Source organism: Acomys minous (assembly GCF_964271855.1).
Source record: "Acomys minous genome assembly, chromosome: 18".
Taxonomy (NCBI): domain Eukaryota; kingdom Metazoa; phylum Chordata; class Mammalia; order Rodentia; family Muridae; genus Acomys; species Acomys minous.
Window position 1 is genome coordinate 56,729,028 of NC_140501.1, and position 70,987 is coordinate 56,800,014.

The following is a 70,987-nucleotide window of genomic DNA, read 5'->3' on the forward strand; positions in this document are numbered from 1 at the left end:
CTGTTTCTCATGACCACACGTCCTCTCCACACAGAGTCAGCACAGTCTTCTAGCTTTGCAAATACTTAAAATCACTATTTTGGAGTGAAGTGGGCGTGGAGCGGCCTCTTCGCTCAACCCCAGAGTCCCTGAGGGTCTGGCCTCTCCATAAATGGAGTGAGTGAAGACAAGGGAATAAGGCGCTGGAAAAGGTTAATAATGGTGGCGCCAGGAAAGCTTTCTCAGGGGAGCTGCCGTGGGTGGAGAATGTGAGGGTACCTTTTGCCAAGCTGGAGCCCTCTGAGACAGATGGCCAGGGACCTTCAGGAGAACCATCCTAGCCTCCTGCATGGTCAAGTTTACGAAATGCTGTCTTAACTGTGAGTCACATTTTAGTAGCTGCCTTGGCCCTCTACGCTGTGTATCCAGGAGGGTCTAGCACACCCTCTTCCTTCAGTTTATTGCAGTTATTTATTTGTCACCTTCCTTTCACACCACAGTTGCCAGGTCTGCCGAAATAGCCTCAGGCGACACTCGTGGGTTCTGGTTAGTGGCCCGGGTTCTCACATGGGACAGCAAGACATACCCAGTGCGTAGACTTCAGGCAAAAGCTTACCTGGGCCCCCAACAGAGTGGTTATTCAGTGGCAGAATGAAGTTTTCAGGCCCCAGTGGACTCCACATGATAGCATTACGGGGTCAAGTGCTGGTCGAGGCAGGCATTTCTTGGATATGATCCAAAGTACTTTAATTAGAGGCCTCCCAATAGACCTCCTGTTAGAGACAGCCTTCCTGAGGCCTGTAGGGATACTCCTAAAGCCAAGTTCAGGCTTCTGGGAATGTGCTCACACCCCAGCTTCCAGAGATAGCCCTGTTGCACTCAATCCCTAGTCTCCTCAGGCCTGAGACATGCTGTGTGAAAAGGGCTTTGTCAAACAGCAGGCAGGACTTTCTGCGTCCGTTCCTCAGGAAGAACCAGGCAAGTTTCTGATCCCAGCTCTCTGAAGGCAGAGACAGGTGGATCTCCGTGAGTTCAAGGCCAGCCTGGTCTACATAGTGAGTTCCAGGACAGCCAAGGCTGCACAAAGACCTTGTCTCAAAGGGAAGAAAGAAAGGAGAGAGAGAGAGAGAGAGAGAGAGAGAGAGAGAGAGAGAGAGAGAGAGAGAGAGTGCTCAGGACCCTTCGCAAAGGAAAGGGCAGGTAGGAGTCACCATTGTTGTGAGGGTCTGGCAGGACTGGGACACTGTTTTACTTGAAGACTCCCAACTTCACACACACACACACACACACACACACACACACACACACACACACATCAAGGTGGTATGGCCAGCCTCCTGAGCTCTCCTGGTCTCAGCTGCCTAAGGTACAGCTTCTGTGGAGACAGCATGGCACGGCTGTTGTGTTGACACCTCAGGGGCATGCTGTAGGCTTCACACTCAACACCCGAGAGAGCTTCACATTGGAAGTGTGCACCCCTGGGGTGCCAGGCGGCAGGTCCCACTTGCTCCGAACAGGGACAGCACCAGCCTTTTACTCCCTGGACTGGGTTCAGCGGAAGGCTAGTTCCCAGCTTCACCGAGGAGCACCTCAACTAATACAAGCCAGCTTCCAGAGACTTCGGTAAGACACTGGGTGTGCAGCTCCAGCCTGGGGACACATCGCTGGACGCCATGGTAAGTGGCTGCCAGTGGCCTCGGCTCTACTGAGACAGCCTCCCTGACCCCAGGTCTAGGTCACTTTATTCAAGATTTTGACAAAACTGATCCCCAAAGCAATAAGACTCTAGGTAGATTTTTTTAAAGCCTAGATGTGGACTTTCAAAAGAAGACGGACTTCAGTTTCAAGTGAATATCACGTTAAAAGTTAGGCAAGCTTTATGAATCATAAGCCCTATTTACCTTTGTAAGCCCGGTACTTTGTGAAGTCAGGCTGCCAGCTTGGCTCTGTCCTTTGGCACTCTGTGTCACTTTACGTCTTCAGGTTCTTCCTGTCCACCTACCCTGGATATCTAGTCATAACTAAAAATGTCAACTTGGAACTGCAATTCTTCCTTCCAGAAGAATCCTAAAGTGAGTAGACAGGAGAAATAGGAAATCACCATTTGATAGCACGGAGACTCTGCCTGGAGCAGGATCTGCCAGGAAATAGGAGGAGGAGGAGGGGCAGCAGATTTTCAGGAGAAATGGGAGATTTGCATAATGTCAAATCACCGTTAGCAAATATTTGGTAATTACAGAGGAAAGCATGGTAGGCTCAAAGCAGAGACTCCCAGCCCATGGTACTTTAGCGTAGTGTTCAATGCCAGCTCTGTGACACACCGTCAGAGTGGGAGAGCAGGAGATGATATGGAACAGCCAAGAGGATGTTGGCGAGCACACGCGCGCGCGCGCGCACACACACACACACACACACAGAGCTCCCTACGTTAGCTAACCTTGACAGAGGATCTCCCTAATGCTTCATTTAGGTAAGATGTCCGCAAGCGAAGCCAGGTGGGGGCACCCAGGGACACTGGCATCCTCACAGCCCTTCTGAAAGCTTACAATCCTGCAACTCGTTTGGAACCTAACAAGACATGTAGATGTGTATGTTTGTGTGTGACATGTAATATGGTTTTTTTTTTTTAAGCTAAGAGTTAGTGGGTTGGCATTGGGACAGCAGCGTGTAAACAGGAATGCTCCCTCCGGAGTGAGCCGCTGCCTCGCTGCTAACGAGGCTTAAAGTTTCTCCTCTTACAGCTTTATTCTCTGGTTTTTATTGAAACCCTTTTAAAAACACTCCTAAATTAGGCCAAGAAATAAGAGCATGAAATCCAGGAAGCAGCTCAGGACAAGGCTTGCCTAGCACGCACAAATCCTCAGTTTTGTGTCCCAGCACCTCATAAAGGTCTGCACCTCTAAGAGGAGCACTCAGAAGGCAGCACTCAGAAGGAAGGGTCAGAAGTTCAAGGTCAACCTCTACTACATAGTAAGTTCAAAGCCGGCCTGAAATACTACATGAAATTCTGCCTCAGAAGTACAAATAAAAAATAAAACTATTTTTATTGAAAATTCATATTATATGTTCTGATCATGGTTTCTCCCCGCCCCCCCTTATCTCTTCCCAAATCCTTTTTCCTGCCTCACCAATCCAACTCCATACTTTCTTTCTTTCTCTCTTTAGGAAAAGAAAACAGGCAAATAAAACAAACCAAACAGAAGTACAAAAAAGAAAAGTACAAGAAACACACAGACACACACACACACACATAAACCCAAAACCTATAAAAATACAAAATTAGAAAACATATGTAAACAAAAATTAAGGAAGATTAAAAATGCCCAAACAAAGCAATATGGCACAAAAACACCCCCCACTGAACCACCATTGAGTTCATTTTATGTTGTCCCTCTCCTGCTGGGCATGGGGACTGTCCTTATATAGTGGTTAATATACCTGTGATACTCCACTGGAGAAAATATTAATTGTTCCTTACTGATAAGAGATACTTTCTTGGTTAGGGATGGGAGCTTGTGTCTACCTTCTCCTCTCAACCCTGAGAAAAAAAATTAAAATATTATTTTTTAAAAAGGGGAAAATATTTGAATAAAAATGTTTAGATCTTGTGTCACTTATTCCATACATGACACCCAGGCATTTATTTTTGTTTGTTTTTGAGACAGGACTTCCTGTAGCCCAGGCTGGCTTTAAACTCACTGTGCAGCTGAGGATAATGTTGAACCTCGGTCCTCCTGTCCCCACTTTCTAAGTGCCGAGGCTGTAGATGTGCGCCAGCATGCCTGGTTTAGGCAGTAGTAGGGCTTGAACTCGGGACTTTGTGCATGCCAGGCCAGCACTGTACCCACTGAGCTGCGCCTCAGCCCCCAGCCAACCTTTCACTACATTTCTTCTCATCATATGCTGTTTGTATTGATTTGGTTCTAAGCTTGAGTAGAAGAAGTGGTTATTGACTTAGTTTCAGTACATATCTAGAAATATACTTTTCTTATCTTACTAAGAAACTGCTGGTTTTTATAAAAGCAGGTACTATCTGCTTGACCTCACTTTAGATTTAAAAGGTAAATTACTCACCTGTGAGATAGACCCTTGTGTAGCCCAGGCTTGCCCATGGATGACCTTGAACTTCTAGTCTTCCTCCTTCCACCTCCAGAGTGCTGGGATGGCAAGTATGGACAGCCATGCTCAGTTTCTGTGGAGTTGGAGGTCAAACCTAGGGCTCTCATGCATGCCAGGCAGATACTGCACAGGCCGCTACACGCCCAGCCCTCTCTGGGAAGCGTGGCTCTTGGCGCTTACAGCCCTCATGTCTTTCTCTCTATCATGCCCTTTAGCTCCAGGAGGAAAAACTATTCTGATCGCCATTGTGATATTTAGGGAAGGTCCAATATCAAACAGCATCAGGTTTTGGGTTAGCAATCAGCCCTCTCAGGCTGACTCTAGAACCACTAGCATCCAACCCAACCACAGTGCCCCAGATGTTGTCCAACCCAACCACAGTGCCCCAGATGTTGTCCAACCCAACCACAGAGCCCCAGATGTTGCCCAACCCAACCACAGTGGCCCAGATGCTGTCATCTCTGGCTTAGCTCATGGAGCACACTGGAGGGGAAGGGGCGAACATGGCACTGTTGTGGGAACTGGAGCTTCAGCAGGACAGAAGCTGTTTGCAGGGTAGAGCTATGCCAGTGTGGCCCTCTGTGATGCTGCTACTGGGTCTTTTCTATTTAAAACCTCTGTCATGGGCCTGGGAAGCTAGCTCAGTTGACAAACTACTGGCTACACAAAGCATGAGGTCCTGAGTTCAGATTCTCAGCATCTGTGTAAAAAAAAAACTGTTGCTTTTGGGTTGAGTGGGTGGGGGTTTGTTATCTGTGATTCTAGCACTTGCGGGTGGAGACAGCACATTCAATCTCTAGTGCTTGCTGGCCAGCTAGTCTAGCCAACCAGTGAGCTCCAAGTCCAGTGAGAGACCCCTATCTGAAAACATAGGTGGAAAAGTGGTTGAGGAAGACTTTGACCTCTAGTCCGTGCGCGCGCGCGCGCGCACACACACACACACACACACACACACACACACACACACGCATACAGGAGGGGGATGGAAGGGGAGAGAGAGGGGAAGAAGGAAGGGGAGAGAGACACATAGAGGCACACACACAGAGGCATACACACAAAACACACACACACACACACACACACACACACACACACACACACACACCACCTATGTTAATACATTCTTGCACTTGGGAAATGAAGGCAGGAGAACCAGGAATCCAAGGCCATCTTTGCCTAAACAGAGTTGGATCACAGGAGACCCTGTCTCAAAAAACGCCAAACAAGGAAGAACAAAGCTCTGCGAAAATCCAGACATGTGCAATCAGCTTCCAACAAGACACTGATAAACAAAAAGATCCTTCGCTTTAGGAAGAAACCTAGAATGCAGTTCATTGGTTCTTTTTCTATAGAATTCAGGCCTGAGGTAGGAGGCCAGGAGCTGAGGAAAGTAGGTGAGCTGAACGGGGCATGCATGGATACTAAGGAGAGACGCTTACAGGCTCCCCTTCTCTGTTTGTGCTGGAGCAAAGAAACCAGATGATGAGGGAACCTACTGGAAAGTTCTTCCTGTTTCCTGGGTTACCTTTTAGGGAAGGAGTGATAGGATGGAATCAGGTTTTCGCGTCCAGCACTCTCTTCTTCTTTTCTCTCCTCCTCTTCCTCTTCCTTCTCCTATCCTCCTCCACCTTTTCTTTGTCTTCATTCTGGTGAGGGAAGCCAGGTTTTTGCACATACCAGGCAGGTGCTCAGCCACGGAGCTATGCCCCAGCCCATCTTTCTCAATCTGTACTGTGGGCTCCTCCCCCCCCCGCCCCCCCGCTCTTTACTTCCTGAACACATACCCAGACCTAGATTCGTAAAGATTTTATAATGAGAAGACTGTTTCCTTTCCCTCCTTTTCTGAGCCTGACATGAAGTGTGTGCCCTCAGTCCCCCAATGCCCGATGTAATGATTCGAACCCTTTACCTAACCAACAGCTCTCTATTTAAAGTGGGATCCCAATGGGCAGGGAGCACCCTCTGAGGGTGGTGCTCCTGGAACTCCAGCTCACGAGATCCCTGTGTGCACAGCCACAGGCTGCTCAGCTTTCCCTTCACCAGGAAAAGGGTGATAGCTACTCAGAGAACACCAGAAAAGCCCCCCACTGAGCCCCCCAAGGGTCACACATAGCTGCAGAGACACCCACATAGGTTGGGGTAAATGTAGGGCGCCATGTTTCATTCTTCACCTTCTCCCTCCCTTGGTGTTCTAGTACGGGTTCATCAACACCTGCCTGCAGTCTCTCGTCACAGAGAAATTCGGTGAAGAGACATGGGAAAAACTGAGGTAAGTACATCCAAAGAACAGTGAAGCGCCCCTGTCAGCTTCCGGGTGGTGTTGCCTGTTGTTGTCTCTTGTTCTCTTTTGTTTGGAATAGTTGCAGTGTTCCACTGACCAGGCGGTTGAGGCAGTTGAACAGGAAACTATACTACGTTAATTCTCCCTGAGGTTTAGTCACTGAGAGGTCAACTATGAATGTCTTAAATCACACCAGCTAGGCACAGAAAAGTCTCCTTAAGCCAAGTCTAGGTTTGTGTGTCCAATGTATACATGTGAGCATGTGGATGCCTGTGTGTTTGCGTGCATGTGGCGAGCATCATGTGACCATCGAGTGTCTTCCTCGAGCATTCTTCATGAACCATGAACTTGTTTGAGATAGGCTCTTCTATCACAAAGCTGCTGTATTAATAGCATGGCCAGTGGCTGGCTCTCTGATTGGCTGAGCATCCCAAATCTAAGAACAGAAGTGGGTTTTCATGCACAAAGATACAGTAAGGACTTACCTTCTTTGGATCCTTGGTGTGACCTCACTAGAAGGGTCATGCCATTTCTTTGTGTCATTTCCGCCCCTCCTCCCCAACTCTATCATTTGGATGGACTCCCAGATAAAGACCAATAAAAAAAATGAGCAAGGGATAATTAGTTTATTGGCAACTTGACTATTTTAAAATGTATGGGGTACGGCTGAGGCACACTTCTGGGTGTATCCAGAAAGGGTTAACCGAGAGAAAACCTGTCCTGAGCCCAAGTACTGTTTCCTAGGCTCGAGGCAATGACTGAGGAAAACGAGAGAGAAGAACCCACGCAGGAACCATCTCCAGCCATCTCCCTCTGCTTCCCGGCTCACCCAGATGTGAGCGTGCCCTCTCTTCCACGCCTACCTCACTATGGTGGATTGCTGTCTCTCACGCTGTGATCGAGGATAAGCTACATGGTGTTGGGCATCTGGTCACAGCAAAGAGAGAAGTTACCAGACCAAGGGTGGGCACAAGCCCGCAAGGGGATTAAAGAAACACCACCAGGGGTAGAGCACCTAGCAAGACAGTGTCACCAGGTTTGAGCTCAGAGTGTCTGATTGGTCGAGACTTGAGGATGTGCTCCCGGGGTCAGCAGCCACTAGACATTTATGTCACCGCACTGGAAGAGCCGAGAGAAAGATCTGTCCAGTATGCTTGGCTAGCTATGAAGCAAGATTCATTTAGGGCATACTATTAAAAAGAACCCCACAGTACAGAAAACGCAGCTTATAAACACAAACTGAAACTCAGCCAAGATTATTTGCTGCGCCAGAAGATCTGCTTTCGGGCTATGTTTAAACAACAAATTCCCTAGTGCTTTTAAGGCAGAAATTTTTTTGCTGAAAGCGGGGGAAAAAGCCATCAATTCCCATACAAAATTTAAGAAGAAATGATTAGGCAGAGTGAACTACGTCTCTAGACGTTATGACATAGATTTTTATTTTATATGAAATAACTAGAAACAGATGTGTGTCCTCCTCCGCTTGCCTTACCGATTTCCCTCTCACAGAGTTTAGATTTATAGGTTTCTAATTCTGAGCCACCCCTTTTGTAGCCTCACACAGCTCAAACCTCAACAGCAGAGGCAACAAATGGGCTGGGGAGAGCAGGGTCTTTGGGATGAGCTGCGTCTCCACTCTGTGCCCAGGTTACTCACGGCTGTTTGAGTTGGACCTCTTTTCTCCACTGTGCAGGTGCATGCTCACCTCCTACCCTAGGGAAGGGCAGTGGTGAGAAGATGTAGGGACTGAGTTGGAGTCTAGTGTGAAGAGCAGAGAGAGAACAAGTAAATAAACGAAAACTTCCCGATTGGTCAAGTAGCTGTGCAAGTTCAGAGCATTAGAAGGAGACCGAGGAAGGATGCACAGTTCCTTGTGGTTGCTAGAAGCAGTCTCTACGTAGAGGTAACATAGGGACTGGAAGGAAGGAGTCAGCCCTGAGTCAGGGAACTGTGTTGCCCCAGGAAGAAGGCACAGCAAGTGCAAAGGGCCTGGGGTGAGCTGGACATGGTGGCAAATAGCCAAGGTGACTGGAGTATCATACATGTGCTATCTGATAGGAGGTAAAAGTAGAGACGTTTTTAGGGACCACAGCAGTTGGTGCTTCTACATGCTGAGTTTTATAGCCTGAACTGTACTTCTGTCATGGAGTCAGTTGTGCTAAGGTCCCAGGGCTACTAAGGTCCAGGGTCCTGCTACAGCCTTCTTTCGGTCCACTTAGTAGCACCTATGGTCCTAGTAGGTGAGGTAGTTAGCATCTATTGGCACCTCAGGATTTTGCCTGCCAGGATCAGCCATCTCCTCTGTGAGCTACAGTTTGAAGGTGTTAGTTCACACATCTAGGGGACTCCACTCCGGGAGCTAAGAAATAGAAGACACTGGGCTCTCTGACCCTCTCTGCAATGTGTTCCTGCCGACCTCTGCGTGCCTCTTCTTTTTCTTAAACTTTTCTACACTCTTTTTAGACCAGTGGTTCTCAACTTTCCTAGTGCTGTGACCCTGTAATACAGTTTCTTATGTTGTAGTGACCCTCCCAGCCACAAAACCATTTCCGTTGCTACTTCACTTTTCTTCCTGTTATGAGTCGCAGTATTTATATCTGTGTTTTCCAATGTTCCTAGGCAACTCCATGTGAAAGGGCCATTCATCCCCAAAGCAGCTGTGCCCCACAGGTTGAGAGACACTGCTGTAGGCCCAAGAGGTCACCGTCATCTGACTGGCTTCGTCTTCCTGTGTCAATGCTCCTGGTGGCTGAGACAGAGCCTTGATAGGTCAGCCTCGGTTATGAGTTCTGCCTGTCCTCTAGATAGACGTGGCAGGAAGTGAATGCTCAGATTGTTGGGTGGTTGGGTTCAGGTCTATTAGAATGGAAGACGATTAAATGAAGGGTAGCTGGGCAGGTGGTTTTGAAGCCCAAGTGCATCAATTTGGGAAAGAGGTGAGTGGGGCAGCAGAATGTCCCTGTCTAGCCTAAGCAGGGCCTCGTGGATGTACCAGAGAGGGCCTCAGAGCTCTCTGATGTCATCTACCCAAGTATCATGTACATGAGTATCTATGTATTTCTGGGAGAAAGGTGCATGGTACTCACCAGGCCCCCCAAGAGTTCTGAGACCTAAGAGCTTCCGCAAACCCTGCCTGTGTATCCTGGGGGGTGGAGTCCCCTGGCTAAATAGGAAGAATCCAAGCACCCCGACATCTCACACAGCATCCTTTCAAAAACAGACTGTCCGCAGCTGAATGTTGGCACGACAACACAGCTCTTACCTAAAAGTAAGGAAGGAGTAGCTTATTCCACAGTCAAATATGAGTGACCACTGTTCAGGTTACCCCAAAGACCGTCACCTAGTGCGATCACAGTTTCATCAGGCTTTTCTAGTTACAAAACAAAAGGAAGTCACAACTCAAGGCACTTTTCAAATACATTGGTAGAAGCGTCAGGTAGGCAGGTTAGAGCAAAGTAGAGACATTTTTCTTACAAAGATGCTGTATTCTGCAGGAGAGTGCCTGTACTAATTTCCCCTTACTGTGAAGCAGGCCATATGTCACATAGCATTGCCCACCTTTAGGCTAAGCACGCGTTCTGAGCACATTCAAGCCAGGCTTGGCTAATTTGTGGTGGTCACTTGATTGAGTGTATTAAGTGTATGTCGGGATTTAATGATACCTTTCTATTCACAGTGGGTATATTAGGATTTTATCCATCAAAAGTCAAGAAAGGCCTTGTCTTATTTAGCTTTAACAGTTAACCTGACCCAGCCTACATTCATCTGAGAAGAAGAGTCACAACTAAAGAACTGCCCAGATCAGACTGGCATATGGGCCTGTCAGTAGAGGCTCACCTTGATAGTTTAATTGATATAAGAGGTACAGCCCACTGCTGGCAGCATCATCCCCTACACAGGCTATCTGAAAAAGCTAGCTTAGCCTGAACCTGTGACTGAGCCACTGTGCAGCATTTCTTCATGGTACCTGCCTCCATCTTCCTGCTTGAATCCGTGCCCTGACTCAGTGATAAAACTATGACCAATAAACTGAGTCCTTTCTTCTCCTAAATTTTTTTGTCATGGTATTTGTTACAGTATCAGGATTCAACTAGAACACACACACACATAGACACACAAACACACACACAGACACAGACACACACAGACACAGACACACACACACAGACACAGACACAGACACACACACACAGACACACACACACAGACACAGACACAGACACACACACACAGACACAGACACACACACAGACGCAGACACACACACACACATAGACACACACAACACACACACAGACACACACAACACACACAGACACACAAACACACACACAGACACAGACACACACACACTTGTTTGAACCATTGACAACAAAATGACTCCCACTCCTCCCTTCTCTGAGGGGTTTTCACCCCATTGACCCCCACCCTTCCCTTTCTGACTTAAAGGCCCCTTCTCCATGCCCCACCCCCCGGCTTTCTGTAAATGAAGTCTGTGGCAAGAGTAGCTGCACAAAGCTGCTGCTCCCTCTCAGCTTGTTCTGAGAGTGAGGGTTTCCTTCCTCCTTCCTGGATAGGGATGTATTTATGCCTCAGGCAGCTGCCTCAAACCACAGGCTAGTAGAAGGGCTTTGACATCAATGTGGCCAGAGCATTTTGGCTGGGGAACTGAGCTTCCAAAAACATCATATCAAAACATCCAAGGGTGTAGGAAAAATTAAAAAGCACAGCTTGTTTTATAATACTGTATGTAAGGTAGAATTATATATATATAATTATATATATAATTATATATATATATATATAAACTAAGAACCATCAAAAGTAAGGCTTAAGACATAGTTTGTTTAGTAAAACTGTATTGGGGTGAATTAAACAGGAAGAGGAAGCAGGCATTTTGAGGTCTGAAGCATACTTGAGCAGAGACTCTCCTTTAAGAAGAATATATAAGAGGTTGGTACAGGATGACAAGTTCAAAGTCAGCGTGGCAACTCAGTGGGGCCTTGCCTCAAAGTGAAAACAGCAATGAGCCCAGAGGAGAAGCACTAACGAAAATGTAGGTGACCTTAAGGTTCAGCCCTCAGTGACAGAAAAGAAGGGAGGCTTGTGTTTCTTCTGTGTAGTGATTTTACAGTATCCACCGAGTGTGGAATTTGAATAACTTTTAGTACGCTTCTATAGCAGCATTTGCTCCTTTCTCTGTATTTGTTTTATGGAGAAATGCAAATGTTTGCATATGGCCAAAGTCTTAACAGTGTGTAAATGGAAACAAAGTAAGTACAAGGTGACTACGAAACTAATCTGCAATGTGTTAGCACACGAGTGAGTCCAGTACAGAAAGGAAAACAGAAGATGAAATTGTAAATAGAAATGTACTCAAAGGAAGTACTTACTTATTATAGTGAATAGTAAAACTTAAGGCTTGTGTCCAACAAAAATGCCTAGATAAGAGTTCTTTATTCTTACTCTAACTCGGTGGTTGACTGGCCAGCCTCCCCTCACAGGGGCAGTTGCAACAGGGAGGATTGGGGACTGTGATGTCAGGCACCAGCAACATTCCTCCTGTCTTCCATGACATCCTCACTATTGTACTGACACCCTCACTATTGTACTGACACCCTCACTATTGTTACCATAGACCTTAGCGGTACCATTTTGCCCATTTCCTGGTCATTGCTGCTTTATTGATGATGAAGGCTTTGTCCAATGGGGAGAAATTAGCTCCACCATGTTTTTATTGCATTTTAGTTTTACACCCCTTCCCTGCTGGAGTCCCAGAGGAAGCATCTAGTTCTTCTGCCTTACCCTCTCTCCTCTAGGAAGCATTTGTTGAGGGTCACACTGGGGTTCAGGTGCTTGCTGATTCTACATGCTGTGGGTGGTGCTTAGCTGGGTGAAATGGGGCCCTGTTTAGGGCCATTCTGGAGGTTTAAGGGGGTGGCCCCAGGCTAACTGGCCAGGCTAGAAGGTACCAGGTAGGGCTTTTTTTTCCTGCCTGAAACAAGCTAGACTCATTGTGAATCTAAATTAGCAAGAACAGGGTCACTGTTTTACATTCTGACTTTTACATTAAGGTGCTACAAGTTCCTTTAATGTTTGACTTAATAGAAAATATTTGGCTTCTGTCCTTTGCATTCTATAATGCAAAGCCAATTGGGTTATTTTTTTTTTCTTTTAAGATGTGGTCTCTCAATGGTAGACTAGGATCTTCCTGTCTTCCCTTACTAGTGCCCCCAAGTCCCAGGGTTACTGACATGTGTCACTCTGCCTGGCTTTTTATGTTGGCTCTGAGGTGCCAAGCTCAGTTCCTTACGTTTACACAGAAATCACTTTAGCCTCTGAGCCATCTCTACTCTCTTTAAGGCTCATGGACACTTGACAAGTGGTCAGCCAGCCAGACTGTACCATGACCTTCCTTGAAGTGCTTTCCTAGAGCACCTAGGTCCACACTTCACCTTGAGGTCAATCTTTGCCCTCTTTTCTTCCATTTCCCATCAGTCATTGAGGCAGGGTTAGCTCACTGAGGGATGCAGATATTCAAATTGCTGGTACGTTTCATTGTCCTTTTTTGAAAATTGCATCTACCCATCCGATCAGCTCCAAGAATGCAGCAGTAGGGAACGCTTTCCCAGAGCGCCTACCACGACTGGAGCACTTCACTTTCATCCTGGGCAACAGAGTCTGATCCTAGTTTTCCTTGAAGTGACGAGATAACGTTGCCTTCTTTTCCTCCCTCCTCTGCTCTCATATTTTTATTAGTTATAGAAAGGATTTTGTGTAGTGTGGTATCATCCTGCTCACCCCTCCCCCACCTCCTCTCAGATGCTTCCTTTCTCTTACCCATCCAATATTGCATCCTCTTTTAAGATAAAGCGCCATCAAGTCCAGTTGTGCTGCCCATACGCTGTTGGATGTGTGACCATCCACTAGAGCAGGGCAGACTGGTTGGGGCCACACCCTTAAAGTGAACTGACTCTTCTGCTCAATTGCACTAGCTCCTGAGCCAGGGCTGGACTCTATGCCACCTCCCCTCTCCACTCTGGGATTTTTTTCTGGCTTGAGCTTACATACAATCTCCCCTTGCTTGGAAGCTACCATCCCCGCGACCCTTTACTAATTTCCTGTTGTAAATAAAACACGCATATCTGAAGATTCCAAGCTAACATCCACAAGCTGGAACATCTGGCCTTTGTCTTTCTGGTTTGGGTTACCTCACTCAAGATGACTATTTCCAGCTCCATCCATTCACTTGGGAACTTCATAATTTCATTTTTCTTAACAGTGGAATAGTATTCAGTCATGTAAATGTTTCTCATTTCTTTCATGCATCCATCATTGGATGGGCATCTGGAGTGCTTCCATCTCCTGGCTCTTGTGAGTGGGATACAATGAACATAGATGATCAGGCATCTCTATGGAAGGATGTGGAGTCCTCTGAGTATATGCCCGAGAGTGAGGTGGCTGGATCACATGGCATATCTATCCCTAGCTTTCTGAAGAATCCTCACACCAATGTGCATTACTAACTAGCCAACTATTTGAGATTTTTTTTTTATCTTACCCCAGTCAGAATGGCTAAGATTAAAAAAAAAAAAGGAATAAAAATATAAATACTGGAGTGGATTTAGGGAAAAGAAACATTTTTTGTTTGCTTTTTAAAAAATATATGCCAAATATCTAAGTCCAAATTAGTATATTTCACTTGCTTTTCAATGGTTCTCTCAGGCAGAAACAATGTTCTAATGAAAAGGAGCTAATTTAAAATCCTGCTACTCGGGAGGTAGAGACAAGTGGGTCAAAAGTTCAGGGTCATGTTCAGCTATGTATTGAGTCTGAGGCTACCACTCTGAGTTACATGAAACTCTGTCTCAAGAAAAAAAATTCTAAATTCTCTTTTAAGGTTTTATCAGGCTTCTTCTGTGTGCCAGAGGAAATGTTAGGTATTGGATATATTAAATCAAGGGACACACTCCCAATCTTTAGACTTGGTCATGTAGAAAGCGCCCCACAGTGGTTCAGTCATAGATGTGAGGAATGGCAGAGCTTTCTGTGGGGTGGGCGTGGGTGGATGCATGCACCCCCCCCACCCTGCCCCCAAACATGTTATGATCCAAGCAGCCGGGCCTGGCTTGTTGTACAAACAATTTGAATATCACTAGGTGTTACCTACTAATGAGGAACCTGTGATGTCATAATGAAATTACCAATTACTCAATGACCTTCAAGTGTGGAGGTGAGCGAGTCTCCGGGTGTGTTTGTATGTGTTGATGGCCTCTGTGTGGAGGCAAATCCCTGCATGGATAGAGATGAGCCCTGCATGTGTATAGGTGAGCTCCTGCATTTGTGGAGGTGAGGCCCTGTGTGTGTGGAAGTGAGGCCCTGTGTGTGTGTGTGTGGAGGTGAGCCCCCCTGTGTGTGTGTGTGTGTGTGTGTGTGTGTGTGTGTGTGTGTGTGGAGGTGAGCCCCCCTGTGTGTGTGTGTGTGTGTGTGTGTGTGTGTGTGTGTGTGTGTGTGGAGGTGAGCCCCTGCGTGACTGGCATTCATGGTACATGGTGAGTGTCCTCTTCATGTCTTTGACCACTTGCTATCTTAAGTCCTGGCCTCCTCGGGGTGTCTCCCATTGTGGTTTTTCTCTCTCCCTTCTTAGCAGAGGGTCTGCCATCTCATTTAAATGTCAATTTGTTTATTTTATCTTTTGAATAAAATACTGGCAGGCATGCTGTTTCCCAAAGCAGTTTGGGAGATCGTGTGTCCCAGTGTGCAGTGCTGCCGTGATTGCTGCATGCAGAGTTGTGGCGAACCAGAACAGAGCTGGAGTCCCAGCAGCCAGCATTCCTGCCACCCTAGCCGCATGCAGGCTACATGCAGACCCAGAAAAATACTTGACACCACAGTACTATCAGTTTAGCCTGCAGGAAAGAAGACGCTAAGTGACCTGGACAGTGAACAACCTCTCAGAGGTCCTCTCAGAGGTCACGACAGCCACACAGACTATATCTCAAACGGTCCAGGATTTACATCATCTGAGATGATGACAATGTACCAAGTCTAAATTAGGGTCTTGCCTGTCATGTTGTGGCTCATAAAGCCCCTTTGTGAGTGGAGAGACCACCCCAAATAGCGGAGAGCACTCCATTTCGGGCAGCAGTAGTGAAAACTTGCAGAGCTCCACATTGGCCCTACCCTCTCCATCTGGCTTTTAGCAGCCACATGTGATAATTCTTAGAAGCCATTACACCCAAACCAGGACTCCTATGGCAGGAGAAAGTCCAGAGACTCAACTGCAGACACAAAGACCCCTTGTCTGTCTGAGGATCCTCAGAATGTGTGTGCCAGGCCTAGTGCCATTTGCTGGGATTGAAAAATACGAGACAAATGACCATAGCCACCTCAAGGACCCATCATGGTGAGGACTGATCATCTTCATCTAAGTTGAGGAATTCAGAGCCTATTCATGCTCAAATTGGGGTCCAGAGAATGGTCTTAGCAGGAATCAGCACCCACACACTCACGTTGCTTAGAGCCCTGGGTGCAGTGCTTGCTGTACATTGCTGGGTTGGTGATGGATGCAGTGCTTGCTGTACATTGCTGGGCCGGGGTCTGAATGGGGACTGAGCTCCAGAGACCAGTGCTCAACTGCCCTCGATGCATCTTCCAGGGCTTCTGCAGAAGTGCAAGATGTCTTCATGACTTACACCGTGTACGATGACATCATCACCATTAAGCTCATCCAAGAAGCCTGCAAGGTTCTGGGTGAGTCCCGAAGGGCTTATTTGGGTTTTTTAAGGCTGTTATAAAAACAAAAGACCACAGCTGGTTCTCCTCACTCACAGTTGTTCTGCTATGAAATTGCTACAGATAATGAAACAGTAAACACCGACTTTTGGCTCCTAGGGAAAATACATAGCTCAGTTCATGAGTCTCTAGTCACAATCTCTGACTAGTAATGTGTAGTGTTGTTTATGTGGGCTTCTGTTTACACACACACACACACACACACACACACACACACACACACACACACTTTATTGATATTGACTCAGCCATGAAGAGTGCATAATGCACTTGCTAAAGAAACAGGTAGCTCACACGCACCAGAAGCTCATGACTCAAGCTCTGGGTGTCTTATGCCAGTGTTCACATTGTGTCCACAGCTCTGGCTCTGGAGGGCCTAACACTGTCCTTTGGCCTCCTCATGCAATGTGGTCATGTACATATACCACACAAAGATGTATATGTATTTAACAAAACACTGAATTCACAACCAATTGCATTATAACATATCTGGGTAAAGCTAATGAAACGTACATTCTCTGTAAGTCAGCACATCACAGCTTTCTTGTGCTCAGGTACATTAGACAGCACTTTGACAGTACCCTTGAGGAGCATTTTAAGCAAGAGCATCACCAGCAACAGTCAGAAAAAGGTGAGCCTGGGCTAGAGTGAGCTTTTGTGTTGCCAAGAGCTGAAATAAGCACACAGCACATCACCTTGCTTATCTTCCTAGAAACTTGGGAAAGGGAGTGTCTATTTGGCGCACACATCCCAATCCATCACTGAGGAAGGACAAGGCAGGAACTCAAGCAGGGCAGGACTCTGGAGGCAGGAACTGATGAAGAGACCACAGAGGATTACTGCTCCTCATGACACGTTCAGCCTGCTCTCTTATGCGATCCAGGGTCATCTGCCCAGGTGTGACACCACCTACAGTGGGCTGTGCCCTCCCTCATCAGTCCTCAATCAAGAAAATACCCCACAGATACGGCCACAGGCTCACAGGCTGATCTGAAAGGGGCAAATCCTCAATTGATGGTCTTCCCCCCCCCCCCCCCCCCGTGACTCCAGCGTGTGTCATGTTGAAAAAAAAAAACTAACCAGTACATGAATGTTGCAGAAATGTCATCACTCTTCTCAGGTCTGTCACTGACCTTGACACCTCTGTGCTGAATTTAGGGCCCCCTATTTTAGCAAGCATAAAAATTAGCAAGTAATAGGGATTAAGTGCATCATGAACTGAGTGGCTTTAAACAATAGCAATTAGCTCTGTTGTACAGGGGATAAGAAGTTAAAAACTGAGTTGCTGGCAGAACAGTGCTGCATCTGGAGAGAACACTTTCCTCTTTCAAGTTCTGGTGGCCCTGGGAGTTTGTGGCCTGTATCACCACAACTTTGGTCTCTGTGCTTCAGATGACCACCTCCTCTCTGTCTTAATTTCTCTTTCTCATAAGGACACCACAATCATGTTAGGCTTAGGACCACTCCTAAGTGACTCTATTACCTTGAGTACATTTGACACAACTCATTTCCCAAATAAGGTTAATATTCCCAGTTCCCTGTAGAGGAGGATTTGCTGAGTACTCTTTAACCCAGAAGCTGGCCAATATGGTAGCCTTAGATTTCCTACCTGGATTTCCTGAGTTTGAGTTTTGTCATCCTTGTCATCAACATGTTTGACCTTGATGGTGGACTTGTCAGGTGTCACCTTTGAAAAATGGTTCATTCCTGTCTCCATGCCTGGAAGCAACACTCTCAGTGTTGTGCCAATGCCAGCCATGTTTAATTGGTAGTTATCAGTGCATGCACGACGTGGGTGGCCCTCCTCTACTGCCTGGACCATTTTGTCCATCTTCCTGGATGTGACAGGATCATAACTGGAGGACCTTATGTGGTCCTGCCTATACTGCACATGCCTTGCAGGGTGATTTCTCCCATGGGCACACAAGGGACTTTTTATTTTAATTATCTGCATGTTCCACTGCCCCCCTGCCGCCCCCACAGGCTGTGAGGGAGAGTATAGAACAAAAGGAAGATTCAGCTTTGCTTCAAATTTAAAGGTGTAAAACAAGCCAGGAGGTAGTAATGCATGCCTTTAATCCCAGCAACTTGGAAAGCAGAGACAGGGAAACCTTTGTGAGTTCGGGGCCAGCCTGGTCTACAAAGCAAGTTCTAGGACATCCAGGGCTACACAGAGAAACACTGTCTGGAGAAGCCAAAATATAATGACACAAGACAAGTTTATTAAACAGCCACCATTTTCAGGTTGGTCAAAGAAAAAAAAGGACCGTCTATCCTCTAGTTTTGTTTCAAGGGATGAGGCAGTGCATGTGAAAACATCCAGTGTGCCATCTGGCATAGAGTGACTCAAAGAGTCCTTTCTCCTCTACATCCACCCTTTCCTCACAGTATGATTCCCTGAGAGGATGTGAGACGCAAGTGTCTGGTTATGTATATCCTGGCACTCGCAGCCTTCAAACTGGTTCCTGCATAGCCCATAAATGACCGAGTAGCGGGACTTGTGGTTTCGGTTCAGTTTCACTGAGCCTTTGGGTGCCCCCCCCAAAAAGTAATTCGAATCTCGAGAAGGTAAGTGTACAACAGCTGCAGGTCAAATCCAGCCCCAGAAACCACAGTAACGTGCCCTGCAGGTGTCCCTAAAGAACACAGACAGCTAGCCATGGCTGATCCCACAAAAGACAGATGCTTCTTTGACATGTGGCTGTGAAGGCCCAGGGTCTGCGGTGGGCCAGGCATTGAACTTGTTACCATCTCTTCTGAATCCTAGAAAACAAAATCTTTGACGACTAAGGTTGAGGTGGAAAGAATTAGTGTAAACCAGAAGACAAAGAGAAAGGCCTAAGAGCTTTGGACAGTTATTGGCAGCCATTGCAGTCACACCCTCACAGTTAGAGTTACCTGCACTGGGGTCTCCACAAGACTGGGCCTGTCACCAGCCAAGCACGGATCAAGGAGGAACTCATGGGACCACACCTCACCCCGCAGAACTATTGGCTACTGAAAGAATTCTGAGAAGAGAGGTCATAGGTGAAGAGCCCACTAGAAAGAGAGTTCAAAACCCACGGAAGGCTCATGTGACATTCAGCAGGTCACAAGACAAAACACAAAAAGCATGAATGCAAGAAAGGGACTGGACTGGGATGGAGGTGGGGGGTGGGGAGGGCTGACAAGGGTGAAAGGGAGACATGAGAGGGTGGGGCTGACGATAAAACAGATTGCTGTAATCCATGAATAAATTTGTCAAAGAGGAACACAAATGAAGGTTATTTTGGGGGAAAAGAAACCTCCATTTAAAACACGAAGAACATGAAAAGGCTTAGAGCAGACTTTGAGTAAATATGAAATAAACCTTAAAAAATAACTGCTCTGTCCACCACAGCATTAACCCTGCACCTAGATGCGGCACACAGAGGCTCTTTCCTTGCCTTGTCTAGGACAGTTTGATTGCCACTTCCTCTCTTGTTCATGGTCATCTCCTGAGCGCAGAAGTCTTTCTGGGGCTCTGCATCAGGGAGAGGCTGAAATCCCTCAGTGAGCCAGGGCGGGGAGGGAAGGATGTGGGGACGTGTGAGGCAGAGGCCTCCCCTGCTCCTCTCAGCCCCGAGTCACCTGCTACACCAGCAGTCGGTCTGGCATGTTGTTAGCGGTGCCCTCATAGATTAAAAACTAACACGCTTCTAGATCTTCAGTAAGAAGCACTCTGGACACCTGCTCTCACCGTCGCATGTTTTTGTAACAGGGTTGTAGAACACTCACCCGGTGCATTTGGTATCGATGCTGTAAACACTTCGCAATGTGGCAGCCATTTCAGCAGAGAGAAGCCATCAAACACTTCTCCTGGTCCTATTTCCAACCCAATCAACACATGTAGGGGCAGCAACAAGTTCGTAGGCCCATGTATGCACACGACACGCCCCTTCCCACCCAAAGCCAGCCTCTTCCACAACGATTTCTCTCTTGACTCACTTCGACTCTCAGAGAGCTTTGTCTTCTTGTTATCTGTAGGGAAAAAAAAAATGTGTTAGTTCACGTTTCCAAAGAAAGGCCAACATAGCAGGTACATTACACAAACAGCAAGCTGGGATCATGAAATACCAATACACAGAGGGTTGGGGAGTAAAGTGCTTTCTGTACAAGGATGAGCACTTGAATTCAGATCCCTAGAGCTTTAGTAAAGGCTGGCGTGGCCACATGAGGCTATAATGACGTTGCCGGGATGTTCAGACAGTCTGATCCCAGGGACTTGGTTCAGATTCTCTTCTCTCTCTCTCTCTCTCTCTCTCTCTCTCTCTCTCTCTCTCTCTCTCTCTCTCCCTCTCCCTCTCCCTCCCTCCATCCCTCCCTCTCTCTCCCGCACAAACACAAGTGATTTGGAGTCATGAAGCTATGGGAAGCCTGTGGTTCTTTTGTATTTGTACAGTGCTGTGAGTGAGAGAGAGGGAGGCCCAGCCAGCTACAGGCATTTTCATGTTCAATAAAATATGCTGGTCAGCTGAGACCGACTCCTTCCTTTGACAACGAGAAAAAGCATGCTTCATCACCAGCAGCCAATGCTGTGCCTTCCAAGTGGCCGCTAGGATGTCATGCCCCTGCCACGAAGCGATTACTGAGGTTCTTCCACAACTCCCTGAACTGTATAACTCTGCTTTCTAATTAGCATAATCAAGGATGAGACAAGATAGCGGGTTGAGCATTGGACAAGGAATCACTCTGTAAGAGTAAGTGCCTACTCAGGGTTTACATGGGATATTACTGATCTGAAGTAAGACATGCAAACAACGCCCACCGGCCAGTTGGTGCAGCTGTTCCTGTCTAGACGTTGCCTACCAAGACACCCAGAGTGAAAAGCATTTCAACAGTTCGCCATCAGCAAATGTCAACAGCCCTTCCATGAAATTACTTCAAAATAAGAACTTCACCAGTGTGGAACTTAAGATTAAAATGGTACAAGGCCAGAAGCTGGAAGGCAGACATGCATCCCAGGGTGCACAGGGTCTCAATATCCCAAGGCCATTGCCGAATCTTTCTCTCTGGCTGGAGAGCCCTAGAATGGAAAGCAAACACTGAAGCCAAGTAGGTTCTTGGCCGAATGCTCCTTCTTCCCTTCCTCCACCATCGCCCAGTGGTCACTTGCCCTGCGTTTGGGGCCTGGTTAGGCTCACAGCTCTGCTTGCAAAGGATGGATGAGGAGCAGGCAGGTGTGAATCCTCCAGACTCAGCCCAACTGCCCCTCGCTCCAGAGCTGCCCACTCGGGCTACCTTCAGCTGCTTTTCTCAACGCCCAAATAAGTGTGACTGGCTTTGTCTCTTCTTCCTGCTCACAAAACTCCCCCCCTCCCCGTTTAGTCACCTGACCTATGTGATATTATTCCAGGAGAGTATATTCTTTAAAAATAATGTTTTAGTAATTCCTTGAAAATTTCACGCATGCATTATAATCATATTTGTCCCTGCTCTTTCCCATCATCTCCTCCCTGAGCTGCCACTACTTCTCTAGGCATCCCCAAACTCACTTTCATTTGATTTGTTTTCAGAAGCTGGAAAGTCCAGTGTGTGGCACTCATGTACTCCTAGGTGTGTGTGGCTGTCCCCTGGAGTATGGTGGACCCACCAGGAGTCACAGGGCTAAAGACAACTGATTCTCCCTCCCCCCCACACCATCAACTGTCCACAGCTCCTCCGTTAGGGGTGGGTCCTCATGAACCCCTTTCCTTCTCCATGCTAGGATATTGACCAGCTTCATCTTGGGCAGCCGAGCACAGCTACTGTGAGTTCGTGTGTATGGAAGCCCTGTCATGTGCAGAAGATGCTGTTTTGTCCTGGTCCTTCCCCAACTCCAGCCCTTTTCCCAGATGGTCCTGCGCCTTGCGTATGGATGGTATGACACCGATGCCCCGTTTGGGGGTCTAAGCAGTCTAAGGATGCTCATTCTCTGCACTTTGGCCAGTTGCGAGTTTCTGCATTAAGCACTGTCCACTGTGCAGAGAAAAGAGAAGAGCAATTCTCTGACTGGCTTTTCTCAGACAGCTGACACTTCACACTGTGAACAAAAGCTCTTATCTTGACTGGGGACTCCTGTGAGTTGTAGAGCAAATCCTTGTCCTGTGGATCCCTACATGCTCCTCTGGATGACCCCTGGGGACAGTCATAAGGGATAGCTCCTGGCACCTCTATCTTGGATGATGATGTGTGGGCCAGGGAGCATGAGCAATCCAGTCCCAGGTCTGCCATTTGCTGAGGAGATGAAGTCCAGATGTCAGTGGCTTCATTGCAGCTCTTGCCCAGACTTCAGCAGGTGGCCTTGCTCCCTCTAGCCCTGGACAGGCCACCTCTGTGTCCCAACTCCCACAGTTGTGACCCAGCAAGAATTAAACACTCTGGGCAGCACAGAAGAGCTAAGCTTGTTAAGACAGGTCACTCAAGTTCTTAAGTATCCAATTTAAGATCCCATTCGCGGGTTCCATACCTCTCCTGAGAAGCCAAGCATGAATTTTTCGTAGCAGTATGTATTATAATCGCAAACAAAGAAATCTTTCATTCAAACAAAAACACTTTTAATAGATACTTAATATATCCACAAAAGCAGAGAGACTTGCAGACTGAAGCCTACGTGTCTTTAATTCAATTTCACTAATTATATGATTTTGCCAATCTTATTTTATGTCTAAATTTCTCCACCTTTTTCTGGTTTTGTTTTTGCTGGAATGTCCTAAAACAAGTCTCAGGGTTCCCATAATTTCACTCATAAATATTTCAGCATGAGTCTCTAACAAGGTAAAGGCATTTTTAAAAAAAATGCAACGACGACATCCTGATTACAGACATGAAACCTTGCAGAGTCTTGCTCTGGCCGCATCTGACACGTGTTCCTTGTGGTCTTGTTGGATAAGAGCTCCTTGGGTCTGCTCAGAGTTACCAGCTAAGCCTTTTCACTTTGACATAAATGCAAACCTACCAAAAATGTTTCACTTGCCCTTCATGTTAGCTCCCTCCCAGTGTGTGACCATCTCCATCCTCTCTCTGAGCCTGGATCTGTGCATCCTCTGGAATGTCAGCAAGTCACAAATAAGATAACCTCTTTGTCCCTAAAAATTCTCTTAGGAAAGTGCAGTTGGGAAGTGAGTGCTTGAGACAACTTGGTCATCTGTCCTGTAAGTATTAACAAAGATTTTCCAGTTGGATCCATCATGTCCCTAAACAACAACAAAAAACACTTTAATCGTGTCCTGTTGTTTTAGGCTTCTTCAGTCTGGAAGATTCCTAAGTCTCCGTTACAGTTCATAGCATGGATGTCTTTGCAGAAGTTGTGGTCAGCTGCTTCGTAGTGGTCCCCTAGTGAGGGTCACTAATAGCTCTCCATGCTGTCATCCAGTTGATGACATCAGGCAGGGGGACTGCAGAAGTGATCTCTTGTCCTTCCCCGTTGGTTCTGTCAGGAGGAACAAGTGTCCCATGTTTCTGCTTTTGGCTGTGTGGACTTTGATCACGTGGTGAAGCTGGCATCTGCCAGGTTTCTCTGCTCTAAAGCCATGGACTTCCTCTCTGTCACTAGGACCTTATGAGAACCTACCAGGAGTAGAACACACTCTCAGCTCATGCAGGCGCCTCGTTACTTCTCAGACTCCCTCTCGTGTGGTTTTTAGTCCTCTGTTGATACCTGTGATCTCTGTGAATCGATACTTGAGGTTCTCCGCATGTTATTCATTTTATACTTATCATTTAAACTTCCATGAGGAAAGATCCCCTCCCTTCTGGGCTTGTTTGTTTATACCAATGTGGTCTTGACTCTCGTCTAGCAAAACAGGTTGCCCTGCTTTCATTATTTCTGTTGATACTCAAATTCAAAACCCTCCGCTGCACTGATGTCTCCACCACTCCTTTAATACCTCTTTATCTTCTGATATAACAGGTACAATTTGTTCTTTCCTTTCCTTGTCCCATCACCTGGAATACTGTGTTTCTCAAAGGTATTCTCTTTCTGTTCAGCAGAGAATAGCATCTTTAAAAACCCATGATCCGGACACTAGGTAGCTCAGTGCTCCTACAGAGACCTGTTAGATTCTTACACTGGGTAGATGTGTACACACTATCTATCGTCTATCAATCATCTATCTATCTATCTATTTATCTATCTATCTATCTATCTATCTATCTATCCTCTATCTCTCGATCTAGCCATTACTGATCCATCCTCTATTATTTAGTTACCTATGTCCTATGATGGTCTTCATGGTCTTATGTCATATCTTTGTGTGTGTATGAATGTGCTATATGTGTGTGCATTGTATGTGAGTGTCCTGCTCTATCATTTTTCTGTCTTTTTTTGTGTGTATTTTTAATGTTTTGCATTAATTTATTTATATTAGGTGTGTGGACCTGCCATTGCTTTTGTGTAAGGTGTCAGTGGACAACTTTTAGGGGTCTGTTCTTTTCTTCTACTGTACAGGTCCTGACTGAACTCAGGTGATCAGGTTGTTGGCGAGCACCTTGACTCAGTGAGCTGTCTTGCCTACCCGTGCTTTATTTTTAAGACTTGGGACTTCCAGTGAACCTTGAGCCAGACTGGGGGCCAGTAAGCCACAGTGACTCCTGTCTTTGCCCTCCACACTCCTAGAGTTGCAGGTGCACACAAGACCGTGCCCGGCTGCTTGCATGGGTGTTGACATCAGAACCCAGGTCTCCTGCTTACTCACAGTGTCTCTCTTCAGCCCGTTACTATGGTGAATTTGTCTAACCCCTCCCACAGCTCAGTGTTCATTCTATTCTTCATTTTCCTCTGATTTCCGCCTTCTTCTTGGGGAGTGAGATACCTGGCTCTACCTATTGTCAATACTTTTGCTTATGTGTACAGGACTACCAGAATTGAAAGCCTTTGGTTACAGACAGATATTTGCTCAAAATTCTGTCTTTAGCCTTAGGACATAACAGTCAAAAGACTATGTTTGCATGGTATTAGATATATTTTAAGGATTAAAAATAATTAAAAAAAAGATGTGTACACCTGGGTTTGGATATGTGCTATGAGTGCAGGTGCCTAACATGCCAGAACAGGCATCATATCCCTTGAGGCTGGTTCTGAGCCATTTGACATGGATGCTGGGAACTGAACTTGGGTCCTCTGTGACAGTAGTACATGCACTTAGCCACAGGACAATCTCTTTGCTCCCATAGGTAAATTTGTTCCTGAATAATTATGTTATCCAAAATTTTGGAATATTGTTGAAACATTATTCTGATTCCTTTGTTTCTGTCTTTATGCATGTCTACAATCCCCACCTCCTCCCTCTCTCTCTCTCTCTCTCTGTGTGTGTGTTTCTTTCCTTGTATTAGGGATTGAACCTAGATTATCTCATTTGTTAGGCAAACGCTCTACTACTGAGTTACATACTGATCCCTCTATTTTATTATTATTATTATTATTATTATTATTATTATTATTATTATTATTATTATTATTATTTTGTGACAAGCTCTCACTAAGTTGCCTAGGGTGGCTTTGAACTAGGTTTGTTTCTGTAGTCCAGTCGAGCCCTGAGCCCTGATCCTCCAGCCTCAGTCTCCTGCGTAGCTGAGATTACTTCCTTTGTTTTCAGCCACAGAGCTCTCCTCTAACCTTGTCTTATTTGGCCTAAGCACCTGAAACAGTGACATCATTCATTCTGCTGGAGCTATCCACAGATTCACAGAGCTCTGCTCTGAGCAGTGCTAACTCCTCCTCCTTCACAACTTCTCTCTCCACCTCATTCCCACCAAGGCCCCTTGGGTAACCAATGTCAAACAAGCCTGGTTTATACTGCTGGTGCTTAATTTTGTACAGATAAACAGAGAGATACTTCCCTTTTTATTTCCCTCTCATAGACAAAAGATGCAAACGTTCACATACTAGAGATTTTTCTTTGCACTGCCGAGTAACATTTTAGAGCTGATGTGTTTTGGGCACTCTTCCCTTCCTTACCATTTTCCATCTGTCCCCAGTCTCCCATGAATCAGGGGGCTCTCGGAACCCTAAATTCACAGAGGTGGAAACTGTTTAAAAAGGTATGACAGCTGTTGATTTTTAAAAGAGGCCTTTGTCCCTATCAGACAGGCATTCTGCACTCAGAGTCCCAGAAGCAGCTCAAGGCCAGCACATATGGCAACTCCCCACCCAAGGCCAGGTTGTGGTTTAAGGAAGCTAGCCTCAGACGGATGTCCTGTTCTGCGAACGGTGCCAAGCACCCAGAGGCGAAACTGCTGGGACTGAAACAGCTGACCCTGTGGGTTTCCTCTTCCCCAGGTTTTCAGTGTTAAGTCAAGTCAAACAGGCAGTTCCCCAGGGAGAAAGGGAGGGGGCCCCCTCATTGCTTCCTGGCAGGTAACAGGATGCACCTGCATAGAGCTCCAGGCTGCACACCACAGCACAGCTGTTCCAAGTCAGCTTGAATGAGCTGTATTCATGAAGCAAGGAGGGGGGGTGGTGGTGATGGAGGAGGTGGGGGGCTTTTGGAAAGCGGCAGCCCCACACCTGTCTGGAGACTTTTTCAGGGTTGGGAGCTGAATAGAATGCATTTCAGTTCACTTAAGACTGAGCAGGTGCCTTTCTGAGTTCTGGCATTGCTGAGCCTGTTGTCAGCTAGGAGGGACAAAAGAGATGATTCACACAGGCCCTGGCTTCTCCCCACCCTTCCATAGGTACTTTGTCTAGACTCAGAAGACCTGGCTAGTAGTTTTGGCAAAATATGTTTGCTTTATCTGTGCCAGTTCAGATTCCAGAAAAATTATCTTCCCAGAAGTTTGGCTACGGACAGAGAGCTGTAATGAACCTACTACTCTGAAGTATGTGTATGTTCATGCGTGTGTGCATGCTTGTGCATGGCCATGTGTGTGTCCAGTCACATGTTTTTAGAGATTGGGGTCTAGATGGCTCATGTGTGTTTAAGTGTGACCTCCTACCACTGAGCCAAATCTCCATCCTTTCTTTTATCTTTTGCTTTGAGACAGAGTCTCGCTAGGTTGTCTGTCTAGGCCAGCCTTGAACTGACTCCGTAGCCCAAAAGTATGTGATGCTCTTGCCTCAGCCTCCTGAGCAGCTTATCATTACGTTCAGGCTTGCACCATAAGGGCTTTCTGTTCTGACCATCTTACTGATCAGAGCCTTGCAAGTGAGGACCACTTGCATCCCTGTAGCACTCAGCGTGGAAGATCTCTGCAGGGCAGGGCACTCCTCACTGGGAGGTGTAGGTTCATCAGGAAAAGCAGAGTCGATGAAGGATGCAAGTGGGAACTGTGGCTCTTCTAGGGCCCCCAGGGACTTTCTTCATCCCCACAAGGAGACAGAACCCTACCCTAAGTAAAAGACTGTTCTCAGGGAGCTCCATGCTGGCCACACCAGTGAGGCCTATGTTCCGTGTCCACAACACCAGCGAGCGCTGCCTTTACCTTGTTTGGCTGCAGGAAGTGGTGCAGAGGACACGGAATTCAGTGAGAGACATGGCGGCCATCTGGCCTCCAACTCACCTCCATGGCTCATCTAGACAAAGGCAGGCCAGCCAACAGGATCTGTTAGACTCAGATAGTCAGAGTCTATTCCTGGAAGCCCATTGAGAGTCAGAGTCCAGAATCGATGCAAAAAGCAAAGGAATTTTATTGAGCCGACGCCTTGGAGTCCACCAAGCTCAGAAGAGTTGGGGACCCCGTCCCGCAAAAGCTGAGGTTTTAAATACCCTTTACAGAAGCAGAACTCAGCAACGGTGGTTAGTTAACAACTGATCGGCTAACAAAGGTGACCTTTTGGGGGTTGAGGGCAGTCGATTCTGGCAGATGTTTGAGGTAAGATATGTGGATATGGCCTTTTCTCGGAGGCCTGTAAATTCTGAGCAGGGTGAGGTAGAGAAGTAAATTCCGAGAAGGCAGGGTGAGGTGGAGGGCTCTGCTCGGCTAACAATGCTAACCTGCTCTGTTTGTTCTTGCTATCAGCCTACAATGCTATTGTTAAGGTGGCTGAGCTCAGGCCACCTGGAATCTTACAGATCCTCTATTCCCAAGAGTCTAGCACGCTCTGAGAAGACTAACTGATTATTGACCAGAGCAGGGATGCCAGGCTACCCTTATAAAAAATTCTTCCTGTCCCCACTATGCAGATAGGAAGTAGGGAGACTGGACCATACCCCTTCTTATACTTTAGATGTACCTCAGAAATTCATTAGGCACTTACTTTGTAGCTGGAAAAAAACCTAAGACAAAAACCTAACAAACAAGCAAACAGAACAACAACAAAACTAACCAAACAACAACAACAACAACAACAATAAAGTAGGACTCAGTTGCTGCCCATAGGAATTCCCTGACAGCTAGGAAGACAGAAGTGCAACCCTGAGGGATAGCCCAGCCAGACTGGCCTGAAGATGGACAGGGAAAGCCTTCTGGAGAACACCAGATGAAAACAACCCCAAAGGGAGGAGACAGAGGCCTAGTGAATCTGAGAGAGAAGGGGTCAGCATTATAGGTATTTGCTCTCATTTTATGGATACCTTTTGGGCAGAGTCATTTTGCACTGCACTGTTAGTCAGTTCTCAGAGGCAGCCTTTGAGTCCACAGCAGGCTATAGATTGAAGGAGTATAAGGTGGGGGTGGGGGGAGAGGAGGGGCTACCTTCTACCTGGCCCCGAGCCCATCTGGATCTGGCCTCAGGGTCATCGGTCAAGGGAGTGCCTCTTGGGACACTTGGAAATCCCTGTCTTAGATGTTACAGAAGAGAATGTGTGAGCTTAGGAGGGATTCATGGTTAAAGTGCTCTTGGCTCTTTCTAATGCCTTGGGACATTGGAGTGATTCCTGATGTGTCACCCATGATGAAGGTGAAGAGGTAGACAGTAACTTTCACAGTGGCAGGATTTGGGCACTTTGGATATGAACAAAGACAAGCCAAGAAGCAGCAGCATCTTCTTGAAGGTCTCACTTGGGGTTATGTATTCCTCAGACGTATCCATGGAAACCATTCTGAAGCTCTTCGGCGAATACTTCTTTAAGTTTTGTAAGATGTCTGGCTACGACAGGATGCTTCGGACTCTGGGAGGAAATCTCACAGAGTTTATTGAAAACCTCGATGCCCTCCACAGTTATCTGGCACTGTCTTATCAGGTAAGGCCATCTGGGGCTTTGTCTTGGTGATCGTAAAGGTTGAAAAAAGAAAGCTGTCGCCAGCTTCCCTGGGAGAGGAGCTTCATGGTTCATGGCCTCCGTCATCAGTGGGCCCAGCAGCTCTTAGGGGAGAGAGCTGCTTCCTTTATAAACAGGCTGACAAAAAGTCAGAGTTCTTCTGGTGCCCCATATTTGACCACGCCCCCTGGATGAGGAGGCCTGGCAGCACTCAGAGGAAAGACTTGATACCCTATGAGCATATACAGGGGGAGGAGGTTCCCCCTCAGTCACAGTCATAGGGGAGGGGAGTAAGGGGAGAATGGGAGGGAGGGTGGAATGGGAGAATAGAAGGAATGGGATAACAATTGAGATGTAATATGAATAAATGAATAAAATATATTTTTTAAAAATGTCAGAGTTGTAGCCTTGGGGTGGTGGGGAAGTGAAGGGCGCTTCTGAAGGGTGGATGCAGACATGGAGTGACTCTGAGAAGCCAGGAACAATGGGAACAAGGGCTGGAAAACAGGTTGGGGTGGATTTTCAAATCTCTCTTCAGGCCTCCTGGCCTGAGCAGAGCTGCTAATAGTTTAGGCAAGGAGAGTAGGGCTGTGCAAGCACCATGGCCAACAGCCAGAGCTGGGATCCATCCAACACTGATTATTAACCCATGGGGTGATGCACTGGGGTGTTAGGAAACTAAATTCCCAGCTGCGATGTGTCCTTCTGGAGTTCATGCCTTGCTGGTTGTCTCGGGAGAGCTTACTGAAAATTTCAATGCCTAGACTTTCTTTTTAGACACCAAAGTGCTTTACTGTAAATACGTGGTATTCATATCCATAGCATAAAGAATAGTTTAATAACTTATGTCAACCGGTTTGTTTGTATGGCCCTTTATAAGTGACCAGTATCTTTCTTCATTATTTAAGTAATTTGTGTTCATAGGCACTCTGGGAGGGGGTCATGCCGGTAAGATGGGACTGTGCTCGTGAAGATGCCCCCTCAGTTGTTATGATGATAGAGAGAACACGCATTCTCCACTTCTCCAGATTCCAGATCAGGACAGCATGAAAGCACTGCATGTGTGTGTGTGTGTGTGTGTGTGTGTGTGTGTGTGTGTGTGTGTGTATGCGCTGCGGTGTATGAGTGTTTTGTCTGTGTGCATATGTGTGTATGTGTGCCTGGTGCCTATAGATGCCAGAGAGGGTATTGGATCCTCTACAGCCGGAGCTACAGATGGTTGTGAGCTGCCATGGAAGTTAAGAGGACTGAGCTCAGGCCCTGTGAAGAGCAGCGAGCTGTCTTAATCACCTAGACGTCATTACAGCCCCTCCGTGTAAATTTTATTTTTGAGACAGGCTCTCACTGTGTAGCCATGGCTAGTCTAGAACTCACTATATTGGCCAGGCTGACCTCAAACTCACAGAAATATGTCCACCCCCATCTCTTGAATGCTGGGATACAAGTGATGGGATAACAATTGAGTTGTAATCTGAATAAATTAATAAAGTTAAAAAAGTTGTGCGTGTGTGTGTATGTGTGTGTGTGTGTGTGTGTGTGTGTGTGTGTGTGTGTGTGTGTTAGCATCACAGAATAGAGAAGGGACCAGGAATGGAATAAGAAATCTTAAGGGAGGGGAAGAAGAGGTAATAGCATCCATGTGATGATAAAGCCAAAGGGTATTGGTGAGGAAGAAAGGGAGCCAGCTAGAGGGGACTGCGTAAGAATAAACTATGATGTGTAAAGATGCTGTGGCTGAACCCACTACTTTGTATGTTAATCTAGAAAAATAAATGTATATTATGATCCTATAAAAACCATAATGTAACAATGTGTGCTCCCTGCGGGGAAATGTGCTATGTCTGTTAATTAGGAAATGAATGCACCATCCTTTCGTGTGGAGGGCAGAGTTGATGGGGCAATGCTTCTCCATTACTACTCGGACAGAAGTGGTCTGTGTCACATAGTTCCAGGTAGGAAACGGCTGGACCCTTCCCAGAGCCTGCTAGGGGTGGCCACACCCCCGCTGTGAGGAGGGCACTGCACCTTCTATAGTGACTGGCTTCTTTGTCGTCATCATCTTAAGGACCGGGAGATTTTTAGAATAATTTCCAGAACACCAGGAGAAGACATGATTTTTAAAACTCTGCACAATTGTTTGCATAGCTATGATAATTCTGTAGAGATTTTTGTATCTACTGACTCTTTAAAAAAATTACCATCATAGAAAGGCCTTGGTATTTAGGCTGTTTTTGTTGTTTTACTTTGAGCCCAAATGCTCCTGCATTCTAGGTACGCACACTTCTCCGTGAATGTACAGAGGCAGCCCTAAAACACCGTGCTGGCTGTTTCATGTCGTACTCCCCTTAATTGCCTCCACTGCTGTGTTGGTAGTTGCTGCTGATCCTTTGCTAATGTAGGTGCTGCTGACTGGCAACTTCACGCTTGCTTTCTCCATAGTTTGTATTGTACCCCTAAGATGGAATCCCAGAACAATAGTTTAGAACACATGATCTTTAATGCATTTCCAGTGGAATTTTTGCTTCCATTGTGTACAGGTTTTGTTTAATGAGTTAGATATCTTCCTGAAATAAAAACGTGAGTAGATATTGAAGTAGAAATTATAACAACAGAGACATGTTGGTATACCAAACTCACAAAACTTCAGTCTCTGTGTGCTCTTGCCCCTGCGCCACCATAGGATGCCTATCTTGAGGCAAGGGACAGGCTCGGTGAACTGAAGGATGCTCACGAAGTTGTACAGCCAGATACTGTGGTGAGTTTGGCCAGTGTGCTGCTCTTTGCTGCCATTCACCCACAGGTGTCATTCTGCTGCAGGCATCATCGAAGCTGTGGCCAAGGACTTCTTTGACACTGATGTGGCCATGTGCATCCTCGATGCGAATGAAGAGGTGGAGAGGACAGGGAAAAAAGAGCACGTCGTGTTTCTGGTTGTGCAGAAGGCTCGCAAACAGCCGAGAAAGGCAAAGGCAAACCGGCCACCAGACAGTGAGGACACTCAGACGGACCAGGAGGTACTGGGCTTGCGGTGTCTTCAGAGAGCACAGTTCCCCCAGCACGGCCTATTTGTCTTAGTGTGGCCTATGCAAATAACACAAATAACTGGCCCCTGAATAGCGGAGCTCAAGGCCAGCTTTTCCAGGCCAGGTTTCATTGACACTGTAGACCAGATTGTTCTGCACAGTGATGGGCTAACATTGTACTGTATGATCTTTCACCACATTGCAGACATCTGTCTCTCCAATGTGACTAGAACTCTGCCCCCTTAGTTGTGGCAATCAAACATGTTTCTAGGTATTGCCAATGTCCCGAGAGTAGAGCTGGAAGTAAAAAAAAAAAATCACTCCTAACTGAGAATCAAAAAATCAAAGTAATGAAGACTTTCAGGAATGTACTTGAGCTTGTAAAATGTTCACGTATAAAAATATCAAAGCTGGGTATGGCAGTTTATACCTATAACTCACTTGAGATGCTGAGGCAGGAGGATTGCTATTATTTTGAAGCCAGTCTGGGATAAAGGACCCTATCTTAAAGCCCCAATTTGATATTGGAATCTGGTATCTTACCTTCACAATCCTCTTGTCATGAGTGGACCAATCAGATCCTCAGTGTCCACATGGCAGGGGGAACTAGTCGCAGGCCCAGTGTGCAGCCGAGATCCCATCCTAGACCACCTCAGCCACAGTTCGTAAGGGGACCATTTCCAGTTTAGAAGCCACGTGAGTGAGGTGAAAATCTCTCTGGACCTATGCCGCCTGTTCAAAGGTGCAGGTAGGTCTGCGGTTCCCGTAGCCCAGGGCGTTATGTCGCACAGCACGCAAGGCTGTTAGGGTCTGCTCACTGGAAGAATGCTCAGGAAGAGCGCTATGGGTTCCTTGAGAGTGACAGAAGCTTGATCTATTCTTAGTAAGTTTGCCTCAGGTCCTAGGGTCCCAGGCAAATGTCAGCCACCAAAGCCACTCTGAGCCAGTGGCTTCTAAGTTTGTTGTTTCCACATCCAAGAAGAAGGAAACTGGAATAGGGGGTAAACAGAACAAACACAGATTTATTAGGGAAACACTAGGAAGAACTCCTGAGATGGGGGAGGGGCTCCAAGAAGGGATGTTGACGTGCTGCCTGCCTCGTAGGTTTTATGGTGGGCACTGGATGGACATGGAGATCATCTTTATTGTGACTGGTCTTTTTTTTTTTTTTTTTTTTAATGTATCACAGTCTGTATCAGTAAGGAGTCCACAAGCCCCCCCTCCCACTCCCTTGGCCCAAGTTGAGAGTTACTCGTCCATCTAGGGGAGGGTTATTATGTGTGCCTTGTGATCAGCTCATGGTCCACCAAGGGCCTTGCACTTCTTGCCTGTGGAGAGCCATCTCCTGTGTCAAGAGGATGCTCATTTTGCGTGTGAACAGCTTCCCCTGGGAAACGTTTCTTGCCATGGTTAGCCAGCCCACTGCTCTGCATCTTCAGGGGCTACATCAGTCTTTTGCTAGCGTAAAGGAAGATTGTGGTGAGCACCTTTCCGCCTGCTTCCTCCACTTTTTTTTTTTAATTTGGCCCTGGGGCGTCGTCTCAGAGCGGCACTTAGGAAAGCATAGGCCTCTAAGTATTCCCTGGAGATCTTGCCAATATTTATTTCTGCCTTTGGTAGAGAAACGATGTGGGGATTAACTAGGGAGAGTACCCCTTGGAGCTCCAGGCAAGCCCTCACGCTATCCCTCTAGCCACCAGCATGTAAAGATGGGTGTCGCGCCTCGCTTGACCGGCAAGAAAGACGCGACCACCGGTTCTTCTCCTAAGCAGCTTTATTCAGGCCTTTCTTCTTCTCTTCGGTGAAAATCCCCCCAAGCCACGCCCCTCACACTCATTTATATCACTCAAACAGCCAATCACACCAAGACACGTCTCACGCTCTGATAGGCTCGCGAGCAGCGGGCCTTTTTCAAATAAGGGGTTGTTTAAATCGAGCTGGCTCCGGCTGCATGCCGGGCGCCATGTGGAGGCGGGGGTCCACAAAGGGCTCTGTGGCTCTCCACAGATGGGCGCAGCAGCCGCCACAGGCAGGGCTTGTACATCTCCGCTCCTGGGGCCAGGTCCCTGTACTTCGCTCCCTGCCTTCTACAGGCTCTCCAGGGAACACTCCTTAGGATGAAGGAGCGATACTTGAACACCTCTGTTTGCCCCGGGAAGAAATCTGACTTGGATGTTGTGAGGGCATCGGCTGTGTTTGGAAAAGGTAAGCGGGCTGCTCTCCTGCCTCATAGCAGCCTGGTTTGCAGGGGAACAGTCCCCATACACAAACAGGGCAGAGGTCTCAACAACTTCTAGGCCTCTGAATCCCACAGAGCTTGGATTTGGCATCTGTAGTTTGTAGCTTTTAAAAATCAGCTTTTAACTTGCCATGTTTGTACCCGGTGACAAGAAGACACTGTCATCTCTGTAATCAGGACAGCCTCTGGCTTGGATCAGTCCCAGATACTGACTGTGAACAGGAGGCTGGGCCCAGACATACTGGACACAGTGAATTCTGCATCTCTTCAGGATCCAGGCCTCCTTGACTGGGGTGTGTTTCTGGACTGGAAATCTGTGACTAACCACAGCTAGCCAGCAGCACAAAGAATAGAGGGCAAGAAACAAGGTAGCATTTCTGTCTTCTGTCTCTGAGGAGCTGTGACATGGGACAGTACCTTCCAGCTTTTTGTTCACAAAGTGAAAGGGGTAAGCTCGCCGCCACATTGGATCTTTGGGCACTGAGCTGGCCTGGTAGCCAACACCTAACTCTCAAGTCCGAATCAGAGCTCTGACCTAGTGGAAGAAGGGAGCTAGATGCTCCTTGTTATGGCCTGGTAGGTCAAATGACAGGCATCTGGGAGAAGGTCTGCAGGGCTCAAAGCGCCTCATTCTGAGTCCTTCAAGCTGTAGCAAACACAACTGACATCCTTTGTCTAGGAGATTTTCATATCAAAAAGGCTTCATTTGAGAGTCTGCACCCCCTGCCAAATGGGACTGTTGGTTAAATTTTTACGTGCCACCCTAAACTGTCAGTCTAAAAAGCTCCATGGCAAATGTCCCTGACGCCGGGCTGGGCACACTCTCGCTTCTCTTCTGGCTCATTGTCTACTTGTCACCGTTTCAATGCCAGCTCTGTTTTCATGGTGAGACATACTCAATTGGCCCAGAAGCAGCGGGCAGAAACTTGGCAGGGGGCAGGAGGGGCTTCTCAACCTGGTCGCAAATTTTCTGTTTGTTTTAATTTGGACAATTATTGCGGTGGCCATCTGGAGGTGCTGAGGGAGCCTGTGCTAAAACAGGGGGACTCACACTTTGCCTGTGACACACTTAAGATTCTAACCTTGTCCCAGAGGCTCTGCAAGGGCCGCTCGTTGGGGCTTTCTCTCTCTCTCTGTCCAGGGCTCCTCACCTTTCAGCCTGTCTATCCAGAGAGACTGTGGATTGAGGAGGAGATGTTCTGCACTGCGTTTCCTTTCCACGTTGTTTTTGATGAAGCAGTAAGAGACCCTTTCCCTCAGAAGCTTGGTCTTGGGGATAAAGCAGGGATGGGGGGGGGGCCCTATTTATCATCATTGTGGCTGGTAAGGACTTAGATCCCTGAGTTCATGGGGATTTGGAGACTAGACTCTGCCCCGAGAGGGCCACTGACTTCATTTTACGTTATAGACTCTTCCGGAAGACATGATCTTCTTAAGGTAAGTAGAGCAAGGAAGTTGAGCCAGTGAATAAATGGGATAATTTATGATGAGAAAGAAAGTCGGGAGGAAGACTTTAAAATTCACTCCAGAAAGTGGCAACAGAATAGAGCCTATAACCATGGCCCTAAAAGTGACCTTCCCCCCTCCCCCTCCCTCATACCCCCCTCCCCCTCCCTCATACCCCCCTCCCCCTCCCTCATACCCCCCTCCCCCTCCCTCATACCCCCCTCCCCCTCCCTCATACCCCCCTCCCCTGTGACCACAGCTGATTCTCAGTCCCACCATGCTCCACTTCCTGCATCGTACTAGAGCTTCCTGCTGTGTTCTGGGGGGAGGGGTGCTGTGAGCATGGCCACTTAAGTTTGATTGCTCTTGATTTCCCAGGATAAAGTGTCTCTCAACTGGAGCTTGGGTGTGATGACACACATGTGTAGCTCAGGTGTGATGACACACATGCGTAGCTCAGGTGTGATGACACACATGCGTAGCTCAGGAGGCTGAGGCAAGAGTTAAATTCACGGTTAGCATGGGCTGCATAGCGAGAGGCAGAACAAAACAGATGTGGGTAGAGATGATATAGGAATTGTGGACTGAGTTGATTTCTTAAAATATTCATCTAAAGGGCACGTAGGCAAGATGAATTTAGTAAAAAAAAATCGGCTAAAATATTCAGCCATTATAATTTCATCTAATGTTTATTGGAATTCATATGCATATCACCAGCCAGCTGCATGACCTTTATGGCATGTACTCAGCTCACTATAGGATTTTCCATCAGAGAAATGATGGCATCATGGGAGTAAATAAACACCCCTAGGTGGAAAACAGACAATTTTAAGTCAATAAATGCTAATGCTTTGCCAATGTTACAACATTATTATTACTCGTGCTATTAGTGTTTTCAGTCCAATCTGCTCTAAATACTTCCCTTTTCAGCTTTCAGGTATAGCATAACATAAATGGAATGGTACATCAGGTTAACTTCTGTAGCTTAAACTGAGTTTTATGGCTAATAACGGCTCCCAGACACTGTGCTGGTATTAGACACGTGATGTCAAGGTCCCCATGTCACAATACTTTCTGTGCATTCTCTGGAGAGGGCAAAGAAACACTGCCCTAGTCCCTGTGTGAACTGGTGGCAGGCCCAGAATTTGCTAGTTTATGACAGGGGACAGGGGTTGTACAGGCGGAATGGGGAGAGAGAGCACGGAATGAAGACCTGTTGGCTTTGTGGAGAGCCTTAACGCCTCCCGGCAGTCTATGCTTCTGAACACTCCCGTGCTATTTCACTCCTCTTCCAACATCAGCTGCGGATGTGGCTCTTGAAGAACGTGATAGTTTTGCTATGTTTACTCCAATACTGACCCCACCCCCATCCCTTCAGCCCAGTGAGTCACACACAAACCAAAGCCCACATGTGATATCTAAGGGAAAGCAGGCGGTAGAAGTTTCTTTCTGTTCCCCAGACTGACATGTGTCCTCTGTGGACAGCTAAGGGTCAAGCAAGCGGGAGTGAATATTCAGAAGTATGTCCCCGGACTCCTAACCCCAAAGTTCCGAATAGATGAGTATTTCTCCATCATCCACCCTCAAGTCACCTTCAACATCTCCAGTATCCGCAAGTTCATTAACAGTCAATTTGTCTTGAAGACGCGTAGAGAACTGACGCCCAAAGCTTGGAAGAACCAGCCGACACTCCAGCTCCGGGGTAAGAGGCCATGCCTTTGTCTTCTGCCTGTCAGACCAGTGAGATTGGGAGGATGGCTTTTCCACTTTCCCCAAACCAGGAAAGGGACTACATTGAGAACAATGGGCTTCCTTCCTGCCCCCCAATATGTATACTTGACATGATCAGAAAATGACATTCTACATCTTAAATCTTTTCTGGTTCAGACATGTATATACTGTGTAATAAGTGTATACATCCATATAAGCATACTATATGTATTCCAACACTATGTGATATGGTTATACTGTATACTAAACTATGCAGCTATAATTATAAATTCTATAGCTATAAAATTCTGCTTTTACAATAAAAAAGTACGCTCTTTGTTACATGAGAGACAATATTATATTAATTTAATGTCTATTCATTCAAAAGCAACAAACTCACTGGACCTACTTACTGGTAGGGGACACATTTGGTTTTGTCTGAATTATGATAGAAGCTTTTCTATATTTTAATTTACTCTACAGGTGATTCATATTAAGAATGTTCATAGTTTGTACACACACCATCACACTCACCTCCAGAGCACTTTAAACATCTGAAAAAATTCAAACTCTATGCCTATTAATCAATCGCCCCCTGTTCCTTTTGCTTCCCCTCTGGCACCCCACTTTCTACCTTCATCTTAGCAGAGTCTTATAGGACATGTTCCTCTGTGACTGGCTCATTTCCCTCTTTTTTGGCTGAACAATGATCCATTGCTTAGTTGCCTCTGCCCACTCATCTGTTGATAGACTCGCCTTACTTCCTTAGGCTACTGTGACTATCTGTGACAGTAGGTACCCAAATATCTATCTTCCTGAGTCCTGTATTTCAGTTCTTTTGAGCATTTACAGAGGCGGACTTGCTAGATTAAGTAGTAAATAGAATTCTTTATTGAAAATATTTTTCTTACAGTGTATTTTGATCATGGTTTTTTTCCTTCCCCAGTTCCTCCCACATCCTCCTTGCCTCATACACACCCAACTTTATGTTCTCGCTCCTCAAAATACATAAACAAAAAAAGGAAAAAAACACCCCAAATGCACACAAGACACACACACACACACACACACACACACACACACACACACACACTTCCCAGAAACCAAAATAAGAAAGTGAAAAACCAATAAGACAAATAAACAAACAAACAAACACAAAAAAGAGACAAAAAGTGTACAAAAATAGCATTGAGTTTGTTTGTGTTGGCCAGTTACTCCCAGACTTGGATCCTGAAATGTGATTGAGCTACCCAGTGAAACTCCGTTGGAGAAAACCAATGTTTTCTTTGTCAGTGGGTATCAATTATAGATAGCTTTTTGGTTAGGGATAGGAGATATGTCCACATCCCCCTATCAGCACTGGGTCCCCATTTGGCTTGAACCTGTGCAGGTCCTATGCATGCTGTCACAGTCTCTGAGTGTTCATATGTGCATCAGTCCTGTGGTGTCTGAAAGACACTGTTTCCTTGGAGTCATCTATCCCCTTTGTCTCTTAGAATATTTCTGCCTCATCTTCTTTATCTCCCCTGAGCCTTGAAGAGAAAGATTTAATGAAAACATGAGTTATCCAAAGTCTCTTACTCCTTGCACTCTGTCCATTTCTGCATCAGTTTCCCACCTGCTACAAGAAGAAGCTTCTCTTGATGTGGGTTGAATGAAGCACTGATTTATGGGTATAGCACTATGTTGTTAGAAGTAATTTTATTGTCATGTTTCTTTAGCTAAATAATAATATTAGATTTCCCCTGTGTTCCGTGGCATATCTAGTCTCAGGTTCTTGGCCAACTTAGCAGTGTCAGATGTGTGTTCCATCTCAGGGAGTGGGCCTTAAATCTAATCACAAAATAGTTGGTTGCTCCCATAACATTTGTGCCACTATTACACAAAAATGTACATCTTGAAGACATATTATTGTTGACGGTCACAGGGTTCATAGCTGGGAGATATTGATAGTTGCCTTACTCCTCTGGTAGCATGAAGAGCAGCCTCTAGTATCATGAAAGCTAGTCAGTAGGGGTGAGGCATCGGCTTGATGTCTCCATGTTTGATGACACATGTGTTCTTGTCCACCACAGTTTCTTCCATCAGGTTGTGGAGAATAATCAATAGCCTTGGCAATACATCTCAACAAAATCTAATCTTGGCACTGGAGGTTTTACTTGGTGTCATAAAATGTCTAGTTGGGGCATTATAGCAACTAATATTTGGTGACTCTATTTGGATTCCTTTTATGTACATACATAATTCAGAAAACTACTGAATTATAGATGAAGATTTTCATATGACTTTTTAAATGTCCTTTAGTGTTAATTGTCCCTCCTCACATTCCTTCCTTTGCCACTCTTTTCCATCCCTCTACCTATTTAATTTTCTTATTCTAGTTTCTCCTTCTCTAGTTCCATCCATTTTCTCGCAATTTTCATTTTTTCTTAACAACTGAATAATAGTGTATTGTGTAAATGTACCACAGTTTCATTATCCATTCATCAATTGATGGACATCTAGGCTGTTTCCAGTTCCTGGATATTAAGACTAGAACGGCAATGAACATGAATAAGCATGTAGCTTTGTAGTGGACTGTAGGGTCCCTTGATTATATGCCCAAGAGTGATAGAGCTGGATCTTGAGGTAGATAAATTATCAGTTTCCTGCAGAACTGACATATTGATTTCCATAGTTACTGTACCAGTTTGCACTCCCAATAGCAATGAGTGAGTGATCCCCTTTTTACCACCCTGGTAGCTAAGAATGTTGAATGTTTCTTTAGGTATTTCTCGGTCATTTGTGTTTCATCTTTTGAGAACTCTCTGCTTAGTTCTGTACTCCATTTTAAGTTGGGTTATTTGTTTTTATTTTATATATAAACTCTCTACCAGATATATAGTGATATTTTCCTGTTGTATAGGATGCTGCTTTGCCCAAATTATATTGTCCTTTGACATACATATGGTTTTCAGCCTTGTGGGGTCCCATTTATTGTTTGCCTTGGTGACTGAGGTATTGATGTACTATTCAGAAAGTTCTTTCTTTGGCCAATGAGTTCAAGCCTACTCACCACTGTTTCATTTATTAGATTCAGGGTTACTTGTTTTATGTTGAGGTCCTTGAGCCATTTGGAGATGAGCTTTATGCAAGGTGATAGATATAAATCTGCTTTCATTTTTCTGTATACACCATCTAGTTTGACAAGCACCATTTATTTGTTGAAGATGTCTTTTTTCTATTTGTTTATTTATTTATTTATTTATTTTGTTTCTTTGCTAAAAAAATCAGGTGCCTTTATGGGTCTTCAGTTTGATTCCGTTGATCAACATTTCTACGTTTATGCCAATACCACATTGTCTTTATTGCTATAGATCTACAGTGCAACTTGAAATCTGGGATGGTGAAGCTCCAGCAGTTATTCTATTATTCAGGATTGTTTTAGATATCCTGGATCTTTTTTGTGTGTTTCCATATAAAGTTGAGAGCTGTTTTTACAATTTCTGTGAAGAATTGTATTGCAGTTTTGATGTGGGTTGCATTGAATCTGTAAATTACTTCTGATATGATTGATAGCCACTTTAACAATATTAGTCCTACCAATCCATTAGTATGGAAATCTTTCCATCTTCTGGCGCCTTCTTCAATCTCTTTCTTCAATGTCTTAAAGTTTTTATGATGCAACTCTTTCACTTGCTTGGTTAGAGTTATTCCAATATACATTTAGAGGCTACTGTGAAAGAGAGCACTCCCTTGATTTCTTTCTCAGTCAGTCATTTGTAGATAGGAAGGATACTGAATTTTGTGTGACCTTTCCTGGCAGAATATTTAGTTTTTTTTTAATGTATAAAATCATATCATTAACAAATAAAGATACTTTGACTTCTTTTTTCCTATTTGTGTCCCCTTGATCTCCTTCAGCCTTATTGCTCTAGCTAAAAATTCAAGTACTATATTGAATAGGTATAGTAAGAGTGGACAACCTTGACTTGTTCCTGATGTTAGTGGAAATGCTTTGAGAGTCTCTCCATTTAGATCAGTGTTGGCTGTAGGTTTGCTGTAAGCTTCCTTTATTATTTGGCCCCCCTGCATGCCTAGTCTTTCCAGGACTTTGTATCATGAAGGGATGCTGTATTTTGCCAAAGACCTTTTTGGCAGTGAACCAGATTATCCTGTGGGTTTTGCCATTCAGTCTATTAAGTAGTGAGTCACGTTTATTGGTGTATGCATGTTGAACCATCCCTGCATCTCTGAGATGAAGCCAACTTGATCATGGTGGATAATCTTTTCTGGTTTATGGGCTTGGTTTGCAAGTGTTTTGTTAAGAAATTTTGCTTCTATATTCTTCTGGTCCATAATTTATGTTGTTTCTTTGTATGGATTTTGTCGTCAGGAAATAGTGACTCTGCAGAAAAGAATTTTCAAATGTTTCTTCAGTTTCTACTTTGTGGAATAATTTTAGGGGTATTGGAATTCATTCTTCTTTGGTGATCTGATGGAATTCTACAATGAACCCATCCAGCCCTGAACTTTTTGGAGAGGTAGGCAGGGAGACTTGTAATTGCTGCTTTTGTTTCACTAGGGGCTATGAGTCTGTTTAAATTGCTTATTTGATCTTGTTTTGAGTTTGGTTGGTCATATGTATTAAAAAAGTCCATCCATTTCTAGGCTTTCTAGTTTGGTGGAATACAGTTTGTAAAGTATGTCTTTATGAGTCTCTGAGTTTCTTCAGTGTCTATTGTAACCTGTCTTTTTAAATCTAATGTTATTACTTTGGATTGTCTTTCTCTGTCTGTTAGTTAATTTGGCTATCAATCTTGTTTTTCTCAAAGAACCAACTCTTTATTTCATTCTTTGTATTTTTTTTATTTGTTTCTATTCCATTGATTTCATCTCTGTATTTGATTTTTTTTTTGCATCTACTCTGTCTGTTATTTCTTTTTATTGTTCTAGAGCTTTCGGATGTGCCTCTAAGTTGGTAATATGAGAGATCTCCAATTTTTGGAGGTAGGCACCTAGTTCTATGAACTTGTAGGCAGAAATTGTAAAACTTTGGGCGATATAAAGGAATGGAGACAGGCTGAAAGAGGCAGTGGAAAGAGCTAGAGGGACAAGGTCTGTGCCAAAAGATGGAGCCTCAGGGAGTGGAGGTAATGTGGGAAGAGGAACTCCTGCAGGCAGGCTGCAACAGAATAAAGAATAAGTCTAAAATTGATGATTTTAAATTGAGGAGCTTTAACATTTTTTAAAGTTGCTAGAATCTTTTACATTTCTAGTGCTCAGGAACAAGTGTCCTAATTTTTCCACATCCTCGTGAATACTTCTTACATTCTATATGTTCAAAAATAACAGCCATCCTAATGACTGGGAAGTGGTCTCTTGGGTTTGTGTTTTTGATTTATTTGTATTTTTCTAATCATTAGCGACTAAGTATTTTCTCTTCCTTCTTTCCTCCCTTCCTCCCTTCTTTACTTTCTTTCTTTCTTCCTTTCTGAGATAAATTCTCTAAACGTACGATGATCCTCTGGCCTCTTCCTTTCAAGTGATTTCAGGAACGTGGCAAAACCCATTGTTTTCATTCTGTTGCTCCTAGTCTATTTGTGTATTTGGTAAAATATTTATTTAAGTCCTTTGTTAATGTTTCACTGTGTGTATGAGAGGTGGTTCCTTGTGTATTCCAGTTAATAACTCCGTGTTAGACAGATGGTTTATATATATGTTCTTTATTTCTATGGGTTGCCCTCGCTCTATTGTTTGTGGGTTTTTGATGTACAGAAGTTTTAAGTTTTATTGTAGTCTAATTCACCTATATTTCTCTTTTTAGCTGTGTTTTTGGTGTCACAGCCACTAAATTGTTGCATAACCAAAGCCATTTCCCTCTATTTTCTTCTAAGTATTTCACACTTTTACACTTGTGCTTAGGTCTTTAATCCAGTGTGAGGACATTATTTTTTTTTACCTGCTGCAAGAAGCACACACCGTAGACTAATGACCAATCTGCATGTATGTTAAACATATAAATTTGAGCTGAGGAGAAAAAAGCATAGGAAAAGATGTTCTGAAAGCTGGGTTAATCATAATGTGCAGTGATAAGAGACATAGCTAGCCAGATGAAAACCAGAACTCTGTCATGCAGTTAGAAACAGAAGCAGCAATTACAAGTCTCCCTGCCTTCCTCTCCAAAAAGTTCAGAGAGAGAGAGAGAGAGAAAGAGAGAGAGAGAGAGAGAGAGAGAGAGAGAAAGAGAGAGAGAGAGAAAGAGAGAGAGAGAGAGAGAGAGAGAGAGAGAGAGAGAGAGAGAGAGACTGAGACTGAACTCAAACAAAATTTTAGAGAAAGCAACATTTAAGAAAGTAAGAAAGAGGGAGGGGTGGACACAGACTAAAGAAAAACTGTTTTTGTTTTTGTTTTAAAGTAGGGAAAACCCAGAGAGAAATCAGTGGCGGAAAGCCTCAGGAAGCAAGATTTCCAGAGGGAAGGCTAGTCTCACACCTATGACAGTAGAAGAACAGAGCAGAGAGAAGACTTAGCCGCTGCGGTTGCCACCTCAAGCTCAGACGCGCCCTCACGGGGAGAGCTGCTGTGCAGAGGGCCGCAGATGAGTGAGTGGAGCCCGGACTGTAGATGACGCCACGGCAGGTCGCTAGGAAGGAGGGAGCAGGCTGTGCGGTGGCTGGAGGGCATGTGATATTACGGGTGATGCTTGCCTCCCCGTTCCATCTTGGAGACTTTCTCTATTGTCCTCTCTGTGACGGACAGGCCAGATGATCTGGATGGAGTCTCTGCAGTGCATGATCTTCCTGTGTTCGCCAAAGCTCTGCAGCCTCCAAGAGCTGGAAGAGAGCAAGATGCATCTTTCCGACATCGCTCCCCACGACACCACCAGGGATCTCATCCTCCTCAACCAGCAGAGGCTGGCAGAGATGGAGCTGTCCCGCCAGCTGGAGAGGAAGAAGGAGGAGCTGCGCGTCCTCTCCAAGCACCTGGCCCTCGAGAAGAAGAAGACAGAGACCTTGCTGTATGCCATGCTGCCTGAACACGTGGCCAACCAGCTCAAGGAGGGCAAGAAGGTGGCTGCAGGTGTGGTTGGCGCCCTTCCTTTTACAGTGACCCTGGAGTGCGGGGAGGGTTGTGCTCATGGTGTGGACTTTGAACTTAGGCAGATCTGGGCTGGATTCCTGGCTTTATCGTCTAGAAGTGGCATCATCTTGGGCTAAGTGGCTAACATGCATCTCCTCCATTTTCCTTCTCTAGATTGAAGGTAATAAAAATAATAGGAGTGGAGGGTAGATTGCGTCCAAGGCAGGGCATGGACCAGGAGGCTCCAGGGATGTAGAAATGATTCTGGGTTCTTATAGAAAAAGAAAGTGTATGTTTTACTTTGTAGACAGTAAGGATTCGTGTGTGTGTGTGTGTGTGTGTGTGTGTGTGTGTGTGTGTGTGTGTGTGTGTGTGATGTATAGGCATATGTGGGTATTGGTGCATGTGCCTGCACAAACATGGAAGTCAGACATGGCTGTTTATTCCTCTCTGTCTTATTCCATTGAGATGAAGCCTCTCACTGGCACTAGAGCTACACTGGAGAGCAACAAGCCTCAGAACTCCTCCTGTGTCTACCCCTCACCGCATTCAGGCTTTTTGACAGCTGTACATGGCTTTTTTAAAATGTGGGTATTGGGGATTTGAACTCAGGCCCTCATGTTCACACAGTAAACAGTCTTACCCTCTGAGCCATCTCTCTCCTCCCAAACTCATTTTCCTTAGAGCGAAAGTGGCCCAACTAGTCTGACGTATGCCAGTTTTGACTGTGATGTGGTGAAGAAGAGGAAAACAGGCTGGGGGCTGTAGCAGCTGCTGATCAGGGTCCGTGCTGAGACACGATGAGGGGAAACCAGCAAGATTGTGTCGGGAAGGCCACTAGTGAGGACTCTGAGGTTGCCAGTATAGAAACACATGATGATTTATCTCAAGTCAGAGTAGAGGATTGGAGATAAGGCTCAGTCTAAGAGCACTTGCTCTGTAAACATAAGTACCTGAATTCAAATCTCCATTACCCCCATAAACACAAAAGAAATGGAAAGAAAACTGAGCCGTATAGTGAAAGAAACTGAATTCAAATCCTGAGCATCCACATAGAAAGCTGAATGTGGCTATGTGCACCTATAAGCCCAGCAGCGGGGTTGGCGGAGGAAAAGTAGAGGCCGTAGATGCAAGAGCCCACTGGCCGGCCAGCCCAGCTGAGAAGGTGAGCTTCTGGTTCAGTAAGAGACTTGGCTTCAAGGCAGTAAGTTAGGGAGCAGTAGAGAAAGATACCCAACTCCTTCTGGCCTGTGGACACATGCACCTGAACTTTTATGTATTTGCAACACACACACACACACACACACACACACACACACACACACACACACACACAAGAAAGATGATCAGGCCTGAAGCAATGGCAGTCAGGCCAGTTTAGAAGTGTCGGGCATGAGATATCTGCGGGACTTAATGAAACAAGAACAGTAAGTGGTTAGGAGTTGTAGGCAGAACTAAAGGGAAAGTTCTAGAATAGAGCTGTGTAGGTCTGGAATCCATTGAACTGTGGGTGGCAGCTAATCACAGGCTCTATGAAAGACGTAAGCTCATCTGGTTAGCTTTTGTGAAGTCCACACAAGCTAGAGTCACCTGGGGATGGTTGGGGATGTGGGGAGACTCTGGGAAGAGATGAAGGAGAGAAAACCATGATCAGAATGTAGTGTATGAAAAAAACCTGATATTCTATTTTAAAAATATTCATAAGGTATGATAAAATAAAAAATGAAACAAGATGAGAAGGCTGAGAAATGTGGAAACAAGAATGGTAGAGCCACGGGAAGGGAGATTAATGCCAGAGGGGTAAACCATGCAGAAGGCACCCGCTCGCTATGTTCCAGACTTCAGCAGTCCCCTCAGTACATATTTACCGAGAATCTGCCAACGCCAAGCCCTCCTCTGCATGCTAGCACACATCACACCTCAGTACAAATAGTCCCGCATCCTATTTCTCACTGAGATGAGAAATACGCACCAGGCAAACAGACAGCATCTGTACAGGCCCCGGGGCAGGAGGCACTCCTCATGCTGGGGTAGTCCCCAAGAAAGACTGCGTGGCTGGATAAGAGCAACCCAGAAGGAGTTGTTGAGACATAAGATCAGATGGCATCTGTAGGGTATGCCGAGGATAAAAAGTGAGGACGAACTTAGCAGGACCACTGTCTGACGGGTAGAAGTTGCTATAGTTGGAGTCCGTGGTAGAAGAGGGAAAGAAATAGACTGTGGCAGCCATGCCACTGTACCAAGACAGACTCCTCCAGATCCCATGCATGCATCCGTACAGCTCAGGTTCTGCTTTGGACCAGAGCAGGGGGACCCTTGCTAGGGGCTGTTCTCTCAACCCGCAGCACTTGTCACTCCCCAGTGGGAGCGTTTGCTTCCTCCTACGCCTGCCTCTATCACTATCCCGGGAGTTCCCTACGGCCTGGAGTTCCGTCTGCTTATTTCACGTTGTACGATTCTTGTGGAATGATGCGTGTCTCATGGCAGGGCCTCAGCGTATGTGCTCATATCTGCTGACTAGATGAGGAGTCGTGAATGGCACCCAGCTCCTTCCCACCGCGGCCCAGGCAGGCTTGGTCTTCCAAAGGCACCGAATTCAGAATTCATAGAATAATTATTATTCTGTATCCTTGGCTACCACTGATGTCACTTCTGTTGCAGGAGAATTTGAAACATGTACCATCCTCTTCAGTGACGTGGTGACATTCACCAACATCTGTGCGGCCTGTGAACCTATCCAAATAGTGAACATGCTGAACTCCATGTACTCCAAATTTGACAGGTTAACCAATGTCCATGAGGTCTACAAAGTAAGTGGTGTGTGTGTGTGTGTGTGTGTGTGTGTGTGTGTGTGTGTGTGTGTGTGTGTGTTCTTGTGTGGCTTGCTCCTGGAATCAGGCCAGAGAGGAAGAACTTAAGTTTGTCTGTTTTCCTGTGTCTGCACCAGTCTGAAAAGGACAGCTACATGGGGGCTGAGAAGTGTTTTAGGAATCTTTTATAATACTCATGCTGAGATGGCACTTTGGTACCTGTGAGCAGTAAACACCATTTTCCTAGGCATACGTCTCCCTGCTCAGCAGAGAGTTTCAGCCACACAGTTTATTATCTAATAGAGAACATCATATAAGTACCCAGGAACTTCATCTTCTTTGGGATTCATTTGCACAAAAAGCTGAGAGGAGGCTGGGGGCATGGCTCAGAGGTAAGGGGCTTGCCTAGCTATGTGAGGTCCTGGGTTCCATCCCTGACTCTAAAAGAAAAGCAAAACGGAAATCAGAAAGACTTCTTAGCTGTCTTACATTCCTTTCCCTATGTTCCTTCTTGTCTCTCATTTCCCCAGCAAAGAATCAATAGCTTAAAAAGATATAATTGGCAACGTATGGGAAATGACAGGCATACGTGGGTGTTTGGTTATGACCGAGGGGAATTCATGGAGCTTTTTTCCTCCCCTGGCAGGTGGAAACGATAGGCGATGCTTACATGGTGGTAGGCGGTGTACCAGTGCCTGTTGAAAGCCATGCCCAAAGAGTTGCTAATTTTGCTTTGGGGATGAGAATTTCTGCAGAAGAAGTGATGAACCCTGTCACCGGAGAACCCATCCAGGTAGGGAGCAAAAGAACACTCCACCTAAGACAAACTATCACACACAAAAGTAAAGTTCCAGTCTGCCCAGGTTAGGTTTGGGGTCTGCTACAGAGTTCGCATGGCATCGGTTATCCAAAGTACCTTCTTCTCTTACTTAGGCTCCTAAGCAGAAATGCTACCAAGGCTCAGCTTCCCCGGGCTCCAGAGGAGGCTGTCGGCTCTTGAGGTTCTCCTGTGCCTCATGCTGAGCACGTCTCATTTGTTACTTCTGCCTTTTTTGCTCAAGCATCATAGCAGGTGGCCTGGCTTTACTAAGCTGCCAAAGACTCCTGCTTGGGAAAGTGCTTGTCCAGCATGCCCCTGGCATCTCAGAGCTCAGCCAAGGTGTGTACCATCACCAATAAAAACGGGAGAAATGGAGAATCAGCCTTGTATGATTTGATGTAGTTTGTTTTGGTAAAAAATTAAACATGCATTTATTTTATGACACAAGATGGTACCCACAGTTTTACAAAGATGAGAGTGGATGAATGAATGAATGGATCATGGTGCATGCTTCCTATTGGACAATAAAAATAGTGACTATGGATATAAGGATGCTATGAAGGAACCTGAAAACAATATGTTGTATAAATGAAACCAGATATAAAACAGCATATACTAACGGATTTCATTCATGTGATGATCTGGAAAGGCAAATTACTCTTTGATAAAACAAGTAAGAAGTCGGTGATTTCTTACTGGATGGAAGGTGGGGCTGTGGGACTATTCCTGAAAGACATGAACAAATACTGATCTCATGTGGGGTACCAGCAACAGACCAAAGGAGCAACTGAGCCTAAGCAAGATTACTGGAGTGACACACAGGAGCTTCAAACACAGCTGTGACAATATGGGGCCCATCCCAGCATTAGTGACAGCTCATGGAGGCTGCCTCCTTGGACCCTGACCCTGTCACAGTCCTCGGGCAGCTCCCTTCCCCACAGCCACTGCTGCTTTGACAACCTTTGGGTTCCCCATTCTCAGGTGGCACACTAGCTTTCTGAGACTTACAGGCCTCTCCTCTCCCTCAGAAAGGAACACTTGAATTCTCCATGCACCAGGAGCAGGGAAGCTGGCTAGAAAAGAGCACAAGAAAGCCGGGTGCGGTGGCACATGCCTTTAATCCCAGCACTCAGGAGGCAGAGGCAGGTGGATCGCTGTGAGTTCGAGGCCAGCCTGGTCTACAAAGCAAGCCCAGGATAGCCAAGACTACTACACAGAGAAACCCTGTCTCGAAAAACAAAACAAAAAAACAAAACAAACAAACAAACAAAAAACAAAAAAGAAGAAGAAGAAGAAAGAAAGAAAAAAAGAAAAGAAAAGAAAAGAGCACAAGATCACTTTTCGGAGTGACGGACTGTTCTATATTTCATTCCAGATGGTGGTCCCAGTGACAGGTGCACTTGTCAAACCTCTTGGACTAGCCACTGTAATATGTGTATTTTCATCTTATGTAAACCATGCCTTCACAGGAAATGCAAGGAGAGTCGGTGTTCTCTTTTCAGTGGCGTTCTCTCTGTGCAGATCAGAGTGGGGATCCACACCGGACCCGTCTTAGCAGGCGTTGTGGGAGACAAGATGCCTCGGTACTGCTTGTTTGGCGACACTGTAAACACAGCCTCGAGGATGGAGAGCCACGGGCTTCCCAACAAAGTGCACCTGAGCCCCACCGCCTACAGGTTGGCCATCCGTTTGCCGTGCCTTCATTGCCACGTGCTCCCCAGGGCCATCCTACTGCCTAGACACACGGGGGAGGACAGGAAGGAAGATGGAGTTTCCTCTCCCGTGCTGCAGGAAGTACTGTGGCCCTTCTGCCGTAGCTTGTTTTTACTCGTGTAAACCCCAGGTCAAATCCAATCTGTTGATTGTTTTTAGAAATAGTTTTATTGTGACAAAACAGTGGGATTTTGGGGACATGACCTGAATTGAGGAGTGAACTTGTGTGTGTGTGTGTGTGTGTGTGTGTGTGTGTGTGTGTGTGTGTGTGTGTGTTACCCCAAACAGAAGCTAGAATTTAGCAGTGAGGTCTCTGTGACACAAGATATATGCCTTTTATTTACATATTGCCTATAGATGATGTCTCTCTGAGTAGAAGAAAGAGTCAGGCAATCATGACCAAGATTGTGGCTCACAGCTCTCACAGGAAAAAATCTTATCAGCTTGGTTTAGTTAAAGGAAGAAAGAGAATTTGTAGTTGTTTTTTAAGTGGAACAAATAAATATAAACCCGTGCATAAAAAAATGGCACAGTTTCCTGAGCAGTTAGGAGAGGCCACATTTAGATTTCAGTTACTACCGGTTAACCCCTTTGCTGTTGAAGAGCTCCGCAAAGAAAAGCCACTGATTTTATTTACATGAAGCACAGTTTTGTAAAAAATTCCCAGTGGGTTTTTTTTTTATGTTGGCTTGTTGTTGTTGTTAATTTTCTTTTTCTGTAAAGAGAGCAAGAGAAAGAAGCATGACATTGGGCGGTGAGGAGGATTTTGTAGGAGGTGGGGGAGGGGCAACCTTGATTGGAATATATTGTGTGAAAATTTTATTCTCAATAAAAAAGAGCAAAAAAAAATCCAAAATAAAAAATAAAAAATAAAAAATAAAAAGAGCAAAGGAAAGAAATCTAAGATTGAGTCTTAAAAACAACAACAACAACAACAACAACTGATAACAGCTTGCCTCAGCTCTGAGAAGGCCAGGAAGAACTGGGCGAGGGTCACACTCCTTCTCGAACCATTCCAACCTACTCTCCCACCAGCATCATTAGAGAATGGGATATGGGAGGCTTGGAGGGGTCAGTATCCAGAAAAGAAGGCTTTACGGAGACGCCTGAGCTGAATCTTGAACAAGGACTTAGACAAAACTAGGGTGCTGGGCAGTAAAACCCAAGTAGTAGGGTAGAAACAGGTGTGTGAGTCCCCTGTGGCCACTTGCAGCCTTTGGCACTCTGCTCAGAACGCTGGTCCTTCGTGCATCGGGTCCCTCACCCTGATGTCCCCACAGGCTCTAGGTGGCACCTCAGCTTGTCTCTGTGCTCTGGGTCCAGGACTCGTCTGTGATCTTTGATGTTTGTCACATTTGGTTTTCTCCATATAGAGCCCTGGAAAACAAGGGGTTTGAAATTGTCGAGAGAGGTGAAATTGAAGTGAAGGGGAAAGGGAAAATGACCACATACTTTCTGATCCAAAACCTGAATGCCACCGAGGATGAAATCATGGGGCGACCTACAGCTCTTACCCATCGGGAGGGTAAGCAAATCCGGGAGGCTTGACCTAGGTGCTGGGTGCTTCACTCTCACTAGGCTCTTCTGAGGTGTCCAGTGTGGTCCTCGCATCAAGTAAGGCAGCAGCCCAGCTTCCAGATGCTGCTACCCTCCAGGCAATGGAAACCTGCAATAATCAGCTCAGTGGGCTTTCCCTGAACACTCTAACACTCTGGGGCCCCCATGGACTCATCCTCAAGGGTCTCACTTGCATCAGCTTCCATAGCACCTGACTGTCCAAGAGATGCACGTTCCCACAGGATCTCCTGCGCTGGGGAGTTATTCTGAGGGATTCCCTGAATCCTTCACCCTAGCGAGGCTCCTGAATGGGCTCTCATCATACACTAGAAACTTCCACCTTCCTCACCTTTTTCTTATTGTCAAAATTGGAAAGAGGGACAAAAATCACCACTCCTTAAGCTCCAAGAGTGACAAGACAGTGGGACTTTGGTAAATAGGCTGGTACTGAGTTGGACCAAGGAGCCACTGTTTTGCTTGTGGTACCCAAAACAGAATCCAGCAGTGAGGGTCTTAGTGCTGTGAAGCAGACCTGATCCACCACCCCCTTCCCCTACCCCTTCCCCTCCCCCCCCCCACACACTTGGGTCCTGTTCCTGCTGTCCTGATTAAGAGGAAACCCCATAGCAGGGACAACCTTGTCACCTTTGAAGAAGAAAGCAAGAGAAGGAAATGGGGTCACTCTGACACTCCCAGCTACAGGGCACCCCGAAGGAAAATCTGGCAACACAGGGGCCTCTTGTTTACATAGCTGATCTATGCAGGGTGACTGTTGTCACGTGACGCATGGCCCTGGACAAGGACACAGGAACTCCAGCTCCTCTCTTTGAATGTGCTGTGGTTCAGTGAAGAGATGGCGGTTGGCAGGGCTTTAAGACCGACTTTCACGGCGCTTTTGTTCTAGTTTCAGTGTGGCTCTCCCTTGGGAGGTGAGGTTGGCCTAGGCTATGTTTTCCAGATGGAGACAGTGAGATGGAAGGGTCTGATTTAAAAAACTACAACAAACCCTGGCTTAAGACACCAGGAAGAGCAGCTGCTAGAGGCTGGCCATGGCTAGCAGAGCCAAACCCCTACCCAGTTCTGAGCTGAGAAAGGGCAGCCCAGTGTGACAGAGAAGCAAACAGTGTCCCGTTTAGAAGACCTTACCCAAGAAGCAGGCTGGCGGGGGGATTGTGAAAAGAGGGGGAACGCTGGCTCAGTCTCAGGCCCTCAGTAGCATCTCTATGCAAATTAGAAAAGGGAGCTCCTTTGGAGGGTACAGCCAGTTGGTCACCAGGGATAACTCATAACAGAAGGAAAAGACACTCTTTCCTCTGGACAAAGACCAGCCTCTTCTCTGACCCCTTTGGTTAGGTAGCTCCATGCAGAGAAAGAACACATCTCTGTACCTCAAACGGGGTTCGTCTCCTCTTCTCACACACTGCCCCTGCCATCGTCCTTTCTTTCCTAGCGGTCTTGGATAAACCTGTCCAGTCATAAACCTTCTCTTAGGTTCTAGGCCAAGGTGTTTCTGCCTCTTGGGCTGCCCTCTGGTCCATGAAGTACAGTGCCAAGGCTTCCAACAGCAATGGAAAAGCTTGGGCTCTCAGGAGACATCCAGGAAGATTCTGTTTCCTAAGGGACCTGGTACCTGAAGGGACCCTGGGCATTTTCCCCTAGTGACCACTGCTGCATCCATACAGTGAGACGGGGTTTCTCAAAGGGACAGAGGAACACTGCTGTCTGACTACCACTCTTCCCCAGCCCATATCCTCCCTCACGTGTGCTCACGTGACACTCATGCTGTCGATCCACAAGATGTAAGGAGAGGGGTGGGTGAGCCTGAGGTGGCTCTAAGAGGCATGGAATCTAACCCTCCTGAGGTTCAGAGCTGGGAAAGAACCATGCAGAGTGGGAAGCGAGTAAAAACGCAAGAGAGATAGACTTGGCAGTGTCTCCTCCCTGCCCTCTGTGAGGGGGACAGCCTCACCAGATGCTAGAGACCCAAAGGATGCAGGAACGTTTGGGGGGCAGCTGTCTAGGGAGCTCTTCCCCCAAACAGCTCTCCTTCCCCAGCTCCCACAATGGGCACATCTGCACAGTCTTCAGAAGCAGAAGGGTATTGAGCATGCCGTGTCGCTTAGCCTTCCTGGCACGACATTTTACCGTTGGAGCTGCTGTCCTTCATCAGACAACCTGGAGGCCACACCCGAAGGGCCGCTGATGGTTAGAGATAGCTGAGAAAGTCCTCTCAGTTTCATGCATGGTGTCTTCCCTCGTGCTTTTTTGCAGAAGCAAACATTCCTGGAAACCAAGACAGGAAGCCCTGTGCTGTCCCGAAGTACATGGACAACCAGCAGCAGCAACCCCACAGAGATGAAGCACAGGGTGAGTATGGCTGCTGGGTACACTCAGGACACCCAGCTCAGCCCTGCAACTCCTTGTAAGACCAGTTGGTTAGCTAGGGTGTGTCTCACTGGGGTCAGTGGTGGAAAGAATTAGGAAAGGCCAGTCTAGGTGGAATTGGGGGTCCTAAAGGAAGATGGACTTTCTGCTTATTGTGTTCTGAGCGATCTTCGGTTTTGAGGCCCCCCACCCCCACCCAGATGCTCCTATTATTAATGACAGCTTTCTCCAGCTCCTACAAAGAAACACTCAAAATATTTTGATCTCTATGTACCCACTGTGCGACACCAGAACCCTCAGCAACATGCCTCCTTTTACTACAAAGTGCTGAGATCTTGATGCCCACTCCCTGCTGTGGTCATTTATATAGGACACCGTTACAAAGCACCCCTGTGAACTCTTGGCTCCAGTTAGCTCCCAAGGTAGGGGTAGAAGGGTGTTTTCAATTGGGGCTCACTCATCTTGTTTGGGGAGCCCTGCAGCTCTCCTATAAGCCAGTCTCAAGAAGGACACTGCTCGGTTTCAGGATATAGTTACAAAGGAGGGGTGAAGACCCAGGAGTGGGCTTGCACGGTGGCCACCACTGTCGCCCTCTAGAAAGCAGGTGATGAACATTGTCTTAGATACTTTTGTGTTGCTGTAATAAAGGCCCGTGACCAAGGCAATTCACAAAGGGAAGGGTTTCTTTGGGCTTATGACTGCAGCGAGCTAGAGTCCAAGACGACAGAACAGAGGCAGCAGGTGGCAGGGATGGCAGCTGGAGTAGCACCTGAGAGTTTACATCTTGAACTATAGAGAGAAATGGCACAGAACTTTTCTGCTTCAAAAGCCACCCTCCCACCTCGCACCCTCCACCTCCAACCCCTGCTGCGGTGACTCCAGCAAGGCCACACCTCCTCAGCCTCCCCAAACAGCGCCTCCAGCTGGAGACAAAGCATTCAAGTGTCGCGGGCTATAGGGGACATTGTCATCCAAGCCACACAGATCCCTATAGGATTAAGCTTTGGAGGCAGGTGAGGCCGCAGAATGAAGCTGCGATAGAAAACCGCAGCATGTGTGTTTCTCAAAGATTCATGTTTGCTGAGCCAATTTCTCAAGTGAGACGATCTATGGGAAGAGTTAGAGCAGCTTAACATTTAATAACCGCACCCCCCCCCCCACACACACACATGAAGAGTGCAGCAGTTGCCGTTTTTATCAGATAAGGTTTCTTGAGTGTCACATGAGTCCTCACCATTGGGTGTTCCACCAGGACCTAGAGATTCCCCTCCGGTTTGACCCCATAAGTCAAAGCTGAGGGATGATAAGTTTGTCAACTCCGGTGACAGGACACAGAGAAAAACTTGGGGTTCTGAGATTTAGAATCAAGGATGAGGGGGATTTGGGGTCCTGGGTTATGAGAAGCTACCGGGCTATCTATGGTGGCCACGGGACACTTGTCTCTCTTCTGTGTTCCCAGTCATCCTAGCTCTGCATGTTTGAGGTATTGTCAATCCTGTAAAGGGCAGGACTGTGCGGTCATCGGTGTACTCAACAAGTGTTTCTTGAGACACTCTTTGCACTCCAGGAATGGAGTGGCCAGGCCAGGTACTGTCCTGGGATCTGCTGCTGCTTGCCAACCAAGTGCACAAGGTCATCCCCTTCACATGGACTGTGTTTGTGTCAAGAGAACCAGACACAACACCCGGAGCAAAAAGTAAGACCATTTCAGAGAGGGATGAATTGCCAAGGAGAAAGCTGAGTAGTGCAGAAGGCCAAGGGAGCCTTCCTGGAGGGTCAGCACTGAGGCTGGAACTGGGGTGGGTGCAGGTTGCCGCCTGGTGCCGCACAGAGGCAGCACCGTGTACTAAGACAGTCACGGGGTTAGAGAGTCCAAGGGAGATCAGAAGGAAGCTGCTTTTTTCTGGAGAGCACTGGAAGAGGATGGGAGTGATAGGGCTAAGGGGAAAGAGAGAGATCAGAACTTCCAGACGCTTTGGCCTTGAGCCTCCTTATCCACAGCACAGGATGTACGAGCATGAAATACGGAGAAAGTCAAAGCATTGCTGAGGGAGCTTATGAACCTTTCAGAGGGAAGAGATCTCCCGTGTTGGAATGCTTAAGTGGACCACACGTTGCCCAGGAGAGCAGGCCTATAAAGCCTTCCAGGCCCCAGGAAGGTCAACCATTGAATTTCCAAGACTTCTGTTGCACAGAGCTCTTCCGTGGCAGACCAACCACCAGTGGGCGGGCAGGGCTGGGCATCTTGCTTAGAGGCAGGAGTCAGAGTTAGTCTCTGCTGTGTCCAGATTTTCTGCTTCATCTCATTTCATCTTCTCTGCACACAGGCCACCTCTACTTGGGGAAAATTAGAAGGGAGAAATCTAGCATCTGGTGGGTGACTTTGTGCTAGGGATCTTGCTTGCCTGACTTGACGCACCACACACAGGACACAGCAGTGGCTTTAGCCACTCCTGCAATAGAGGCAGAAAACTTGGAACTCAGAACGGCTCTGTGGTTTATATAAGGCCCACAACTAGCGCATGCGAGGAGCACACTTTGGTCCTTAGCATTGGCTGTCTTGGGCAGACCACATACATGAGAGTTGACTTTTAAGTCAAGACAATGGTACAGTTTTTTTTTTCCAGATGCTGGCCTGTTTCCATCTGAACCTTGGCTTTCCTGTGGCTCAGTCCTGTTCCCTCCTATTTCTCTGGGCCCTGTCTGAGATGATTTCTGATGACTAGGTGTGACTAGTAGGAATGGTTGTGACAGATCACATGAGTAAATAGCTCCACAAGAGTAGTGTACTTATCGTGGGTAAGTGATAAACCATTTTGGTGTGCGCCAGAGAACCCTAAAAGCAAGCACACAGCCATACAGGGCATGGACCCAAAGCCACCTAAACCCATAGCTTTTCACAACTTTCCCTGTGTCTTAGAGTTTTCTTTTGCTGTGAAAAGACACCATGACTACGGCAACCCCTTTAAGCTGGCAAGGCCTCACTTCCCCCAAACAATGACAGCTACTGTGAACCAAATACATGAGACTATGGGGGGGGGGCGGGTCTGTTCATTCAAACCACCGCGGGGAGCATTAGATTTGCAGGGAGGAGGAAAGATCAATCCTTATGCAGGTAGGAGGGCCTCACACAACACCAGGCACGTGTGGTGGGCCTGGATGATGCTCAGTCCATACAGCGAACCCAGGAAGCCTTGTAGAAAAAGAGATCCAGAGATGGCAGAAATGGGCAGAGAATCCACTCTGATCGCACGGGGCCATAAAGGGTTCTGGAAGTTGGAGCTGTACTTCCTCCACGACATGGGCTCCTTGTCCATGGAAGGAAGCTGGAAGCAAATCTAGAGTGATACCCTCTCTCCATGTCCTGGAGATGCCACTGTGTCCTTTGTGCCACCAACATCACTTCTCATTGGTAGAATTGCCCCTTTTCCCCCAAGCCCCCTCATTTCTGAAAACCACGATTTCTCTCTCTCTCTCTCTCTCTCTCTCTCTCTCTCTCTCTCTCTCTCTCTCTCTCTCTCTCTCTCTCTCTGCCACACTTTGACTTGATCAGCCTACTACCTATCCTTCTGCCAGAGCTGGTTAATGGCACACAGCTGAAGACTGGACCTGGGCAAATTAGAAAGCGCTCCTGGGGTTGAGCCAGCAGTATGCTGTGTTGCCAAATACCAGAGTGCACAAAGCTTCTCGTAAGGTCAGACGGAAGTGGGGCAAAGTCTTGCAGATGAAGGAGAAGCCTGGAGAGTCGGTGCCCCGGCTTGGCCTAAACTTTCTGCCCTGAAGGGTCAGTGCTGAAGCCGGGTGCTGTTTCCCGTGTTTCATTTTCTATCTAGGTAATAGGACAGACGTAGCAATGCAAGAAGGGGGGAAAGATGATTTTATTCACAAGTGTGATTTTATTCACAACTGTTGGAATCCCTGCTTGTGAACTCTCACCATACCCTGTAGCCCCCCAGAGCCCTGCCCACAGTAGCCAGCAGATTGGACCCAGCTGCTACTTCCCCGGTGAGGGTATGGCTCCTACAGCCTCTGTTTTCATCCAGGTGTGTCCAGTCTGTTTCCACGTGTTTCTTGTGCTTCTTTTTGTACTGGGCTGTGTGGCTTGTCTAACTAAAGATTACTTCTTTATTAATTTATACTTGAGAAGGGATACTTACTTTTTAAAATAGAAAGTGCAGATAAACCAAAAGAAGGAAATAAACTGCCCTATGGATTATCATACAGAGAGACTAATATTTTAAAACCTGGGGTGCAAATATGTTCAGAGTTGTGTGTAAAAAGGTATGTGTGTATATATGTTTTCCTTTACCAAAAAAATGGGAGGATCGCATATACACATGTATGTGTGTATGTATGTATTTTATATGGTTTTGTGTTTTCCTTTAGACTTTGAAATACATTTTATTTTATTTTTTATCTTGCTTTCATGTTTTGTGTTATGTGTATGGGTATTCTGCCTGCATGTATGTCTGGGCACCACATGTGTACAGTGCCTGTGGAAGCCATAACAGGATGTCAGATCCCCTGGGCCTAGAGTTGCAGACTGCTATGAGCTGCCACATGCATTCTGGGGATTGAACCCCATTTCTCTGGAAGAACAGCCAGTGTTCTTAACTGCTGAGCCACCTCTCCATGCCCTGAAATTATTTTTAAAATAAGTGTGGAGATGTTTTTAAAAGACAGTGTGCTTGACATGGTACCTTAGTTCCCACATGACTTATGCTGTTACACACCCAAGCTCACACTTATTTAGGGCCGTTATATATTACATTACATAGTATCAAATGGAAATCCCAGTGAGCTTATATAGCTGCATGTCTACAGTAGAGCCGCAGGACCTTGTCATTGTGAAAACCCCAAGGCTCCCGCTAAAATCTTCCGGAAGGATTAAGTTTAGTCACTTTAGGTTTCCTGTTTAGATTATGCCAGCTGTGTAGATATTAGTAATCTATCGAAGATAAATCTCATAAGCCAGGAAGTGTAATGAATCGGAATGTTACGCTGCAGGTGCTCATGTGTGTAGGTGTGCCCACCCACGCATGCACATACCCGTGTACGGAGGCCTAAGACCGATGTCAAGCGTCTTTACCATTCTATATCAAGGCACAATCTCTCACTAAATATGGAGCTAGGTGTTTCAGAGTCTAGATAGCCGCCTTGCTCAGAGATGCTCTGTCTCCACTTCCAGTGCCTGTGCGCTGGGATTACAGGTCAGCTGCCAACCCCACCGACCTTCATGGCTTCTATGTGGCTTCCACGGATTTGAACTATAATCCCCAGGAGTATCTCTGGAACAATGACTACTATAGAGAAGAAAGTGGAGATGACACGTGACCAAAATCAAAATGCTCAGGGTGGGCAGGCGGTGGGGCAGAGGCAGCCTCCAACGATGCCCAACCTCCTACAGCCACGGTACACAAATCCCACTCATTCCTCCCTTCCTGGCTCCCATCCCAGAAGCAGCCTTGTCCCTAAGCCTGGTCTCTGGCCTCCCACAGGTAGACAAATCGGCTGTTGGAGGTTTTCTCCATGTGGGACGTTATGTTAATCACTTGATATAGATCATCAGTTCAATTATTAGTTTCTCCCATTTTATGGCTGAGGACACCTGAGAACCAGAGAGTAAGTAACTCGGCAGTCACAGGCAAGCAGTGCCACACACACCCCAGTGCACGGCACCAGGCCTGAACCTCACCCCCTGTGGCCTTGCTGTTCGGAGCACATAGGCAGTTACATGCAGGCAAAGGCGTGTGAGTTGTGCAGCAGTAAAAACATGGTGATATGGTAGCACGCCATAGCAGAACAAAATTATAGAGAGGAGTGGGGGTTGTGGGTGTGTCATTGTAGCTGTGAAGACCTCAGCATAAAGAGTAGTCACACTATGTTCCCAGGGGCCAGCTGAAGGCTTTATTCACTGACTGTTCTGCCTTGTTTTAGCTGCTGATGAAACCACACCTGCTGGGAGCCCTGTGGCAGGGCTAGACTCCACGGATCCAGCCAATGGCCAGCCATCACCAGATCAGACCAAGACGACTGTCCTTGCTAGTGGCCCTGTGCCGTCTGCCTTCTGTGTTGTGTTGTAAACAAGAGAAAAAGACAAACCTACTGGCCCCTTTTCCTTTACTCCATGGCAGCAAAGAAAATTGATTTACAATAATTCAGAAGTTCAAAATGTCTTCAATTCCATAGCTCCCTCGGCACCTCTTTGAGAATAAAGGAATAGAAATGAAACACAATCCTGACATGTTTGGAAGATGCTTTACTGTCATGGCTCATGGGCAGCTTTCAATTGACCTGGGCCATGTTTGTTCTAGATGTTGACTTTGCCTGTGGGTCTCTTTCTGTTTGCTTGCGCTTGACTCCATAGCTTACCAACCCTTGCATCTGGTGTCCTAGGGTCCACTTTCACAGGGCACCTCGCCCTCGGTCTCCAGTGTGCCATTTAACTGGTAGTAGGAGGAGATGAGAAGAAGAATTAAAGAGACCCAGGCCTTGCAGTTAATAAGTTACCCCCCACAAGACAGCTGGTTTGTGGAAGGCACCGAGCCAGCAGGGTGAAAGGAAGCCATTTTCCTTCCTGGCCCTGAGCATTCTGGGAAGCAACAGAACAGAAGCTACATTTCCAGAGAGATCTTTTTCTTAAAAGTAAAATGAAGGGGAAAATGTAAAAATGGCCAAAGGGCAGATTTGGGAAAGTATAGAAAGAAGGCCAAGTTCTGCCTAACACTCAGGTCTTGGACATGGCCCCACCACTGCTTTAAATTTTAGAGACTGAACTGACTTCTGTGGAGTGTGGGGGCTGTTCTTGGAGCCTCTCTCACCTGTATGTAGGCCCTTGGGACACAAGGTGAGTGAGGGCAGACACACATCCCTGTGTGGAATGATGAGAAAATACACTTTTTTTTTTCATCTAGAAAATAAGAACAATCTGAAGGGACACAAAGATTTGTGACTTGTCTTGGCTGGTAAGTTACTTGTTCCAAGAGGCATCAATGCATTCGTTATCTTTAGCTTCTCCCAGTAGGGGACAAGCAAGGCTCGATTCTGTTGACAGCCAACCCCAGGGGTGGGAAGGGGAGGTGACGAGAATTGACTTCCTTGCTCATATCTTAGCAACCATATCCTTGTTGAAAAAGGGACAGGTGTGGCTTATAGCCCAGCAAAGCAAGACAGGGTCAGACTGAAGGCAAAGAGCAGAATCGGTAACTATGGACTCTACTTCTGTTTTCCTGATGTGATGCATCTGGTTCCTCAGGTATGCTGGGATGTAGCAGAGTATTTGCCTTGCATATCAAGGCCCTATGTTACATGGTAGTGCATTTCAACCTACAAAAATGCATTAACAATAAAACAGCGGTAGTGACAGCCATCTTGTTTAACACACACACACACACACACACACACAGCAGGTACACGTGTGCAGTTGTGCTCAGGTCTTGAGTTTGTGTGTCCTCCTCTATCACTTCCCACTTTGTGCTCTGAGACAAGTTCTCTCACTGAATCTGGAGTTTGCTGGTTTGCTAGACTGGTCAGGTGCCCCTCCCAGAGTCCACCTGCCTCAGCCCCCAAACGCTGGAGTTACCAGTGCGCATCTGGTGTCTTGATTTCACAGGAATCTCAAGTCCTCATAATGTCACAACAAGAATTTTACCCTGTGAGCATATACAGGGGGAGGAGGTCCCCCTCAGTCACAGTCAGAGCGGAGAAGAGTAAGGGGAAAATGGGAGGGAGGGAGGAATGGGAGGATACAAGGGAGGGGATAACCATTGAGATGTAATATGAATAAATTAATAAAATTATAAATAAATAAATAAATAAATAAATAAATAAATAAATAAATAAAAAGAATTTTACCCACTGAGTCTCTCCCCAGTCCCACCTCACAGGCTTTGACCGTGAGAATTCCCTGCAGTTAAGATTACAGCAGTGCTCACAGCAGTCATGACTGACAGCGTTTATTAAGCACTAACTATGTAGCAGGCACTGGCGCTGCATACAGATGTTGCTTGTTACCCGGTTACTAGAGACAACCCTGACTGACAGCTCATCTAGGCTCACCTTGATGGACCAGGATATGGGAGCATGGCAGAGTTAACAGTCTGACTCCACATTCCTTGTGAACAGCCTGACTCCCAGTTATCCCATAAAGAGGTAGGACAGTTTGGAGGAGTGGACCCAGGAGACTGCCATCCTTCCTCCAGTGTAGGGACGTTCAGATAACCTGCCTCATGGGGCATTTAAAAACTGGTGCTAAGTGTGGCTTCTCCCTGCTTAAGTGAGGGGAGAGGAAAGATCACGGAGTTCATGGCTCACTGCTGTCTCTGTAGCTTTGCTTCAGAACTCTCTAGCCGTGTTGTGAGTGAGAGCCCCACCCAGAACACCCAGAACAACCACTGCGAGGCAGTGGCATCTCCCGGGAGACCAACAGCAAAGCAGTCATTTGGTGAGAAGCCTTCCTGCTTCCCTTTGGAAGGAGAAAAGCTAGACTGTGTGGTTTTGGCCTCAGCTGAAGTTTGTTTTGCTGAGGTCACAGTAGAATATGCCACTTTACTGAACTTTATACTCACAGCTGCCCCAGTCCAGGTTGAAAACAAGGACAATTTTGTCCCACATTTATTATGATTTAAACAATCATTTCCAGGTATTATAATAATAATAATAATAATAATAATAATAATAATAATAATAATAATAATAATAATAATTAATAAACAGGCCATCATTCCCTGGGTCTGGTATTGCCCCTGGAACTGCTAGAGACAGTCTTCCCAGGGCTTGGGTGGGTCAGTTACTTTTCTGCTGCTGCGTTATAAATCATTACCAAGACAACTTATCGAAGCGTTTATTTGGGAAGCGTTTATTTGAGCTTACAGTTTCAGAGGAGCAAGAGTCCATCATCATCACAGAGGGGGAGGAGGGCCATTGTAGTCAAACCACCACACTGGGAAGCTTGACAACACGGATAAAGTGCTCCCGGGGCCTCTCCTACATCAAATGCACCTTCGTTTGGTCTGGAATCTTCTTCTCTTGAGTTGAGGCCGCAGGACCCAGGTGAGGTGCGTGAACACCTACCGAACCGATTAGCTTGTGGAGTGTCTACCCCCTGGCACACACCTGTACCTGTTGTGTCCACACTGAAGCATCTGGTGGTCCGCCTCGTGACCACCAGCAGACCCAAGAGACTTGCTCGTGAACAGTGAGTGCTTTGCCTGGTGGACAGTGTGACTCTAGGTGGAGCCCTTTCCAGGGTAGACTATTCTGGGGGGACTACCCTCTCCATCTACAGCTTGACCAGCTCACTTTCCCACAGCACTCTGCCTCGCCCCAGGCCCTCCTAGCTTCTTCCACTTCAGGGCACCCATCCCTGGCTGGCACAGCTTATCCAGATGGTGGCAGATGGCTGGTCCTCAGACCGATGACTGACAGGCTGATTTGGCCCCTCGCCATGGAGGGAGGTGACAGTTTCCTAAGTTAGAAGCTGAAAAAAAACTCTCTACTGCTCTGCTTCGGGGGCACAGAGCTCCAAGCCAGGCTTCTAAGAGCCACGCCTCTCCCTCTCCCACTGTCCTGTCTACTATGGCAATCCTGGATGGTAGAGGCAAAAGTTTTCAGGCACTGAGGAGGAGAGTGGTCTGCTGTTTTCTCCTCCAGTGGCTGTCTTTGTGCCCAGCTGATGCCAACCCCTGATGCTTCATTCAATCTCGGTGTCTTATCCCTCTCCTGGCCTAAGACTTAATCATTTTTCACAGCTGTCTGGCTTCCTCATCCCTTCCTAGCCTCCTTCTTTCATTCTAACTTTCCCTCAGCTCAAGTTGAGTGAGAAATAGAGAAGAGAGACTCGCTGGTTGCCTGGATGAGGGTGAGGCCATTGCTGTTCCCGCAGAGAGCGGGTGCGCTGGGCTCTAGCCCAGAGACTGAGGAAAGCAAGCAAGTGGAGGAACTCGTCCTCCGCTGAGGGCCATCTGGCCACCACAGACTCAAGCTAATCTGCAGCTTTCTTTCTCTTTATTCCTTTTGGTTTGTTCCCCTGGGGGCACTTCACCTGCAGCTGTAAGTTCAGACCCAGCCCCTCTGAGTGCAGGCGTTCATTTGAGGACCGTGTTTTTTCTCCCCACTCGCATCCCTCTTGTAGGTGTCAAGAGGCCATTGTTATCAGTGGTGGGTCTATGCGGCTTCAATGCCAGGGCCGCACTTTCAGATGGAAATCAGGCAATTATATGCCACATGGAGAAACCTGACAGATGCAGAGGTTTTACACAACTGGCCCTGTCTGCGGGGACAAGAGCACCTGGTGTTCCCTGAGGGGCCATTAAATAAGTAGAATATGTTTTGAGGGCACAGGAAAATTCAAGATTAATTGACTGTGTGATGAACATTCGTAGATTCTGTGGCTTGTTTAACTTCAAAACGTGATAATGGTATGACAGCCAACCACCTGAGTCACTCTTTAAAGGGTGGCAAGAGAAAAATCCGCTTTCATGTGTAGTGAAACAGAGGAGGGACTGCTCTGAGCATCTGCACGGTGCCGTACAAAAAGTTTCAGAGGATTTTGAATAATTGTATATAATTTTATTTCTCACTGGGGGGTTCCACTGGATGGGAGTGAGGTGGGAAGGGGATGACAGCAGCTCCATGCCTGCATCCAGTGAGGCTAATGATGACACTCTCTTAGAGATGTTAGTGCGTGCCTAAGCCATCAGCATCTACCCAGGAGCTTGTGCTCACATATTCAGTAGGACCATTGTGGCACACAGCCACATGTTCTCCATCCCTGTGGGTCCAACACGGGTGTGGTCATTAGCCACACTGCAGAGACAGGAAACTGAGGCATAAACCTAAGAACTGGCCTTCAGGCACAGCCCTACCCACCTCTGATCTTAGCTTCCAGTCACAGGCTGGAGCCTTCTCCATGTTGCAAACAAGGTATATACTCCTGACAGCATGGGTCAGGCGTGTGCTGTCATGAACCAAGCAGGAGAGACCTACATAAAAGTTATACTTTGATTTTTCTACCCGAAGTGTCCAGCTGTTGTAAAAAGACTGAAACTTGAGGCAAGGTTATGCCTTAAGTGTTCCAGAGTAGGTTCTAGAGGCTACAGTGCCCGCAGGCCCTGGGCTCCTGTTGGCTGTGGGGAATATACTCAGAGGCCTTTGGTCCTTTGATTTCAGCAGGCCCTGGGGTCCCCCCATTCTGTCCCTTGAGCTCTGGCTTTAGATTACAAAATGCTGAGGTAGCTTAGAACAGAAAACTATGGAGGCCATTGTATCTCTCATAAAAAGTAGGGTTTTAAAAACCACAAGTTTTATTTATTCCTTGAGGATTTCATACATATATGTATATATAATATGTTTTGATCATATTCCTCTGCACTCTTCCTGAAAGTAATTTTTAAACTCAGAAATATGATAAAGAAAGCAGGTTTAGGCAGGGCACTTCACTCCCTTTGCAAAGCTATAAGACTTATTCTGAAAGGCATGAAAGCTCCATTTTAGAGAAATCATATTAATCTAACAAAACTGGACACACTGGGAACAAAACAAATTTGCCATAAACAGCATCCTTTCATAGCCTTCCCATCCTGACACGGTTTCCTCCAGGCAAAGTAGAGAGACCCTGAAGGCGACTGGGAGCCTTTCCACTGTTCGTGCTGTTACGTGATGGGAAGTAGAGTGCTTCTAGTCAGACCTGCACCTTTCCAGTCCCTGCTGAACACACAAGTCTGAAAACGGTACTGTAAGACACCAGTGTCGCACATTTTAAAACATTTAATGTCTTGTTAGGCCTTGGGAAATGACACCCCCACACACACTATAATTGGTTCACCTCACCTTTGGCCAGTCATGCTGGTGAGACTTCCTGGGTGCAGCGTATGAGCTTATGAGGAGACACAGTCCCACAGCAAACTCTCTGACCCTCTGGTCCTTCCAATCTTTCCACCCCCATCTCCTGCAAAGTTCCCTGATCCTTCCAAGGTGATGCTTTGGAGATGCATCCAAACATCCAAAACTCTGGGGGTTGTAGTGGGCTCCATCTATTGTAAAGAGAAGTTTCCTTGGTGAGGGATATAGCGTAAGCTTACCTGTGTAAGTATATGCTTATAGATTGTTGTTAGGGACTGTGCTGGTTTAGAAATTAGTGCTTTTAGATTCTCCAATAACCATGACTTCATTAGCACTGACCAGTTAGCTACGTTTCCACCACCAGAAGTAAGACACGGGTTCTCTCTTGTTGAGAAGGTCTTAAATCCAAGAGTTGTTAGTTACCACCAAGGTGTGTGTGCTACTACTGCATCCCTGGGGTTACTGTGGCATTGGGTTGTTGATGTGGTTTATAGGCCACAGCTGGGCAGAACGGCTGGTTGCCTCCTGCTCTGGAAGCTTGCATGGTGCCTTCTGGTACCATGAAATCTAGTCTGCAGGGAAGGGGTATTAGGTAAGGTACAGCTCAGGGGCCTCTGGGCCCTGGGTCTGAAGTGCTGTGGGTTTGAGGAGTCTTTTAGACAGCCCTGGCCAACAACTCAAAAGAAGGCTTCTCACGTTTAGTGTTGGGGTTTTGTTAGGTGGTCTTTGGCTCTTGGAGGGAGCTCCATCAGCCTAGATTTCTTTTTAAAATTTCATTAAAACTAGTTTATATATTTATACGCGGAATTACATTCAATATGGATTCTTTTAGATAGTTTAGTATGATTCTCTGTTGGTCATTCAGACATCCATCTTGTTATTTCACCTACCTCCCAACTAATGCTGTATTTACCTCCCAGCCCAGCTCCAGGCCCAGTGAGACATCCTGTAGAGTCTGACTCAGTAGAGCACACAGCATCCTCCTCTGACCTCTGCCACCCCCCCACACACATACACACAACACACACATGCATATACCACACATGCACATGTTCAAACCCTCCTCCCCCAGCACACAAAGTCTGGCCATCCAGAAGAAGTATAAACCGAACAGGTTAGAGACCTCACAGTGAGAGGCCCCTAGCCAAGTGTCTAGCTACCTCTGCAACACAGCACATCCAGAACACGACACAGGAGAGCCCAGAGGATTCTAGCCCGGCCAACATGGGGTGTAACTACACACAAATTCCGAACTGAGAACTCCCAGCTGAGCCCGGTCGGCCCATCAAGCAATGAGAGAGAATTATCAGCTGTGGCTCTAGCCACTGGATTTGAGGTAGCTTGTGATATGTTGACACATAACTTGAAGGTATCGTTCTGACACATCAGGGTTTAGCTCCTTAAAATGAGGCTACACGTGTCGCAGTAAGTTTTGTGTGTCAAGGAGGTTGTGACAAGAGGAAAGTCTTAGAATAAGTGAGAGGGTCACACAGGCTGGTGGATTCAGAGCATCCCTGAGCTTGGGGACCGGAGGCTGGAGTTAGGTCCGGAGTCTTGCTGGATGCATGCTTCTGCGAGGCATGCAGGTACACCACACAGGAACTTCTTGTGAGTCTGAAAGTCTTTGAGGCAGTAGGTGTCTCAGACAGGTAGGCACGGAGCTCTCTTCCTTCTTGAATTCTTGGTTCCAGTTCTGTCTGGGTCTGACAAGAAAGATTTCTTTTGTCTTGGTAGAAGCAAATTTTACAACCTTGTGACCTCTGCTTTCCATAAACACATTGGGAGAGTTCTTGCTGCCCTGGTCCATGTGCTGTTCCCAGGGCTGTCAGCGTGGGACACAGACCCTGCTCCTTACCTCACCTGTGCTCGCAAGTTGTTCCCATTGACCTGGTCTGACTGCTGAAGCCAAATACCCTTCCTCCCTCTTCCGCCTGGTACTGTCCTGCTTTGTGTGGCCACTGCTTCTATGCTCTAGTTTTGTTTGTGCTCTATGCTCTAGTTTTGCTGAGAATAAAAAATTTTTAAGTGGTCTAAAATTTTTTTCTTATTATTTTGAGTCACTTCAAGGAAGAAAAAAAGTAAGGACTTTTGGGTGCAAGAGAAAGCATTTACTATCAGTGAGTGAGATGCTCATGTAGTACTTCCTACCTGTGTGTGTAACAATCATAGACATAAAGACTTTAACCTTTTTGTATGAATTGCTAGAGAGCTGAGGGGAGAGGATTTTAAAGCGTGTGGCCACGAAGATCCTGGGAAGCATCACAGAAGGCTTGAGGTGCTCAAGGCATTGCCTTACTTATCACTGGTGCAAGTCTTAAGGGATTTTTTTGTTTTACATCATTTTTCCATGGAGGAGTTTGCCCACAGGATCCTAAACAATGCATGTGCAGTAGAGAACTCAGGGCTGGGCCCATAGAGAAGAATCAGGAATTGTGGGATTTAAGCTTGAGGGTACTCAGCTTTGGGGAAAGCCGGGGGCCTTGAGATAGATAGAGGAGACCTAACTTGCCTTAGCTAAAGCTACACAGAGAAGCCTTGTTTTGAAAAACTAAAAAAATAAAATAAAATAAAAATAAATAAATAAATCATTGCATGCCTGGCTGTATGCTAAGAACAAACTTTATATATGACTCTATCTCTAGGAGATAAATACATTATCAGTTCCTCACAGAAAATGGGGTCTTAATAAGGTAACAACCTATTCAAGATGGCAGAGCCAGAATTGAAATCCTGGCCTCTCTGGGTCTGGAGTCTTGGATTCTTTTCACTGAGAACCATGCATCAGTGTGCAGGCCAATCTATCTGAAATCCATGGCAGCCTTTTGAGTCATTTCTGGCCTCTCTCCCCTTGACTGCTATACCATCCTCATGGTAATTGTTTTAAATTAAGACTTTAATACTTGTAGTACTGACATGGTCTCCAATCATGACTCTGGCTCAGATAGATGGATCCACTCCTTTCTCATCCATGGTGACTGGATCCAGGCTGTGAGACCTGCACAGAGCCAGCTCAGAACAGTGTTCTGAAAAAAAGTCACACTTCATGTGTGTGTGTGGGCAGGTGGGGTTGGGGGCCAGGCATTCATTTACCGAAACTTGGAAACAATAGTTCCAGGCAAACTAACTAGTATTTTAAAAAATGGAATAGCCTTTGAAGGCCCAAGGAGTCCTTACCCAGATCATCTTAAAGCAAAGATCCATATCAGGCATGGTGGCAGACATCTGCAATCTCAGCACTCCGAAGGCTGAGGTGAGGACTGCCCTGCTGTGAGCATGAGGCTGGCTTGGGCTACAATGGCTACTTTGTAAGACTTTGTCAAAACAAAACAATGATCCCCCCATCCCCACAAAGAAGCAAGAAACAAAACGCTCACTGTTCTTGTTCACACTGTGAAAAGATTTTGGGTTCTGGCCATTGTTTGGGTTGATGGCTCACTGGTGAGGCTGGTGCAGAAACCTCACGTTTAGAAATAGTAAAACGCTGACTCTGACACGGACTCTGGTGCCCCATATTTGACCACTTCCCCTTGGAGGGGAGGCCTGGTGGTACTCAGAGAAAGGATAAGCAGGCTACCAGGATGAGACTTGATAGGCTATGATCATATAGTGGGGGAGGAGGTCCCCCTCAGTCACAGACATAGGGGAGGGGAATAGGGTGAAAGCAGGAAGGAGGGAGGAATGGGAGGATACAAGAGACGGGATAACACTTGAGATGTAATCTGAATAAATTAATTAAATTAATTAAAAAAAAGAAATAGTAAAATGCAAAATGCTCTTCCCAAGAACCATTGCTGAAAAGCTCGCTTGTCTTCAGGTTTTCCTGGTCTTCTAACTGTTAGTGGAGGGAAGTGGGCATCATAGGCTCTCTTCCAAACCTGTGCACTCGGCAGCATGTGTATGGAGAGCACTAACTAGGAGCTGAGCAGCAAAGGGACAAGGCCCCTTTGGGTCATTAGTTGCCTCTGTCCCTTTGTTAACGGTGGAAAGCAATGTGTGAGTTTGGTGATGACACACCTTTCCTCACGCTTGGGTACAGGAAATCTCTTGACTTCCAATGCGCCATGCCTAGACCTGTCCAACCTCAAGGCCCCCAGACAATTGCCAGCCTACTGGGCTGTGTCCCTGCTGGCAAGTTAGCCAACTATTGTTCAACTGTGTGCTTAGGCTATAGCACCAGGTAGGGAAAAGGTTTAAGGACCCAGTGAGAGAGAGTCCGGACCCAGTGAGAGAGTCCGTGGTCACAAAACTCTGCCTCCTGCAGAGGTTGCCTGCCTCCTGAATCCCTCTAGGTTCCTATGCAGAGGGACCAGTTAAGCAGACTGCATCATAGGCCAATGTGGGCCCTGACAAGTGTCGTGCTCCTTCCCAGTGAGCCCCATTTATTCCAGCTAGACCCATGTTCTCCAGGGAGAATCCTACCTTCACCTGATGCTGGTGAAGCTTGCCCTGGATGCTGCCCCTCTTCTGTGTTTTCTGTGGTGTTTGGGAAGATAAGTTTCCATCCATATTGCCTGGCTCCAAGACCTGTGCATAGTCTTAATTCACTCAGCTGTCACTGACTGGCACCAAGCACACAGTCCATTCCCCGAGCCACCGTGCTGGGTGCTACACAGCAGAGAGATCACAGCTCTGACAATTAGTCCACAGCCACCTATCTCTCACTCGGCTGTTCTGTCCAGAGGAACCTGGGACAATGGTAAACAGATGGAAGAGAGAGCATCCCCTGTCGAACAAACTAACTTCATACCACATGAAAGCCAAGTGGATATTGCCTAGTGAGCACTGACAACACAGACTATATAAGCCGTTGTCAAAATGCCCCTCCCTGAAATGGATGTGCTCTGCACTCTCACCCAGAGGGCATGGCTTTGAAGCCACCTCCTTATGCTAGTCACCCCAATCTTCTTGAGCTGTTGAGAGTGTGTGACTTCCTGCCTTACTGGCCATGAATAGAAACGTTGAAGAATCACAATCATCTATACTATAATGTGATCTGATGCCCTCTTCTGGCCTGCAGGTGTATGTGCAGCCAGAGCACTGTATACATAATAATAAATAAATAAATCTTAGA

The 70,987-nt window shown here is 46.4% G+C and overlaps 1 protein-coding gene across 1 annotated transcript; it reads left to right on the forward strand.

Moving 5' to 3' along the window:
- Window positions 1–29,139: 29,139 nt before the first annotated feature.
- On the forward strand, window positions 29,140–60,281 carry LOC311589623 (guanylate cyclase soluble subunit beta-2-like; the record flags this gene model as incomplete). Its single annotated transcript, XM_084768148.1, has 13 exons — window positions 29,140–29,292; window positions 31,163–31,262; window positions 32,128–32,324; window positions 34,427–34,538; window positions 35,714–35,811; window positions 37,504–37,720; window positions 44,470–44,790; window positions 47,452–47,600; window positions 48,247–48,393; window positions 49,942–50,096; window positions 51,507–51,658; window positions 53,962–54,057; window positions 60,013–60,281. The coding sequence occupies 13 exons, from the start codon at window positions 29,140–29,142 to the stop codon at window positions 60,156–60,158; spliced, it is 2,043 nt and encodes a 680-aa protein (XP_084624274.1). The 3' UTR covers window positions 60,159–60,281.
- Window positions 60,282–70,987: the final 10,706 nt, after the last annotated feature.